Source organism: Dreissena polymorpha, chromosome 7 (assembly GCF_020536995.1).
Source record: "Dreissena polymorpha isolate Duluth1 chromosome 7, UMN_Dpol_1.0, whole genome shotgun sequence".
Taxonomy (NCBI): domain Eukaryota; kingdom Metazoa; phylum Mollusca; class Bivalvia; order Myida; family Dreissenidae; genus Dreissena; species Dreissena polymorpha.
Window position 1 is genome coordinate 63,077,099 of NC_068361.1, and position 72,089 is coordinate 63,149,187.

Consider the following 72,089-nt stretch of genomic DNA (forward strand, 5'->3'; position numbering starts at 1 on the left):
GTGATCATTTTAAACTTGCGATACAAAAAGCTATATCATAATTTTGAAAACTGAGTTGCGTCTTAGATTATACAACAGCAAACAAATTCAGTGCCTTCAGTGCTTTGATTTGTTCTTTTTGTTATACTGCTGTATTGAAAATGAGCATTGTGTTTCTCCCAGATGGTAATGAATTCCCTAGAAGTGGTTGTCACACAATAATCATTATTCATTGTTATCAAAAATCATGATAATGTGACTTGGTCAGTAACATCAGAGTTTGACCCCAAAGAAGTGTTAAGTTTCAGGTTAATGTCAAAGTAAAATAAAGTCAGGTGTAGAGGGTGTCCTTGCAATTGACCCAAGACAAAGTTGAAACACCCATGCCTGAAACAAAGCTCTTCAACATTCATAATTGATGCAAGATAAACAAGGGTTGTTTGTAAAACATGCATGCCCTCCATATGGGCTCTCTGTTGTAGTGACAGCTATTGTGTGAATATGTTTTTTGTCACTGTGACCTTGACCTTTGACCTAGTGACATGAAAATCAATAGGGGTCATCTGCGAGTCATGATCAATCTACCTATCAAGTTTCATGATCCTAGGCATAAGCGTTCTTGAGTTATCATCCGGAAACCATTTTAGTATTTCGGGTCACCGTGACCTTGACCTTTGACCTAGTCACCTGAAAATCAATAGGGGTCATCTGCCAGTCATTATCAATCTACCTATGAAGTTTCATGATCCTAGGCATTAGCGTTCTTGAGCTATCATCCGGAAACCATTTTACCATTTCGGGTCACCGTGATCTTGACCTTTGACCTAGTGACCTGAAAATCAATAGGGGTCATCTGGGAGTCCTGATCAATCTACCTATAAAGTTTCATGATCCTAAGCCTAAGCGTTCTTGAGTTATCATCTGGAAACCATCTGGTGGACGGACATTCGGACCGACATGAGCAAAACAATATACCCCCTCTTCTTCGAAGGGGGGCATAAATACATCATTGATGGTTACTCTCAAACAGACAGACACAAAACTATGAATAGACAGTGAATGGAAATACAACATGAGACAATGCCATAAGCATGAATAATGACAATTATAATTAACCAAGAAATAGGCCAGAGTGAAAAATCTAAGTACAAAATATTAGATAAATGTCAAGGTAAAAATAAAGATGAATACATTGGGTTTAACAAGAAATCAAACCTTCTGAATGCAGGGGTTTTTTTTAGAAAAAGGGGAAGACGCTGGACGCTGGGTGAAAGGGGAAAATATAGTGCGAAAGAGACATATTTGGGAAAAAAATAAAAACTGTTTTAATCAATGGGTTTATCCTCATCTTCTCTGATTTCAGGTTTTTTTCACCACTGTCTGCGCCTCTGGAAAATGGAGGCATTCACAAAGCGAAAAAAACGGCCCCATTCCCAATCAAATCTAGATGACATTTTTCCCAATTAATTTACAATAAAGAAGTTTTCTGTCAAAATCATAAAAAAATGTTTACAAACACTAATGACATTTAGATTGACTTCCCTTAATCCATTACGTTATATTGCATGCACTTAACGACTGAGATTCTTCTACCAAAATTTACAGCGATAAAGTGCTAAATGTTCTGCATGACTTTGCAAAAATTAATAGGAACCGCAAACTACACATTCTAATCCAACTCCATAGATGCTTATTTCTACTTTAACGTGATTTCGCGACCACCGCAAATGAGCTGGTATTGCGATGAATAATTAAGCAATTAAAATTAACAATTTTTGATTTAAAGCTTAAATAAATGCTAAAAAAGATATGTTTTAGTGAAAAATGATACTCTTGGAGGGGAAATTGTATTTTGAGGGGAAAAAATTCTGGTAGGGGAAGACGCCGACTATCAGCGTCACTTTCTTATTAAAAAAACAACCTGGAATGAGTTCAAGTCCCTAAGTTGGTCACTGTCATAGTCAAGATGAGAAATGTGATTTTCATGTTTTGAGAGTGTTCATAGATAACATCTATGTTAGTATTTAAGAATTGTAGGAAGTGTACATGATATTAGATAGAATGCATGAAATTAAGCTAACCCTTTCCAATTCAAAGAAAAGTGCAAATGGCTATGCACAAACAGCATTAAACAAGAACAGCCTGCGAGTAACTCGCAGACTTTTCAGGTTTTTCATGCTGTTTGCTGCTAATCAGTACCTAATGTTTAGAAATGAGGCCTTTAAAACTTGCATCTAGTTAGATAGGTATTTAATACAATATTATTTTCTTAGGGACTACATATGTGTCAAAACATGTATCTATGTGGTATTAAGGTTCATGGGGGGGATAAAATTCATCAAAACTTCGCTTTGGTTTTTCTTCATTCAATGTGGTACAATATGGTCAAACTATATATCATTTTAAAGCTTAAGACGGATAGAATAACATAAACACATTTTTGACATTCAATATTTGTGTGCTTTATTCATATTTTGGTTTAAAACCAATACATTTTTACACTAATTTACAAAATCTCAATCTAAAGTTAGGAAGGATATGCACTACCTTAAGTTGAATAAATACAAAGCTATATACATATACAAGGTCAAGTTAGCAACATTTCACACAAAAATATTGTCATAAAACAACAAATGAGTTTTTATTCAACTGCCTTTTTTGGATAAATTTCCTAAACAAAGTTCTAAAAATAACTAAAACGTAACTACTTTTTAAAAATCCAGGTATGGTGGATAATAAGAGTCACAATTCTATTTCAAAGGCTTAACAATTTTGTTATTTACCTCTCAACCAAATTGCAAATTTTAAACCATCTCAAATTGAAATAGATTGCAGACGATATATAAAATTGTAAAGGAATATAAAGAAATTGGCAAACCAATTGATTTTATATTTCGATTCCTTCTACCCATTTTGAAAGCGTGGCCATTGCTGTGCTCCGTAGAAAAACGTGCAAAACAAATCGGTCGAAACCACGTGCAGTGGTGAGAAAACCGGGTATGTGTATACACATACCTGAGAAAACACATACGTATGTTGACAGTTGGGTGGCAACTAGTAAAACAACTATTAACATTAATCAGCAAGAGATCGCAAAAAATAACAGAAATGACCACGTAGAGATATCATCAATTACCCTATTTAAAATATTTTCCAGCTGAAAATTGTCCCCCACACGTCTTTTTTAGTTTATATGTATTGTTTTTCTGGAGCCGAAGTGCATCTCACAGAATATCCATCCAACTTCCGTTGTTTTCACTTTCGTTATTAAAAACTCCGTTTAAAAGAATTATTTCTAATTTTAGATTGTTAAAGCGATGTATTATTATATATTATCACTAGAATAGTATACCGTGATGAATTGAATGGAGTTACGTATCGATCTTTCTGTCAGTCTGTAAGCGTACTATTTTATGCGCAATAATATAATACATGTGATTCGACAACGATTGTAAACATTGGTGAAATGCTTCTTACATAGTTATTCTTTTGAGTGTTTGTGAGGTCTGATCGTGCAGTTTGCAAACATCAACGGAAAGATTACAATCCAATGCATTTGTCATCGTCAACCGTTTGGAATGTCAATTAGGCGATGAGTGAGTTTTTAGCATGTTTCTTTCTATTTTATTAATTTAAAAATGGCTGCCCCCATGGTGATGAAATGACATGTGTTCGAGTTTTGATATTTCTAGATATGTAAACTTTTTTTACTATTTAAGCGTAACTTGCCCTCGTCAATGTCGATATTAATCACAAGTTATATAATTTTCCGCCGAAATACGTGGAATAAACATGATTCAGATTTTTGAAAAAAATGTATATTTTATTGTTAAAATCGCTTTGTATTTTTATTGATTTTGTGGATGTTATGAAACGTTGATGTACAAAATTGGTAGCAGTTTGAAGGAAAAACATCCTTTAAAGCATATATGTATACATTTTCAATGTGGCACTCTTCCTTTAGTCAAATTTGAGTTCAATGCTAGGGATCCCACATTTTTCAAAATTAAGCCTCTACATAAACCTTAAGGGTTAAACAAGAGATTGGACTCTGCATTAGTTTGAGCCAAAAATAGGTCAGCATCAACAGCAACATGAGGTAAGGTTGATGTGGGTGTGTTGATGGTGTTCAAGGACATCATCATTGCAAGTAAGAAAGATTTGTAGGAAACATTATTTATTTTATATGGAATGTGTCATTTTGTGTTCACCATGTGGAGATGGAAGGATGGGTCAATCAATGTGTACCTCCAACATCATGTCAATGACGGGGCATACACACTATTTTGGGTCTTCTCATAAATATATTAATTTTAGTACTAGACACATTTTGCTGTCACTTATGATTATTATTGTGATCAACGAAAATAACCACTGGTGAGGAGCGTCAAGCAGATCTGGCAAACGGAAGGGCATACTTAAATGTTGACTGTGGAGAATATATAGCTAAGTATTTCAATTATGTACTTCCTAGTTCATGCATACAACTTTTACCAAATTAAATACGATAAAGAGTAAACAATGTTACAGTCATATTAGATAATCGCTAAAAATGGTTCTATGTATTTGTCATTCAGGGTTAATACAAGCCCAGAAAAGCCCAGTAAGGCAACATTAAGGTTATAAAATTATGTACAGCATAACATATTTGTGTATTTTATTACATTATTACCTTAAGGATGTTTCTTATTTGCTGTCAATATTTGTATGACAGAGAAATTTTGCTAAACTGCTCCAAATGTATGTTGTTGTTGTTAAAAACAATACATCAAATAGAAAGGTAAAGAAATAGATTGTGGGTAAATGACATGTATTAACTTACAAAAATAAGGTCTATGCCCTGCAAATGTGTTACCTACCTAAGCACTTCAGCAATAAATCAAAGGGAAAATACAACTCTGCCATTCAAAAAGCTCCAATATCTATAAGAACAGCAAATGAACGCAAAATCAAATTAATACATCAATGTAAAAACTAATGTCTTTGTCAAGGTATGGATGGCAATTATTTAGTTGTATTATGCAGTGGACAAATTGACCTGATTGTTGCATTATGCACCAAGCACATTGACATGGTTGTTGTATTAATTATGCTGTGGACACATTGACATGGTTGATGTATTAATTATGCTGTGGACACATTGACCAGATTTAGTAGTATTATGCAGCAAACACTTTGACCAGATTTTGTTGTTTAATGAAGCGACTACATGTACATTGACCTGATTTAGATGCATTATGCAATTGACACATTTACCTGATTTTGTTGTATAATGCAGCGACTGCATTGACCTAATTTAGTTGTATTATGTAGCAAACAGATTTGTGTCATTTAGTTATTTACGCAGCCAACACATTGAAGTGATTAATTTGTTTTACGCAGCAAACACATTCACCTGTTTTCAATGTATTAACTATTATGAAGTGAACATATTGACCAGATTTAGTTGTATTATGCAGCAAACGTATTAACCTGATTTTCAAAACATCAGTTTAAAAGGGTTAACAGTAAAAGGGTTAACGGTAAATGTTAATTCATTATTTTCCGTAAAGCCTTTGGCTTTACATGTATCAATAGCATGTCTGTCAGACGCTGCGCATACGGCCCGCAATTATAAAGATCTGGAAAATACACCATGCACTACGCTCCGCACAGTACACATCGAAGAACCCGGATAATCATTGTCTTTTCGGCGCTTGAAGCGAGAGCAGGATTTTATCGGTGAGTTTAACATGGCCCGATATTTTTTAAATTATATTGGCTCCACCTAGGACGTAGTCCAGGTATTTGTTGAGTTTATTATTACAAAAGTTTCCGTTTTTACAGTTCTTTGCTGTTATTTATTTGTAAATTGTAATTCTGGTTAAAATTAAAATGAGCCAGTCCGAGAACGAAGTTCTCGAGTACACTGCAAATGTTCTGTTCTCATCTTCGGAAAGCGAAGGTGAGTTTTCGGGGTTCGAGGCAGATAGCGCCGAACCAAAACAGTGCCAACAACGAAAGCTTAAATCGGTTGTTAAGAGAGTACATAAAAGTTCAATACGAACTGACGTAAATAATAATTCTAAAAATGACTCAAAACAGACAAAGGGAAAGCAAAAAGCCACAAAGAAAACAACCCCTAAGTCAACAAGTGTAGGCTTATTTGATTTAGATAATTTGTCTGCCAATGATATTGATGTACTGAGAAAAAAGCTGGGCATTTTTGATATGCCAGTAGAGGAAGTGTATGATGACTTTGAGGGATTTGACCCCCAGAATGCCCCAAATTTGAGAATAGAGGTTAAAAATGAAAATGAATTTACAGATTCAGATGCAAATGATTCTATAGGTGCACGAAAATATGCCCAAGACTCTAGCAATAACATGACATCTGAGTTGAAAAATAGTCTTTTGGACGATTCTGATCAGGTTGAAGATCGATCAGACTGGAAATTGCCCAAGATTAAAACAAAAGTTAAAGGACCAGCTATTACACAATCTTTGGCTGACTTAATTAGTGTGGCTTGTACATCACAGTGTGTAGTGACGTCGGACATTTCCGCCATATTGAAATCCCGTTCTGACTCAATGCAAATACCAGTGTTAGTGAAACTAAGATTTCTACTGCAAAAAAGTGTAATTAAATCATTTAAATTGAATGGACAGCTAGAAAGATGTTTATTTAATCATGTAAGTATTGTTTCGTTATGTATATTGACCGTATCGATTATATATCGATGAACACAAACTGGCTTTTCCGGGTTTTGTTAATTTGTTTGGGCGCGGCCATCTTGAAAGTCATGTGATAGGTGCTATTTTTATATTGCTGTAACGTGGCACCTATTTGACCAATCGTGAAGCTTTTGGGCCGTGTGCAAAGAAGAAAGCGCCCACTTGACTTCTGAATAATCAAAACACGTTTTTTGTACAGAAAAATAGCGCGATTTCAGCCTCCGAAAATTGGTAAATTTTTAAAAGGTCCACAATATGGTTTAAACTTAATACGAAAGCCTGCGAAAGCGGTGGTTGTCTCAACAGTCCCTAAACTACATATAAATGGTTTTAAACAACAGATAGGTCGAGGGGCAAGCCCAGGCAGGCCTTTGAAATGAGGTCCGGTCGAACCGGCAGTCATAGATTGTTTGTCCCGTCATATGTTTTCGCGATGTTGTAAAAGAGGCCAAATCATTCGGCAACTGCAGGCAACTTGTAATATCTAGTGATTGATATAGTTGTGTATGTGTATAATCACAAATCTTCTTTAAACTAAGTCCTGTTACGCCTGTAGATAGATGATTAATGAAGATTATATCCATTTTTGCTGATATCACAAATTGTATTTGTAAATTGCATCGGTCGTTTTTTTTCGTTGCAGATTTGGATTATCAATATCATATCATCCATATGGCATGAATTACAGTCAGAGCAGTCATAGCCTAGAGCTGATTGACACTGAACAGGATATATTTGACAGTCAGCAGGATATATTTGACAGTCAGCAGGATATATTTGACAGTCAGCAGGATATATTTGACAGTCAACAGGATATACCCCAGGCCCAGTCAGTCTCTGTAGAGAATTTCGAGTTGATTTCCAGTGACAGCTCCCCATACAGTACTGTCAGTAGTATACCTACCGACCCGGTAATTTAATATATAGCTATGGATTATTACATAACATTACCAGTTACAAGCATTGATTTTTATGCCCCCGAAGGTGGGCTTTTCTTAATTGCACTGTCTGTCCGTCTGTCTGTCTGTCCGTCTGAAATTCCGTAACAGTTTGCATTTAGGTTTGGAAAAATGTGGCAAAACACTTTGCGTTTAGGTTTAGAAAAATGTGGAAAAAGGGGGCATATGTCATCCTATGGTAAGAATATAAAGAAGTGAAACTCCAGCTGCTGGAGCAGTATTGAAATCTTATTATAAACAATTAGTTGGTCCTTTGTTTATGGCAAGTGACCGATTGCCGAAACAGTATGCATGCAGATGTTGTCTGACAAACCCTTTTAACTTATCTTCCAAGCACTTCTAACCCATCTTACTAATGTATTTATAACAGATTGGCAGTTGTTAAATCAATGTATTTTACATCGTAAAATTGTTAACATACAGCAGTATGGTTGCCGTGGCGCAATGGGTATGGTGTCCGCCTAGCGATCAGGAGGTCATGGGTTCAATCCCCACTGTGGGAGCATTTCTTTAGATCTCCCCCATAGACACCAATTACTGGTTCTAGTACCAGGAAACTGACTCGAGAGCATTTCAAATAACCCGTAGGCTTTCGATGCAATCAAGCTAAAATAAATATGTTTAAACATACATACATCGGTATAACTTCCGAATATTATACATTATGCATTTCAACCTAAGCAGAGCATAAATTTCAACCAATAAAATACATGCATTCATGTAAGATTTGTAAGCATCTTTGCTGTGTTAAAACAGTAAAGATGTTACTTTTCACATAATAAATGTTTTTAATTGTTCATTATATATGATTTCACTTTTTACAGGTCCCTTCTTTCCCAGACTGGTTCAACATTATGTACGATGGGGATGAGGCCATATACACATATCACCATCTAGATGCTGATGTTGACAAGGCTGATATGCAGATCCTCATATAAAATTAAGGTATACCAGATGTACAATTTTGAACAAGCTGACAATGTTTTGAAACCAAGCATTACCAACCCATCAGCCGTGAACTGTGTTATGAAGCTGACCTGGTGTCAATTTTTTGTTGGTAAAAATACATTTCTGTGTATTTTTTTTCCTGAAATTCATCCAAGATTGTGGTAAAACCTTGTTGGAATTATTCCACTGAAACAAATTGAGGTCTTAAAAACAAACTTTTAACAGAAGACTGAGATTATCTAGAGTATGTACATGAGTTGGCAGAAATTGGCAGAAAATTTTGAATTTGTCAGATTTTTAAAATCGATTTTCTCCATTACTAATAAAGATATATTGATAAAATAAGCACCAAATTGCTGCATTTTTCAATAGCTTTAGTTTGATATATGACACCCTATACTCCTGTAAATTTTTTTAAAATGTCCGACGTCACTACAGTGTGACATTGAATCTGTTTCAGAGAAGTATCATGTTCCTGAAAATTGTGAGAAATTAAATCCTCCCACTGTTAACAATGAGATATGGAAAATTTTAGACAAAAGAACACGTACTTATGATCGTCTTTTCCAAGACATACAATCACTACTTTCATCAGGCATTGTCCCAATTCTGAAATTGGTCCAAGTGCTTAAGCAGTCATTGATGACCAATGAAGAGGCTAAAGAGTTAATCTCTGACTCTCTGACATTATTGGGTCAAGCCCAGTTCAATTTGAGTGTCCGTAGGCGATATCTTCTTAAACCTAATCTAGACCAGAAATACAAAAATTTGTGTAGCATAAACATGCCTGTGACAACCCAACTGTTTGGGGATGACATTGCCAAGGAAGTGAAGAATTGCGAGACCAGTCTTAATCTTGGAAAGATGAGACCGCAGCAAAGTTTTCAGCCCAATTTCTTTCCAAGGGGAGGATTCCGTGGAAGGTTTCCACGTAATTTCAATAGAGGTCGTGGCAATGTAAGATACATGCCATATGGACAGGCACCTGCCTTCAATCCTCGAGGATTTAGAGGACCCATGAGAGGAGGACCTAGAGGCGGTAGAGGTTTTAAACCCTCAGCAACTGTATCAGCCCCAAACGAGGGCAATTAGGAGCGGTAGGAAGACTCAAACACTGTTATAAGTCCTGGGAATTTTTTACCAGTGATCAATGGATTTTGAATAATATAAAAGGCTATGTCCTGGAATTTGAGTCAAAACCTTTTCAAACAGTTATTCCAAATGAAATCTCTTTTAATGAATCAGAAATTCAGATTATTGATCAAGAGGTGGATGATTTATTGAAAAAAAGGAGCTATTGTCGGTTCTGAGTGGGAGCCAGACCAGTTTATTTCAAATATATTTGTGGTAAAAAAACCTAATGGAAAATTTAGACCAATTATAAACCTCAAAAAATTAAATAATTTTGTTCATTATGAACATTTTAAACAAGAGCATTTTAAGATAGTGCTTGAATTAATTCAAGAAAATGATTTCTTTTGTTCTGTGGATTTACAAGATGCTTATTTTTCGGTTCCTATTCATCCAGATTATCAAAAATATTTGAAATTTACATGGAAAGGAGTTCTATATGCATTTGTTTGCCTGCCGTTTGGGTATAGTGCAGCACCCAGAGTATTTACAAAGTTGTTAAAACCAGTTTATGCATGGTTTAGGTCCCAAAGTATTAGATGTGCTTACTATATTGATGATTCTATTAATATGAGTTTAGACAGAGATATATGTTTACAGAATGCTTAAACAATTTGTTCCACATTACAGTCTCTTGGTTATGTGGTAAATTCCACTAAGTCAGTTCTAGTGCCAACACAAAGGATTGTGTTCTTTGGTTTTATAATAGATTCCGTTCAGTTTATGATATTCCTTACAGAGGAGAAAATAGAGAAAATTATTCTTAAAGCTCGAAGACTTTTGTCTAGTAGAAGAGTAATAGTTAGAGACCTGGCATCGTTTATAGGTCTTTTAGTTAATGCTTTTTATGCAGTTCTAGAGGCTCCTTTGCATTATAGACAACTTGAACGTTTAAAATTAGAAGGACTTGGAAATAATTACAGTTTTGATAATGAAATAATGTTAAATGGGAGAGTTATTCAAGAATTGCATTGGTGGATTGAGAATGTTAATTGTAAAAATGGTAAAAGGATTAGACCTAAGAAAGTCAGTTTCATTTGTCAAACTGATGCATCTTTATTAGGTTGGAGTTGTGTTGACAACGAATCTGGTAGATTTGTTAATGCTGAATGGACGAAAAAAGATTCCGAATATCATATTAATTTTTTGGAGCTTAAAGCGATTTTTCTTGGGTTACAGTCATTATATGATAAAACCAATGATTGTCATATACAAGTTTTTTCTGATAATGTATCTGCAGTGACCTATGTTAATGATATGGGAGGAATGACTTCTCAAACAATGGATGGTTTAGCAGCAGAAATTTGGCAGTGGTGTTTAAAAAATAATAACTATCTTTCAGCTGCCTATTTGAAAGGATCAGAGAATAATGTGGCTGATTTTTATTCTCGATATTTTAATAAATCATCAGAATGGATGTTGAAACAAGAGATTTTTGAAAGAATTTGTTCAGAGTATTTTATACCTGATATTGATCCCTTTGCATCAAGCCTTAATTGTAAATGTAATAAGTTTGTTTCTTGGGTTCCTGAACCTCAAGCTTATTTCAATGATGCTTTTTCATTTTTATGGTCAGATTTTGAACCATATTTGTTTCCGCCATTTGCCTTAATTGGTAAGGTACTGAACAAACTAGTACAAAATAATGTTAAACGAGCTATATTGATTATTCCATTATGGAGATCTCAATTTTGGTTCCCAAATGTTATTGATTTATTGATATCAATTCCTGTTAGATTACCTCGTCACAAGGATTTGTTGACCGACCCAGAGGATGGAACATCACATCCACTATCCAAAAGTATGGACTTGGTCGCAGTGCAGCTATCAGCCGACATTTGCTTGTGCAAGGAGTTCCTTCAGGAGCAGTCTCAGTTATCCTTAACTCATGGAAATCAGGAACAGAAAAACAGTATAGTTTGTCATGGCGTAAGTGGTGTATTTGGAATCAAGAACGAGGTAAAAATCCCATTAAAACTTCTGAGACGCAGGTAATAGCTTATTTATTTTACCTGTTGAAAAACAATAAGTCTTATTCAGTGCTGAACACGCATAAAGCAATGCTTTTGCAGACTTTAAATATTTTAGGCAATAAATGGTGTGAATCTCCAACATTAATTACCGTATTTCCTCGATTATAAGACGGGTTTTTTTCCCGATTTTTTAAGGCCTAAAGTGGGGGGGTCGTCTTATAAGCGCAGTCTACGAAAAAAAAAAAAGTTTCTTTACCAATTTTTGTGAAGTGATAACCGTATTTCTGATGAAGAAAAGAAACTACTTTCGTTTAGATACGTGATTTGCCGCTTACATCCTTATGTTATGATATATTATAAATGATATGTCTGTTTGGAATACTCGCGAGTTTAAAATCGAATAAAAATTAAACATAAAAATTTATTAAAGCAAATGTGTACAAATACTGTTGTTATTATTCTATTATTTTCTATTTGCAGCAAAATATTTACCGCGGATCGTTGCTACTGTGGCGGTGAAGAATCAGCGTTAGATCGCTTATGTCATTTTGAATAAATCGGTTGGAAACAATTAACGTTTCTTAAATTTATATAAATATATCGGCTATCTATTTCATTATAATAAATAATGTTTTGCATATTTTGTTCTATTTTCAGGGAATGCAGGGTAAATGTACGTCATGCTTTATTATCTGTATCTTTATTTTTCTAAATAAAACACCTATTTGTTTCCAATTAAACTGCTATTGTTGTGCAAACACTATTGTCATAGATGACAGTTTGTTTATTGCCGACTGACTATCAACATGTGCAACCGTTATCTAGCCGTTAATTGGCAGTTTTATTGATACAATTCGAGATAGTATTGACCCCTAACAGACCCCCTGCAGATAGCTTGGTGCTACAAACAGCTAGCAACTAATTGTCAGACAATACTCTTGTTTATTAAGCCGTTAATTGGGTGTTTAATGGACACAGATGGCATTATACCTCCAACACTAATCAAGTTTAAATGACATACCTGGTATTTGATTGGCCAATCTGATGCATACATTAATATATTAATATACATAATCATACACTCTGTATTGAAAATAGGATGACGTGAATCAGGGAACGAATCCGATAACGAGCTTACTTGGTGTATTGTACTTACTTACAAAATGGCCGACCAACAAATTTTGACTATTGAAATTTTACCGATTTTCGTCTTTAAAAAATTGCCCCGTCTTATAAGCGAGTCTACGCAAAATACAGCCAATCTGGACCTAAAGTTGGGGTCTCGTCTTATAGTCAATCCGTCTTATAATCGAGGAAATACGGTAGTAGGTTTATGAGAGGTGTAGCTATTATGAAACCTGTGGTTCCAAGGTACAAATTTACATGGGACGTGTCTTGTGTTTTGCAACTATTAAAGTCGCTTATGCCTTTGAAACAGTTATCTTTGAAAACATTAACGCTATGGTTAGTTGGTTTGGTGGCTTTGGCTGCTGCCCCTCGTGCACAAACTATTGTGTCCTTGAATATTGATTGTGTTAAAATTGATTATACTACTTGTGAAGCGGTGTTTTATTTCAAAAATTTGTTGAAAACTACGCCAGTGGGTAAAAAACAAAGTTTTTATTTAAAATTGCAGCACTTTCAGGAAGAAAGTTTATGTGTGTTTCATACCTTAATTCATTATATGAAAAGAACTAAGCATCTTAGACTTTCATCTCAGTTGTTTGTGTCTTATGTTTCTTATCAAGAAGTGTCTACAAGTACTATTGCACGATGGTTGAAGGATGTTTTAGTTATGTCAGGTATTGATGTGGCTATTTTTAAGCCACATTCATTCAGATCAGCAGCAGTTTCTGCTGCAGTTAAAGGAAATTGTTCGATTAATAATATCCTTAAAACGGCAGGGTGGAATACTGATTCCAATTTCTACAAGTTTTATTATAGGGACATTGTTGAAAGGTCTGATGTACCATTTGTTCAGGCAGTTTTTTCGCAGGTTTAATTGTATCATTAAACTTAGTGTTTTTAAATATGTTATATGTTAAAATATACATGTATACATATACAAAGTGAAGGTTTATTTAACCGTATTGTTTTCATTTGTTGACGTTTCAGGTATTTGTATGAACAGTCACAAATGTTTTTCTATTACCTTTGTATTCTGTCATATATGGTTGGGGTATGGAATGCCTATTATCATATTGTATACCTATTGTGTATTATTTTGTTAACATGTTGAAATAATACAATCTAGACGGGAAAGGAATTTAAAAATTGGTTTTATATCCGTGTCCTGCTAGATTTGTTGTCAGTCTTTAAAGATGCTATTGATACATGTAAAGCCAAAGGCTTTACGGAAAATAATGTCCCCTTATCCAAGCGTTTGTGACGGATGAGGGTCATTATTAGAAGTAAAGCCGGAGGCTGAGCATGTATCAACCCACCCCTGTTGTTGTATAAGGGTCATACGGAAGTGTTATTCTTCTTTTTCACCCACCCAGGTTGACATTTACTGACAACAAATAACTTTTAAACAATGATTATCCGGGTTCTTCGATGTGTACTGTGCGGAGCGTAGTACATGGTGTATTTTCCGGATCTTTATAATTGCGGGCCGTATGCGCAGCGTCTGACAGACATTCTATTGATACATGCTCAGCCTCCGGCTTTACTTCTAATAATGACCCTCATCCGTCACAAACGCTTGGATGAGGGGACATTATCTACAAGGCTGTCCAGTTAGCGCAGTGGTTTGTACAAGCAATTCTCACTTCTGCAACCAGTGTTCAACCCCCTTCCCAGGGCATGTGAGTTTGGTAAGTGTTCATAACAGACACTGGTGGGTTTCCTCAGGGCGCCCCGGTTTCCCCCCACAACATAAGACCACACCAAAATTATATAACTTACGGTATAAACTAAATAGCTGGAAACTGCAGCTTTCAATCAAAATTTGTTTCAACTTTTAATGACTGGTTTAAACATTTACCGTTACATTCGTACATTAAATACGTGTATGTTATCATTTTTATACTCACAAGTCCTAATACAACACAATAGACATTGAGCAAACACATTTCCTCGATTAGATATAAATTATCCGAGTAGATTAAATTCATACATGCCATAATTTTTCAGACCAATTCCGGGACATTGAGTTAAATTGTCCGTGATTTTTGCCGATTTTCCGGGACATGTATTAAATGAAGCGATATTTATAGACATATGCATTTTTGGTACGTTTTTTTTGTTTCGCATCGTTAATTGCAAAAGTTCGAAAGCCTATCCGAAATACACTTGATCTATTAACGTCAACATAAACTTTACTACATCCGTTACTAGATACAAGCCACGTGTTTTCAGTGTAAGCGTTCTAAACATAGATGGTGACGCACTGCGTTATTGTTATTAAGACCGGTGTGTAACGCGTAGTTGTTGATACGCCTTTATTCACGTTGGGATAAGTGGACGAATCTGCTGGGCGTTTTGACATGGCGAACGCAATTCAAATTCACTTATTATGTTTAAAGTTATGTTTACTGGTGGTTTAGAACAAGACAATAATAAACCTAGTGAAGATGTCGTTTTTATATGCTTACTTTTTTAGTCAACTTCTTTGTCGTTTCTTTTAAACGTGCGAACATAAACTGCTTTTAATTTTTTACTCAGCAATGTTGGACTTCAGATGTGTAAACAACTATCCTTAGCCCTTACGTAGCGGGAAATAATGACGTAGTAGATTAAAGTCATTTAACAACCACATTAAACAATGCAGCCTTTTCCGTTTGACCGCGAACGTGAGACAATCAATATGATAACAGGACCTATGTTAATTGATCGATTTTGACACGTAGCGTAGTCTGCCTATTCGGGTAGGCATTGTCATGGAGACGCCGCAGATATACACAGATTCTAGGTGCAGTTAAGCCTAAGATAAGTTACATGTATATATGGATTTTGTAAATTCGGGGACATTTGACAGATTTGCGGGACAGCGGGACAAGTTCTTCATTTCCGGGACTGTCCCGGACAATCCGGGACGTATGGCATGTATGTTAAATTGCTTAGTCATGACCTTCAACATTGCAAATGGCGGACGTATTGTAACATTCAACCCGCGTTCAATTCAAAGCTGGCGATATAAATTACAAGTAATGGTGATTCAATAATGAAGAAAGCATTAACTCACCGTGTTTAACAAACGTTTGATTAGGTTTGTTAAACCAGATAACAACAAGGAAAATTTGGATCATTAAAGTTAAACAGGTAAGGCAACTGAAGTGTACATATTTCGGACATGGATAGTATTCGGATAAACAGTAATAGATATACTAGATGCCCCATGCATTAAGATTGTGTTTTGTTACAAAAGCTGTCATAGGGATGATGATAATATAATGACAATAAATATGCGATGAAAAGGTGCTACTGGTAAATATTTTAAATTACTTAAATGTTTTAAATATTGTAAAACGTTTTGCATCTGTTTCGTCCACTCATTCCTCTCAGTACACTGCAACAATAATAAGCACTTAGTGTTCAGATAAGGCTATGCAGCCTGGGGGTGTCCGGACTCTCATCAGCCCAGAAAGACGCCATTCTTGATATATTTAAAGCAGAAAAAACATAGAACTCTGTGTTCCGAAAGCATGTTGTTGTTTGTGCAAGACTGTGAATGATAGTAAATGTTGCTTTCCTATGTCATTTAAAGATGACAAAAGTTAAACAAAGTCATACAAAATACCATTCTTCAATTGGTACAATTCACAACTTGATTTTTCCCAATTGGAAGATTTTGCTTCTCGTTTTTTTCCCAATTTGGTGATTTCACGACGTGAAAATTTCCCAATGGCATGGGTACCTGACCCATTCCTGATTGGGTGAAAAAAATCACTGGTTTAACAATGCATGATCATCAGCATGGTTTTTAGTATTTAAGATTGCTGCCAATCCCTCTTAGAGTTATATTTACGTCTACCTTTAATCTCTTTTAACATCGTGCACATCCGTGCACATCTGGGTGTTACATTTTACTACTAAGGTATCACTGTTAACACATAGGCTTTTTATATTTAAATGAAGTGCATGACCACAAAAGCCAATAAGATTCATACAAATATTATTTAACACAAATAATGCTACATTTATGAATACAAACAGTCAATATGTTAGAGTCGGATGGTATAGCAAGACGGTATACAAAAATAGCATACCGTAATTACTCTATGTTTTCGGACACTTAAAAATTTTTTTTTTTTTTTCGTGTCCGAAAACATAGGTACAAAAAATATTCACAAAATGCAGGTGTCCAAAAACTTAGAGTCGAAAATTGAAGTGTCCGAAAATAGCGTCAATTGTATCAACGACTACTGGTAATAGCATGCGCTTGTAAAATACCATGCCGTACAGTATAAATTACAGTTATATATATTTGCACTGCATTTTAAATTATTGTAAATGCTTAATTTATTTGACAGAAAGTTACTACAAGGTTGTACTTTGACCAACGAGTTCAAAGATGAGAATGCGACGTACTGATACTCGCTAGTATGAACCTGTAATTAACGCAAAAAAAGCAAACTACGAATTCTTTGTTTGTTCATTTCAGATAGTTGTATTCTAACACCTTCCATTGTTCGTAAAACTTGCAATAGGGTGCATCACACTTTGAAGCGCTTAGTATTTGTCACAGCTATATTACTTAGAAGGGGTAAGACCATTGCGGTAGATAATTGAACTGTTAATTGGTACTGCCCCTGGTGTCATAACGTTTATGCTATCGGGCGAAACCATTGTTTAATACCGGTTTACCAGGTTATTTACCCAATAACGCAATGTAATGGCCCGTTGCTCTCAGGCATGCACCTTCCATGTTTTATGTTGTTAATCTGGTTGTAAAACCCCGTGATCGAAGTGTCATTAGATATCGAAAACAGGACCGAAATTTGGTAAAATTGCGCTGTAAAATATTCTGTCCGAAAACTTAGAGACATAAATAATGGACAAAAAATCGTGTGTCAGAAAATTAAGTCATGAAAAATAATTATTTTTGCTAAAAAAGGGGGTGTCCGAAAACTTTGAGTGTCCAAAAACATAGAGTAATTACGGTACTATTCTGCAACAGAAATTGCTCGTTAGAAAATTAGAAAACAATTACAAAGTATTTTACTCAAGTTAAAATACTTCTTCAAAATGTAACTCAAGCAAAAGAAAGATGGAGCAAACATACATTTCTCTCCTGCCAGTTTATTATACCCAACTTATAACAGGTTGAAACAAAGTAAGCATACTAGTATTATGCATGAGGAATTTTAGTTACTATGTTACTATGTTTGATACCAGACAGAGCAGTCTTCGAATTAGCCTATAAGCCCGAAGCCCGAGTCGATTTTTTGGCCGGTCGGTCGATCATAAATGCATATAAAATAGCCCGACCGGTCGATTAAATTTTTGAGCGTAAAATTGTAAACATAGTGAAATAATTACATGAACACCGGTCAGTCACTTCGGGTTAAAGGCGTATCGGTCAATGGAAGTAGTCGGTACAAATCGTTAGCCAATAAACACGTCCGTGTTCCACTCTTACGGGACTCCGGAGATGGACGTAGTGTTACGATTGGTCCGTTTGTTCAAAGCGGACATCGACGTATGATGACTCATTTAAAAAAAATCCTTGCGTTAAAATCGCGCTCAAGATGGCGTTCAGCCAACTTCGATACCAGAGCGGGGCGTTACCAGGTAAAAAACGTAAGCAGCCGACCGACCCTGTATCTTCTAAAAGAGCTTACGAAGTCAAGAGAGTTCGAACATTTCAACAATCATGGCAATCAGGTAGAGAATGGCTGCAATACGATCCTGAAACGCAATTGATGCGGTGTCAATTATGCATCGAATTCTATGGACCCAGTAGCAATGACAATATATTTATAAAAGGCTCGTCGTATCTCCGCATTGATGGCATACAGCTACACGAAAATTCTCCGAATCATTTTAAAGCAGTTCAAGCCAAACAGGCAAAATCAACACCCAAGTCGTCTAGCACTGCAGCCAAAGCATTGAATAACTCATGTATACATTCATTAATTAATTGAATGATTAATGATAGGCAACCACAATTTTTGACAATAAAATAACGCATTGTTTGGGAAAATGACTTTTTATTTAGACAGACATCATTCTACTAAAAACAATCTAGCAAACATAACATTGTATGTGACATTGTGTGTCTTTCCAGGTGCCAGAGAACTCAGAATATGAAGATGATGATGATGATGATGACGATGAAGATATGGAGATGTCGGCGGAGCATGCCTTTTCTGTTGTTTTGAAAAATGAATAATAAATGTTGTAAATGGGACAGGCATATGTTTTTACTCATTAGAAGAAGTTATTTCTGATTAGAAATGAATATTTTTGTTGTTCCTAGCGAAACATTTATGTTTACCTTTTCGGGCTATTGAAAATGTCTTCGGGCTATTAAAAATTCTATCTAATTAGCCCGAAGGGCTATTGGTCTAAAAAAGTTAGCGTGAAGACTGAGACAGAGGGTATATTACATATTCTAGTCTGATTGGGATATAGATTAATCCAACCTCATGGCATATGATACATTCAAGTTGTTCAGGGATTGGTTATATTATTTTACCATTGAAATGGTAGTAAGATATATTTGCAATGCCAGTCCAAGGGAGACCACTCAAAATTAAAAATTGTACCAAACTTTTACCATTGGAAATGGAAGTGAGATATACAAGTAATGCCAGTCCAAGGGAGATCACTCACAATAAAAAAATACCAAACTTCTCTGTTTGTCCAGGAAATATAAATGAATTCATTCCATGAAATTTCAGAAGTTCTTAATTTATTTCTTTATAAAACTGAAATACATACTGCTTATACTTTGAGACATGAACTTAAGTCATAAACATGATGTAATGTTCGAGGTAAATTTATGAAATTTATGAAAAACTCATTCAAAATAATTTGACCGAGTTAATACTGGTGATAAATAACAGACTTGATAATGATTTGATAATTGCTTAGAACAACTTGCTATTATCTGCAATTAATAAATAATTGTCTTAAACTTCAATGTTCAACACAAATTTTCAACACACAGTATAAAATATGGATTTCTTCTCAATTGGGTAAGGACTGCAAAGACATGTCCAAATTTTCCTGTGGTTTAAAGCCAAAACTGGTACTTGAAATGACAGGAAAAACACATTCGGCAGCAGACAATGACTGATCACAAAATCCCGTACCTTATAACTTAAACCACAGTTCATAATCTGTGATTGGGCTGCATGCCACTGAGGCTGTGGCTGTTATTGATATCAAGTTTATCTTACCTGCAAGACTTGGCTTGTAATTATTGACTTGACAACTATCCCAGCCACAGTCACTTCCACCTCAACAAGTTGGAGGTCAGTACAGGTCCAGTGGCTGACTTAAGTTCAATTCCTGCTGCTCACTTGACAACTATTCCAACTTAAGTCACTTCCACCAAGACATGATGGAGGTCCGTACATATCTAGTGTCTTGATTAAGTTCTGGTACCACTACTCACTAGACTACTATTTCAAGCAGTCAATGTCACCTAGACACTTTGGATCATGTCAGTACATTGCCAGTGTCTGATTTGAGTTCCATTATGCTGTTCAATTGGCAACTATAAAAACTACTGTACAGTCACTTCCATATAGACAGAAAAGGAGGTTAGCAGTATACTAGTACATGTCCAGTATCCAGCTAGAGTTCCATTTATTCTCAACACTCACAGAATATGTTTCACTGGCTGACCAATCTGCCTTCGGTACATCAACTGTGAATATACAAAAACAAAAATCAATGAGATAATTAATCTGATTTTTGTAAGTAAAATTATTTGTAAAGAAATCCATTTTGTTCTCTATGTACATGTACTAAGTAGACCACCTGTTAGGGCAAAAAGTGCACCTAAAAGATAAGCAGGTTTTTGCAAAAATTCATACATGTATTTACATCAGGGCTTAACACTAAGGCACATCCGAACAACATTCACTGCCTGTATTTAGGTCCGGACTAGCCAATGAACATGCCCGACCGGTCGTGTGTATAATGGGAGGGATTTTGTGTTACAAATCAATAAACTGCATTTAAAATAAGCTTTTCAAAGATGCAACAATCTTAATACAGTATGATTAGATGACAATTAAATCCCAGAGTGAAGTCAGAGATAACAACAAACGGATCTTATCTCAAAATAGATTTGGAAACCCCTGATTGCAATCAAAAAGAGGCTGATAATTCAGAAAATCCCCGGCAGTTTTCCTGGTAAAACACGTCCGTACCTATTTTTAAACGGAATTCCGGTAGATACGGTTTTTAATTGGTTTCCTCGTAGTGACTTGTTTTCTCGATAAAAATACACTATAATCTAAAAGCCGGGATCTAAAAGTTACTATAAAATTATTAGTTATTTATCAATTTTAAATAATTGTAATTTGTTTGATCGATTAGAAGTGTTTTGAAAATCTTTTTTACCAAATTCAATTAGCAAAACTAATATTAATGGTCGATTCCGGCTTTTAGTAGAGAGTAACCCTGTACAACTGTTACGACTACCGTAACACGTTATTTTGTGAAACCTAAGATTCACTTACCATTTGTTGTCAGACGGTAACCGCGGCAATCTATGTAAAAAAAGGTTTGGCTTTACGGGTGGGGATGGGGGTTCCTCAGATAAGAAAAGAAAAGGGAAGGAGGAAAGTAAGAGAAAGTATGAGGAAAAAAAAGGAAATTTCTCCCGAAATGGCGTGAAGATTACAAATAGATGTCTTAAGTAAATGAATATTGAATTCATTAGCATTAGTAACGCAAGCTAATAAGAATTATTGAATCATAATTGCGCATCTCTAGGCATAAGAAAATACAAGTTGAATGATAAATATAGAGGTTTTGCTATACGTAGGACAGGGCACATGAAAGATTGGTCAGGGCTAGAAGGTTCTGCATTTGCAAGCCCGAATGGGCTAGTTGAAAATAAAGTAAGTGTTAAGCCCAGTACATTGAATTTATATTCTTTATTAAATACCAAACACTACTTTGAAATCATGACTCATAGAATAAAACAAGAGCTGTCAGAGGACAGCGCGCTCGACTATTCGAGTGCTTGACAGTATAACGTAAGCCATCATGGGGAAAGTGTTCATATTCAATAATTTATAAGACAATCTTTCAAAGACAAAAAAAGGAAAAAAAAATAATTGTGTTTTTTTTTGGGGGGGGAGTAGGGGGGGGGGGGAGAGGGGGGTATAATGTGGGGTGGAGTCATTTATTTGATGATGTTTCAAAAATAAAAAAGGAAAAATAAAAAATTGGGGGGGGTAGGGGGGGTGAGAGGGGGTAAAATGTGGAGTGTGGTCATTTATTAGATGATCCATTAAAAATAAAAAAGGAAAAAAAATTGGGGGGGGGGCGTGGGAGGTGGGGGGGCAGGAAATCTTGGGTGGGGCGTGGGGTATTGTTTGGGTGGAATCCATTGTGGTATTCAGGTAAGTCTTGTTTTGTCAAAGTATTAATAAAATCTGATCATAAATAAAGAAGTTATGGCAATTTAAGCAAACTGTTCAATTATCTAAGTAAAAAAGGGGCCATAATTCTGTCAAAATGCTTGATATAGTTGTCTGCTCTTGTTTATAGATTGGGGTAATGTTAGTAAAGAAGTATGCAAATATAAAAGCAATATGTCAAAAGACATAGAAAACATTTGGGGTAGTACGCAAACTTTAACATAGATTTATCAATAATATGCATATTCTAAGTATAAAAGGGGCAATAATTCTGTCAGAATACTTGAAACAGTGGTCTGCTTTTGTTTATTGGTTGGGGTCATGTTGGTAAACGAGTACGCAAAATATAAAAGCAATACAGTCAATCTTGTGGATGCGACCACTTGTATTAAGCGACCTTTGTCTTATGCGACCATTTTGAAATCCCACGGAGCTTTTTCACTATATAATGATATTGTATTAAGCGACTTTTATCTTACGCGACCAGCGACCGCTGATTTTTGTGTATTTTGATGTCCGAATCTTGAATTAAGCGACCACTAGGAGATAAAAGTGGTTAATCCATTGATCTTTCAGGGACAAATCCGTGTTAATTGTTTATCTAAGCCGATAAGATGTAATGTTACACCTCTGCTTTGTTTTCACACCAACCATTATGATTATGCTTTGTCTCGTTGACCGGTTCTGACCAGTATTGTTGTAGACTGCGTATCAATTTTTTGAGTTGAATAATAGAGGAACATATACGCACAGTCTACAGCTTAAACAGTTTACTATGTGGAACGTTAAGAGACAACGCCGATTTTTCTCGAGTATAGATAACAGGTGCAGAAACCATGCACTGTTCGCGACAAACATTTCCTGAGAAGTGCGGAAAATAAACAATTAATCGGCAACATCTGTCGAAATCCGTACATTACCAATTTGTAATTATGCTAATTAGTAGATATTTGTTAGCCAATCACATTGTTATTTACTTAATAAATCAGGTCTGTTTGTTTGTTTTCAATTGTCGTGTTTTAATTTTTCAGCTCATAATCGAGTCAGATTTCCTTAAGTGTACATGCAGAAATTAAAATGTCAAAACGAAAAGTGTTAACGTTGAACGAGAAAATTCGGGTTTTGGAATTGTCAAAGAGTAAAATTGCACGTAAAAACGCAGATGAGTTTAGAGTCGGTAATACTCAAATTTAGAACATTCTTAAGTGTAAAGCCGAGGTGCTTGAAGACGTTGAAAATTATGTGTCAGGTGAAAAAAAAACGCGAAAAATATTTTGTTGTCTATGTTGTTTTTGCAAATAAATATATACACACAATTCATTTATAATAAATGATAATTTTAAATAAGTGAAAAAATAGAACACATTATACGTAAAATATTGTTTATGTATTGTGTTATATTCATTTTATTATAAAAGTTAAAATCATTGTTGACAAAAGAGATTATCCTTCATATAGATTAAAATTGAGTTTAAGCATTCTTCCAGAATGGCCTTTTTTATTTAAAGACCATTTTATTTAGAGACCACTTTTGATTACTCCCTTGAGTGGTCTCTTAATACAATATTGACTGTATGTCAAAGGACATAGGAAACATTTGGGGCAGTACTCAAACTTTAACATAGATTTATCAATAATATGCATATTCTAAGTATAAAAGGGGCAATAATTCTGTCAAAATGCTTTATACAGTGGTCTGCTCTTGTTTATAGAATAGGTATGTTGGTAAACAAGTATGCAAAATATGAAAGCAATATGTCAAAAGATATAGGAAATATTTGGGGTAGTACGCAAACTTTAACATAGATTTATCAATAATATCTAAGTATAAAAGGGAAAAGGGGCCATAATTATGACAAAATGCTTGATAGAGTTGTCTGCTCTTGTTTATAGGTTGGGTTCATGTTGGTAAACAAGTATGCAAAATATGAAAGCAATATGCAAAGCTCCAGATAAGGGCCGTACAGCCGTACATACGGCTTTTTCATGAAGATTTACGCATTTATTTTTATAAACGGGACGTACAATTACGACTTGAATATCCCTTTTACGCATTTACGAAAAAAAACTGGCCGTACCGATACGTCCACGTCAGCGCGGCGTGATTTGTTGGTCTCTAACCTAACGGCGCCTTTTCATTTATTTAAATTACCGAAAAGTTGTAGACTGGGTTCGGTATTATTGTCTATTCTGTCGCGTGATATCTGGTTTCTTGTAAACCGGTCAAAAAAATATGTCTGCGCGCAAGGAGGGCCGGCTAAAACGAAAGTGATTAATAAAACACACTTTGTTGTCCTACAATGGCTACATATGGTCGTCTTACTATCCTGACATTCAATCTGTAAACCCAGGAAAAAGACATTCTCGCCCCGATATTAAACAATTTGATTGCATTGGTGGCTAAATTTGACAGTTAACTGCTAAAGCAATTATTCTTTTGAGATGAGAAAGTGACATTTGTGTTCATTAACTATGCTTACTAGCTGGCTTGTGTTTTCTTTTCAAGAAAAATAATTTAAACGAAGAACTAGTATTTAGTCATGAGTTTTAATGTGTAGTTGTCTTTGCATCATAATTTTGAATGGAAAACCTAATAAAGTAACTGTGTAAGAAGCTAAGTATATTTATTATAATTGCTGCAAATGTTTCTGTAAAGGCAGTTATACACCCTTCAATATTCAAGAACACGGGTAGTACAGTACTACCTGTATTTTTGGATATGGTAGTACAAGTACTAATTGATTTTCAGCGTTACTCCTTGTCTTTCTGTCAGTGGCAGTACCGTTACTAATTTCACAAATCATTATCTGGAGCTCTGATTTGTCAAGGGACAATGACAATAACTGGGGTAGAACGCAAACTTTAACATTTGCACAATCACGGAAACGCCAACCGAAACGCCAACGGCAACGGCAACACCGATGCCGGGGTGAGTAGGATAGCTCCACTATATATATTTCATATATAATAGTCGAGCTAAAAATGTTCCAAATCTTATTATGTTGAGTGTTGTTTTTTCAAATGTTTGTATAGCTCGATTAAATAAGATTTGAACAAGAGATGTGTTTGTCAGAAACACAATGCCCCCTAATGCGCCGCTTTTTTTTACCTTTGACCTTGAAGGATGACCTTGACCTTTCACCACTCAAAATGTGCAGCTCAATGAGATACACATGCATGCCAAATATGAAGTTTCTATGTTGAATATTTAAAAAGTAATTGCAAAACTTTAATGAAAGGTTAAAGTTTTTTGTTGTTATTGTTTTTTACCTTTGACCTTGAAGGATGACCTTGACCTTTCACCACTCAAAATGTGCAGCTCAATGAGATACACATGCATGCCAAATATCAAGTTGCTATGTTCAATATTTCAAAAGTTATTCCAAAACTTTAATGTAAGGTTTTGATGACAGAATGACGGAATGACAGAATGACAGACAGACAGGCCAAAAACAATATACCCCCGATCTATCGATACGGGGGCATAAAAATTGGTTACCAATTGTTGAAGACATTACTAGATTTTCTAATTTTTGACCACAATTGTCTTTAATTCTGACATAGCCTTTATAATGACAAGATGAACATTCTGACCAAGTTTCAAAAAGATTTAAAATTTAACCATGATTAATAAAACAGTACATTTGGATTTTATTTTGTATATAAATGATTATTTTGTTTTATTTAATGTTTTCTGGTGGTTTATAGAGAAATATCAGTGAATTAAAACTGATAATTTCACTGTTTCAAACAGTGAATATTATCAGTGAAAATTATCGATAATTTTCACTGTTTACTGTGAAATGACGTCATTTTGTAAAATTGGGTTTTAAATTATGCATATTCTCTTATACATGTTATTGATCTAATATGTTATTATTATAGGTTGTTCCCTTAACATTCTTGCAAAAATGTTTGTATTAAGATCAGGGCTCGACACTTACGGTGGTCCGTTGACCCGGGGTCAGTAAAAAATAGGGAAGACCAGTGAAGCTAGAAATTTAATTGATCCGTGGGACCAGTTAAACATCCTGGCCAGCTTATTGTGAAATACTGGTGGAAAACCGTTTTCATCAATAAAACAATTTTATATGTTCATAATAAACCGATAATTTCATCATTATTTTATGGGCCGACTCGAGACCGTGATAAAAATAGCAACATATTGGAAATTCTCGATTTTCTACATGCCCGAATTACAAAAACCTGTTGTCGGATCAAAAAAACTATTTGCGTTACACAAATGTCTCCGGACTTTGCCCTGATCGATACACAAATTAACATAAAATTCGAAGCATTCGGATCAAGAAATGAAAAAAATGGTATTTATTATTTTGAAAAAGCAGCAATAATCAGCATTTTATCGATCTTAGTACCATCAGAATATACTTTGTTTACCGTGCCAATTTACACTGAAGGGCGCCGAATAATGTTTTGATATTGCCGGAGAGTAAACGTGAGTACTTTCAAGATTATAAGTTTTCGAGATGTAATAATACAGAGATTTGATTCTGTTGCAAACTAAAGATGGACTTACTGGTAGTTGATTAAAGGTTAAGGTACAAAAATTGTTTTCTGGTTGAATGAAATAGTGTTTAGCCTATGTGCTAGAGTTATGTTATTGTACCATGTGTACAATTAATATTAAATTAATACAGTATAGTTTTCTTTTTATAAATGCACAATATATAGTGGATAGTACGGAAAGTAAGTTGAAATTAAGTTAAAATTACAGAAATTGACGGACCACTTGAAATCTTGGAGGACCAGTAATTTCTGAAAGCTGGTGGTCCTTTGGGTCAGTAGGTAAAAAAAGTGTCAAGCCCTGAAGATATATACAATAAATAAAAGTTTAAGAAAAAGATTCTCTTTTCTTTATGTTATTATCCACCGCCATAGGTGGACGGATACAGTTTTAGCATTATCCCTCCGGAACACTTTTGTGTCAAGAGCAATATCTCAGAATTGCTTGAACCAATTTCATGGAAACTTGATATAAGTGTATATATCATAATAGAATGATATGTGTAAAATGCTGTTGCAATCCATTTGCAAATAACAGAGTAATGGCCCTTTTTACTTGATTATAAGCACACTTTTGTGTCTGGAGCAAAATCTTGGAACTGCTTGTGCAGATTTCATTGAAACTTGGAATGAGTGTATATATTGATAAGAGGATAGTGAAGGTAAAATTGAAACTCAAACAACTGATCAATAATGGAGTTATTGCCACTTTTTACTTGAAAATACCTGTTTGTATTTTTACTGCTTTAAAGATTTCATTAAACCTTTATTTAAGTGTATCAATGAATGACTCTAAAGCAGTAGTTGTTTACAGAATTTGGCGTTGTAATCATTTGGCGTGTGCTATCAATGTAACAAATGTGCTTGTTAATTTATATTTTTATCCAAGAATAACAACAACATTCATAGCAAAATGCACACAAATTATACTACTCTATATTCATGAAACAAAAATATGATTGATAAAAATTAGATTCAAAGTTGACTTTTTCAACAACTTGCATTCTTTTTATTTTAATGTTCAAATTATTCGAATATTGTGACCGTTGTTTCAAATTTACATGGAAATCTAAGTATTTTATTGAAGAATGCTAAAACATCTAAATACTCATTAAATCCTTTTGTTTTACACAATAATCCTAATCTTTTTTAATTGATTGGTTAGTTGTTAGTTTGGATTCAAAGGTGTTCTTCATTTTTACAAAGGTGCAGATTAAATCGATTTAGATATTAACGATCCGTGTCAAGTAATGTGTTAATAAATATTTAACAAAGGTGAAGATTAGGTAAATTACGATATTAACGACCCGTGTCACATAGGTGTTAATAAGTATTTTAGGTGTTGATTAATTGATTAAATCATGGACTCAATTTTCAGACGAACCATAATTTGAGGCATATATATCAACAACAACAACAACAACATTTATTAACTAATACACAAGTGTTACGACATGGATGATTTGCAATTTGGTAATATTTATAAAAGTCATGCAATGGAGGAAGTTAAAAAATATTTTGCTATTCATACCGTAAGATTTTTTCTTTTTACATCGATAATGATAGTTGTTAATAAATATATATTTTGAAAGATAAATGATTTCTATATATTTCTAAGATAATATAATCTTTGTATATTGGATATATTAATAAGAACAATATAGCCACTTTTCCTGTTGGTTCGGCCTCGTAAGCATTCGAAATTGCGCATGCTCAACTTAAATATTTATTCAAATTGAAGATGATGAGATCTTGAACTAAAAACATCCGTAGAACGCAAATAAACCAAAAATTTTGAACTCAAACTTGTTAAACATCGATATACTTACATGTACATGTTGACAGTCGGAAGTCTGTATCTGCTGAACGTTTTCCTATTGGTTCGTGAATTTTATTGGTCGAGCGCACGCGCTCAAATGTGAGGCTCAAGAAGGGGGCACTGGGTTGTAAATCATTCACTGATGTTCAATTCTCAATTATGTAATGTAATTATTTTCTCAATAAATAAATAAACAGTGAAAACAATTGTAACTAAGCAGCAAAAACAGCAAATATGCACAAACTGTGAGTAATTTATGAAATTGAACAAATGGAGATTTGATTCGTTGGTACAAAAGTCTGCAGTAAGAAAACAACTGAACAACGATAAACAACATCGACAATTTAACTGCAATGAGGGCACAGAAAACTGTCGCCTCGTCTGAGAACAGACTTGGCATGACAGAAACCCAAGTGAACCCAATGTCCACACTCGTCGCACTGTCCCCAGTTGACTATCTTTAGGTGTGGTCGCTTGTCAACATTGATGGGCGTGAATCTCTCGCAAACGCAGCAAACTTCTGTGTCGTCAATATCTGACTCGCTTTCAGAATTGTCGGTTCGGTTGATGATTAAACCGCGTGTAGATTGTTTGGGGCTTGTTTGTGGCAGGTTTGTCCTGGATGATGATGGTGCCTTGGTTTTCTTTTGTGCATCGTATATTTCGAGCGCCTCAATGTATGCATCACTGGTGAGTAGTTTCCCGCCAGGCTTCGGTTTTGGTGTTGTGGAATTTTGCTTCCCGCATTTGCATTTGCAAGGGGCTGTTGTGCTGGTAGATTCGGATTTCGCCCGAAGATACTCATCCACCGCCTCTTTGCCAGCGCGTATCGACTGCATCTTGAGCATTGGTGTCTCATCTCGGAACGATTCACAAGGCAAGAGCTTTTCCATCGGAACAGCATTTTTGTTCAGGGGATGCAAGCCGGTTTTCCTAAAAGCGGAAACTATGTTCCAGGGACAGAGGGCCTTCAAGTACGCCTTACATGCAATGCCTGCTATTTCGTATTTCGTGACGATCTTGCCTTGATTCGCCTTCATGTACGAAGCACATTCGCTATAATAGAAGCGCTTGAACGGCCCAAACACTCCGACATCAAGGGGTTGCAGGACATGCGATGTGTGCGCTGGCAAACAAAACAGGTGGATGTGTCGATCTCTGGCCCATTTCACCATCTCTTGGGAAGTGTGTGTGCTGTGCCCGTCAAGTAATAGAAGTACTGGTTGGCTGCCGTCTCCTCTATTGACGTACTTCAAAAAGTGGTTTTCGAGGTAGTCCTTGAAGGTTGCAGTGGTCGACCAACCAGTTTCCGACATGGTCACAACAGCACCGGGTGTAAGTTCTTTCGACAAGTTGTCGTTGGACCTTTTTCCTGCATTAATTATTTATGTAAATAACTACAGCGTTTAAATATTAAAAGATAGTACATTAATGTTGTGTTTCAAATTCTTTTGCAATTAATTAAATAACATCAATGTATTGATTTACGCGACTGACTTTTACTTTAAATGCATGTTTTAGCTTTATAAATACTGTACTACATAATTATGAATGTAACTCATTTGCTTAGCATATATGGATTAAAAATTAGTTTGCTTAGATTTTAATAAACCTTTAAACACAAAATATGGCGGCAGATGGTGTCCTGATGCGCTTGCGCACGCGATCAATGTTGTTGTTGCCGATCGTGGCGACGTGACCGCCTGCGCTTTCTCTTTGATTGGAGCGATAATATTTGGTGGTCGATGTTCAGGAGAGATGCCCGTTTCGTCCAGATTGTATATGCAATCAGGTCTCTCCTGTAGCCCGTACTCCGCGATAGCCACTTCGAGGTTATCAAAATATTTGGCAACAATTTCTGGAGTTGAGTGTTTGGCTCTGTTTGAATCCAACGCTGAAGGTTTCAGTGTGGATATTCTGCTCTCCCATCTTTTTAAAAAGCCATATAACCAACAGTTACTGAGTGGCTTGTCAGTAGCGCGTTTTCCAAGGTGGTGCGCCAACTCGCCTGCCATCTGTTGCATTGCTGTATTACTGAAGCCGTACCCCAGTCTGGCAGAGTCTTCTGTGTGTTCCACCAACCTCAGTTCCTCGTCTTCAGTGAAAATCGTTTCAGTCGTGAAGTTATTTGGATCCACACGACCACTGATCCGATCACGCAATGTCTGGTATGGAATGTTGTATTGAAGAGCAACACGACGGATGGATATTTTTTCAACTTTACTTCTTCAACTGCTTTAAGCAGTATGTCAGGGGTATAGTTTTTATATTTTCCATGATATTTTTGAGGAACTGCCTACAACGTTAAAAAAACACGCGACGTTAATTGGATATTAATCAGTTTTCGTTCAACTTTCCATATCCCCCGTTACGGGCCTCTACTTTACAAAAACGTCGACTTAAGTCGATATTGTTTTAGTCACGTTACCTTGACATTGTAAACAAAAGTCTGGGGCAGATGTAAAACCTAAATAAGCGTAGTATTTAAGGTATACTGTTATTTTACTCAGTTATTTCAGTGCAAATTGCAATTATATGAATGTGTATACAGTAAGAAAAAGCAAAATATTACCTTTTTTGTCCTCATTTTTCACTTTTACCGAGAGTGCAAAATCTTCCGGTTATACTAGTATCGAATTCGGACACGTGCGACGCACGGATGTTTTTATTATTGCGTCACAAAAAAATTCACGAACTAATAGGAATTCACGAACCAATAGGAAAGAAGGATATATATATATATACTTAGGTAATTACTTTAATAAGTCATATCGTACCCTGGTAAAAAAAACAACATAAAGTTATGTTAGTCTATGCCAAAATATAACTTTAATTGGTCAACTCGTACCTGCAATAAACATAAAAAACATCTAATGCATGCAAACACACATCGCAATTTGTTTCCATAAAAAACAAATATTGAAAAGGTACGAGTTGACCAATCTGAAAAATGACTAAAGTAGTTTACCAAATCGGGTACGAGTTGACTAGGGTACGAGTTGACTGGAAACCGAAGGCGTCAGTCGATTGCACGCGTATTTGTGTACCGCAGAAACCTACTATTAGTTGTATTAGTTGTAGAAGTAAGAGAAAGTTACCTTTTCATCTGGAAACTATTCATTTCATTATTACATTGGTAGACGATTTCCCGCAGAAAGTTATAAATTAATCTCCTTTTGAAGAACGTTGCTTACATCTTCAACAATTAATAAGATTCAAGTCGAGACGGCAAATTGAGTCGGTCTCAACTGAAATGAGATTTAAAGGGATCTTTTCACAGATTTTGGCATGTATGGAAGTTCATCATTAAATGCTTTATATTGATCAATTTAAACATTGGATCTAAAAAGATGCAATAAAAAACAAGAATAAGATTAAAGAAAAAAAAGTAACCCTCAACAGGGCTCGAACCACTGACACCAGGAGTAAAAGTCTAAGGCTTAGTCCACTCGGCCATCCGTGCTCATAAAATGAATGATGTATTTTAAACTTCATATAGCAATCCTCGTAGTGTCACACAATATAACGACAACAACAGAACTATCCAAATTAGTAAATCGTTTCGCGTTACCTCGCTTTATTATTTTCAGGTGTGTAAATCGTCAAAAGATGCAAATATTGTATGTTTAGAGCATGTTAAATGTTCAGTATTACCGTTTCCTCACAAATATCAAAACTAAAACGAACATGTGCGTATCTGAAACCATTTTTTGTAATTTGCAAAATTACCAAAACGTGAAAAGGCCCCCTTAATATTATAATACATGTATAGGTATGTTTACTTAAATGGTGACTGAAAAAATTGCGAACCGTCTGTTCTTTTTTCTGGGTAGGTTTTATTATGCCACATTTGTCGTGTATTTACATCGTCGATACTCACGTTCGGTGATACCTGCTATTCATCTTGAAATCGGTGTATGTTGAATTTTGCCTCGCTCTGGAAAAACTGGTATTGATTCAAGTGCGTAAAGCGACGTCCCAGATTAGCCTGTGCAGTCGGTCTGTGATTAGCCTGTGCGGGATTATCTAGAACGAAACTTTACGCACATGCATTAAGCCCCGTTTACCCACAGCGCGGCGCAATTGTAATGGCCGTTTTCAAAAAAGTTTGGGACGTGCGGAATACGCAACATACCGATTTAATGCAACGGCATGATGAGGTAAGTCTACAAAGGATATATGCTACAAGCACACAACTATACCAAATCCAGATTTATTTTCCGATTTCCTATGCGGTTTGTTGACATTTTGCTCGGTTAACATTTTCTTTTTCAAAGTTTATGTTTAGTGTGTTTACGAGCTGATGCTTTATGTAATCGGATTCTTAGTACACACAAAAATAAAACATACAAAACTGGGACAACTGGACACAATGCACGTGCTTCCAGTATCGTCCTGGGTTAGTACGAGCAGGCTTCCGTTTAATGGAATTTTTCGTTCAAATAAAGTCTCTTTTGAGCAAAAATCCAATAAAGGTGGAAAATCAGAACGAGGCTCATATATACCCTAATTGACTCTGTCTGATTAAATACATAACGGCTAATATGAGGTGCAATTTAATATTTAGCCCACAACAATACGTCACGTATGATGAATACTTTCCTCAAAATAACGTACACGTGAGATATTGTTTTAATACGTATTGAATTCCTGAAATAACATCATCATTTAGGTTGATTTGAAATGATTAAATCTTTTCAAAAAATGTAACGTGCGTGTTTTTTGTAAATGTAATTTAAATGAGTTGTGAGAATAATAATAATTATAATTTTACATTGCCTAATATTACATTGTTATAATTTGAATTTATTTGTTTATTATCCAAAAATATATAAAAAATTTGCTATGAAATGCGAGAATACAAGTTAATATATAGCCACGAATTGCTAGAATACAGGTTACATTATTTGAATGAAGGATTATCGTATTGATGTTTACTGTTATTAAACGTGTCTACTACCAAAACTTAATATTATAATCATTTTTATATGCTAAAATTTTAACAATCATATTGGGAATATTTAAAAATGCATTAATCAGGAATCAAACTTTTTCTGGGGAGGTAAATCAAGCGTACTGGGCGATTCAGAGCTCTGTCCGTCACTACAAATAGTTCACATTCTACACGCTGTCATTTAAACACCGAGGGGTCACTTGTTCGCTCCCCACAGTGGGAACGTTCTGTCTTCATCTCCCCAAAAGACACCAAGTACTGATGAAACCAGGAAACGGACTCGAGAGCGTTACGATAAGTCTGGGGCTGTTCACGCAATCGAGCTACAATAAATATGTTTGAACTAAACGCTGTCAGCAATGTAGATTGTATTGCTAGCCAAATTATTAATGAAAATGTTTACAAATGCTTCATATATTTTTTATTTTGATTGACTTATTATCCATATACGAAGCGATGTCCAGATTGAAATCTATTTTTATGAATATATATCAAAAAAATTATACCAAATTTATATATCGCCCTTTTCACACTCGAGATGTGCGTTCAAAGGCGCTTTACAGTTCTTCCCGGATCACTGGGTCATACGTCGTCCGTTAATATATGACTTTCATTTATTTCTAAAAATCAATGTTTTTGGTTTTTGGCTTGTAAAATGCGGTTCCGTGGCCTAGGTTATGCCAACATCCAACCAGGCGCTCATACTTAAGAAAGGCGTACTGACGGAGGATGAAGTGCGACCGACGTCGTCGGGACATCGGTCGGGATCTCAGTGCTCTGTGCCGACAGTTGTGAGGTAATATTGAAAGTGCATCTGATGATGATGGAGATAGTAGCGATATCATTATCATCATCATCATCATCATCATCGAAATACTACTTCTTCTACTACTACTTCTACTACTACTACTACTACTACTACTACTACTACTACAACTACTACTACTAAAACAACTATTACTACCACTACCACTGATACTGCTGATTATTGTACCACAACCACCAACAGCAATAACCATCACCACCACCACTACTTCTACTACTACTACTACTACTACTACTACTACTACTACTACTACCACCACTACTACTACTACTACTACTACTACTACTACTACTACTACTAACCGTACAAAGAAGTGTGCCCGACTCATTTGAGAATGACTTCATTTTGACGCTATGAAGTTATTATTTCAACGAAATTCTTAAGCTAACTTTTGTTCAAATGTCAACAAAATGACAAATATGCATAACATAAAAAAGCTATTATGTTGACATCTACTGAAAGCAAATGTAATATTTGAATTATTTTTATATACACATGAAATAGAAAAATACGTCCATTACGGGCGGAAAGGGGGGGAGCAAGACTATGACGAGCCTCATAATGGGAAAGCTGATCCTTATGTTTATACATAAGAACCTTTCCGCTTATTGGATTTTTCGTTGAGAGGAAATCTTTTTCGGACGAAAATTAAATTTATGCGGAGAGCGTCGTCCCTATTAGCTTGTGCGGACTACACAGGCTACTCTGAAATGACATTTTACGCACATGCATGTATCCCAGAACGAGGCCTAAACAATAACTTAATAATGCACAATTTCTATTCTCGAAGTGACGTGCGCTGGGCGGGACTGGTTCCTGAACGGAAGTTAATAAAGTCGACAGCCGGCCCACTTCCGGTCGATGTCGGCCCTACACCGCCGGGCTAGACAGAACGTCCATCTCTGCAAAGGTAAATGGTCGGTAATGGAATAGAGCCCGTCTTATAGAACTTCATACGATACATAGGTATGGTCGGTAATTGAATAGAGTCCGTCTTATAGAACTTCATACGATATATATGTATGGTCGGTAATTGAATAGAGCCCGTCTTATAGAACTTCATACAATATATATGTATGGTCGGTAATTGAATAGAACCCGTCTAATAGAACTTCATACGCTATATATGTATGGTCGTTAATTGAATAGAGCCCGTCTTATAGAACTTCATACGATATATATGTATGGTCGGTAATTGAATAGAGCCCGTCTTATAGAACATATTACGATATATATGTATGGTCGGTAATTGAATAGAGCCCGTCTTATAGAACTTCATACGATATATATGTATGGTCGGTAATTGAATAGAGCCCGTCTTAAAGAGCATCATACGATATATATGTATGGTCGGTAATTGAATAGAGCCCGCCGTATAGAGCATCATACGATGCATATGTATGGTCGGTAATTGAATAGAGCACGTCTTATAGAACTTCATACGATATATATGTATGGTCGGTAATTGAATAGAGCCCGTCTTATAGAACTTCATACGATATATATGTATGGTCGGTAATTGAATAGAGCCCGTCTTATAGAACTTCATACGATATATATGTATGGTCGGTAATTGAATAGAGCCCGTCTTATAGAACTTCATACGATACATATGTATGGTCGGTAATTGAATAGAGCCCGTCTTATAGAACTTCATACGGTATATATGTATGGTCGGTAATTGAATAGAGCCCATCTTATAGAACTTCATACGGTATATATGTATGGTCGGTAATTGAATAGAGCCCGTCTTATAGAACTTCATACGATATACATGTATGGTCGGTAATTGAATAGAGTCCGTCTTATAAAACTTCATACGGTATATATGTATGGTCGGTAATTGAATAGAGCCCGTCTTATAGAACTTCATACGATATATATGTATGGTCGGTAATTGAATAGAGCCCGTCTTATAGAACTTCATACGATATATATGTATGGTCGGTAATTGAATAGAGTCCGTCTTATAGAACTTCATACGGTATATATTTTAGCAGCGCTCTGGGAAAACCGGCCTTAATGCATGCATAAAGTGTCGTCCCCTATTAGCATGTGGAATTCCATAGATGCTCGCTAAGTCTTTTATTTCCTTCAAACAAATCATGCCATGCAATCAGAAAGTGTCATCCAAGATAAGCCTGTGCGTACTGTACAGGCTAATCTGGGACAACAATTTTAGTTTACGCAGAAACATTAAGCCCAGTTTTTTCCGTTCGGGTTTCATATTTAGTTACGGTGCGATTTTGGACGGAGTACAATAACAAGGTCTCGACCTCTCTAATAACTTGCTTTCAATAATTCGTTTCGATTCCTGACAATAATTTACTTTTTACTTTTTTAAGGATATTATTTTGTATTAATGTGAAATAACAGTGAGCATAAATTCAAGCCTTTACTGTAATTTTCCGGTACAAAATTTGATAAGAAATTACCAAGGCAACTTTTGAAACCTTAGGAAATTTCTTATTTTTAATAATTAATATGCGCTCAATCATTTTGCTCGTTCGTTTAGATGGTACACATTTTACAAGTCTGCTATGACGAATCTATGGATTACACAAAGCTATTGAATTAAAACACTGAATTTACTCGTATGCCAGCTTCTCCGTTCCCCTTAAGACATCGATGCATGCCTTGTAATTTAAGACAGACTCGACTTTTTCTGTTCAGACATGTTACTGGTTTCGAGCATCAAATATTTCACATTGTCCTTCTAATAAAAACAACAGCATGCGATGACGTCATTTTGGTCCAGTATTATTTTCTTACTCTTATTTGTTTTCGTTTCAACAAGTACAACACGTACGGATGTAGTCAACATTATTGAGATTCAATATAGGTAATTGACTGCAAATAATATATATAAACACGCTTAAAATTATTAAATTAACGACAAGCTCGAAGCAGTTTTCGATCAGCAAAAAGGATATAACTGATGCGATTACTTTAATATGTCAGTATGGAGGATTTGTCTCAATTGATTGAGCAAACTATGCAAACACTAAACTGAATTACGAATAAAGGTATTATAATTTTCAGCGCAAAAATGTAATTAATGGCGACAATAGTGACATGTTTATTATAACAAATTTCACATTGCTACAAAAATATTTTCCTATAGAAGTGCAACAAAAAGTTTTTCGCAATCACTCCTCAGACATTTTCTTCTTTATCACGATTTTCTTAATTAATCAAAAAACTTTGTTTTTGTGAAATATCCGCTCCGACCATGTGCAGTTAGCTGACTTATCATATTTCAGCAGCCAGTCAGTCCTTTCCAATAACAGAAGTTACTCGCTCTTGGTTTCCGGCCCAGTACCCTCTTGCTGGACCCGGACTGCGCGTATGATGCCACCTGCCACCGCGCCTGTAGTACGCACGCACCGCGATCCCGGAAGGAGAGCCCACAGAAACCGGACGCACCTAGCGGGATCGCGGCACGGGGCGCTGTTGATCCTCAGATGTAAGTATCACGTGTCATAAGTAAATGATTGATGTTCGCTATAAATCTTTCACACGGTATTCTTTTGGGTGTTTGTTTATCGTTTGTTCGCTCTCAGGTGCCAGCCTGTATGTTTAGATTACTTATCTATCCATCGGGCGCTATATTGGAAATAGCACTGCACAAAAACAATCTTCCCTTTTTCCCATCCCCGATGAAATTTTACAATGCTCGTTCTGGGAATTCTAGGCTTAATGCATTCGCCTTAAGTGTCATTCCAGATTTACCTGTACAGTTCGCACAGGCTAAGCAGGGAAACCGCTTTCCGCCTTACCTGGATTTTCGTTAAGATGACGCTTCCTATTACACAAATTTCCATTGAAGCGGATTGGATTTGCTAAACACAAAAAACAAAAACAACCGAAAAATTCTAAACCGTTATACAGGCCAATTAACATATATTCTATAAAATTTATATTTAATGAAATTTTTGAAAATAAAATTAACAATTTTATGTATACTCGTCAAACAAAATAGATGCAATGCTTTAATTAAATCAGTTCAAATGAATAGCAAATGTATCAGATAGTAATTACCTTAAAAAAGCATTATTATATGAAAAATGGCGACCCCTGTCAACGATGGCGCCTTGTTTTTTCAATAATAATTAATGATAAACTCATGTTAAAAGTCGTTTTTTGAACACTCTGTTTTATCTGCATCGATTTTGTACTCAAAACACGAGTTTCACATGCATGATAATGTTTCGAAAGCTGAGCGCACGAGCTAATTGTGACATTTTGTTTTGTAACTTTACCTATTAAAGGAAATGCATAAGATTATTTTTCACTTACAACGCAAGTATTTGAAATTAACGCAGTGTTTTTGTCACGCGTTTCCATGTAATATGTTTGCCTCATTTTGATAAATGTCCGCCCCTTCAAATTGTATGATCGTTTTCTTCTTCAATAATTTAGCTACGTAACTATGTTTTTCATACCGTTTTCTACCGTTTAGGCCGGTCCAGCCCTCTTAGTTTCAGTGACGCGGCAACGCCGGACGATCTAGCTTGCCCGGCCGCCAATGTCATGCGCAGTGACAACATCGACAGGATCGCCCCGAGTCTGCACATGCGCAGTGGCATACCACCCAGTCGTCCGAACGCCGCAGTTTTCAGTTTCCTGAACAACAAAAACTTGGCCCACTCGAAGTTAAAAAAGGGTTAAGACTCCACTTACTCGACCACATCTTTTTAACATTATAGGAGGTTTTGGGGATTCCGATAATGACGTCACGTTTGCACATGCTCAAATTTTGGCCGTCAAAACTGCGGCCATTCTGCTATTGTTTGCATGTGATGAACCGCATCGTGATAAGGTTACAATCATATTCGCGACCCTTTTGAAGAACAAAAAATACTCAGAACTTGAAATTCTTTCAAATTAAAGTGAATCCATTGAACGAACACAAATAAGGACGAAAACAAACAACAAATTGATTGAATTTATGTAATCAACATATAGGAGGTTTTGGGGATTCCGATAATGACGTCACGTTTGCGCATGCTCAAATTTTGGCCGTCAAAACTGCGGCCTTTCTGCTATTGTTTGAATTGATGAAGCGCATCGTGATAAGGTTACAAACATATTCGCGACCCTTTTGAAGAACAAAAAATACTCAGAAATTGAAATTCTTTCAGATTAAAATGAATCCAATGAACGAACACAAATAAGGACGAAAACAAACAACAAATTGATTGATTTTATGTAATCAACATATAGAAACTGATTTGAACCTATTTGTCTGTAAAACCTTACCTTGTTACAGATTAACTAAATCCTCTTGATAAATGTTAATGTTTTTAATTTAATTGTTCACACCAATTTTGACACTCTTTGTTTCAGCATTTTAACCCAGTGTTTAATTGCACCTTTCTTTATCACAGACCAATTATCTCGATATGATCGGATACTGTCCAGACTATTACTTAGAAAACAGTGTGTCATAAACCCAGGGACCTATACTTGTATGACTCTGTATCGGGTCTCTGCATAAACCACATGTGTCTGGTCATTAAACACAATTTATGATACCTCCATGTCATCTCTCGACATATTAAGTCAAAAACTTAACAGTTGCTTTGCTATTTGAACATATTTAAAAATAGACATTTGTCCGAAATTGATTAACAGCTAGGAACTATTAAGTATATATATATATAAGCCAGTTTAAACATAATAATAAAGTGTTTAATAACTATACATTTAAAATATTGTACACATTAACTGCTACACAATTAACGTATTTAACGGATACCTGCAAATGTAAATTCTACTATAATGTGTTAAGATCGTGCGTTACTGCAGTGTTCGAAACATCATCATGAAAACAAGCAATCGCGTTTGGTCATTATAGGGATATAAAATACTTGCGTTAAATAAATTAAATGCGTAGATTAATGGTATCATAAAATGCTAGATTTGTATTGCTCATTATCACTACAGACGAGTTTTCAATATACGTGTACATGTAAAGACAGTTCAATTTGCAAAATATGCAGGTGTTTTTTCAATTTGAATGCTTAAATTTATTAATATTTTCATTCAATGTTCACGAAACGAAAATTCATTCAATGTAAAAGAAAATTAAAACTACATTTCAAGATTGAAATGTAGTGAGCTATTTTAGGGCTCTGTTTTATAACTGATTCAATGCACCCCTTACACTAATTTTCAATCCCGGATGAAAAATAACACTATCGCATCCACACCACTTATAATAATATTCAAATCATTATATGTTTTTTTATTTTTGAAATATCATTAATTAAATTCTTATTTTAAAAAAGAATACGGGTATTTATAGTTTTGTTTTGTGAAATTGTAAGTATTAAGTCTTCCGACGACCTTTACTCTGATACAATGTAATTGGCCGCGATCAAGAAGTTGACGGCCAATCTATTTTTAGTAACGGAAAACCCCTCTTGTGACGTCACACAAAAACCTCCTATAGAACCTGTTTTGAAACTATTTGTCTGTAAAAACTTGCCTTGTTACAGATTAACTAAATCCTCTTGATAAATGTAAATGCTTTTATTTAATTGTTCACACCAGTTTTGACACTCTTTCATTCAGCATTTTTAACCCAGTGTTTAATTGCCCCTTTGTTTATCACAAACTGATTATCTCGATATGATCGGATACTGTCCAGACAATAACTATGAAAACAGTGTGTAATAAACCCAGGGACCTATACTTGTATGACTCTGTATGGGGTCTCTGCATAAACCACATGTGTCTGGTCATTAAACACAATTTATGATACCTTCATGTCATCTCTTGGCATATTAAGTCAAAAACCTAACAGTTGCTTTAAAAAAATATTTGAAAATAGAAATTTGTCCGAAATGGATTAACTGCTAGGAACTATTAAGTATATATATTAGCCAGTTTAAACATAACAATAAAGTGTTTAATAACTATACATGTAAAATATTTTACAAATTTACTGCTACACAATTAACGTATTTAACGGGTACCTGCTTATGTAAACTCTGCTATAATGTGTTAAGATCGTGCGTTACTGCAGTGTTCGAAACATCATCATGAAAACAAGCAATCGCGTTTGGTCATTATACGGATATAAAATACTTGCGTAAAATAAATTAAATGTGTAGATTTATGGTATCATAAAATGCTAGATTTGTATCGCTCATTATCACTAGAGAAGAGTTTTCAATATACATGTACATGCAAAGACAATGTAAACGAAACGAAAATTCATTCAATGTAAAAGAAAATTAATCAAAGCGCTGAAGGCACTGAAGATGTTCGCTATTGCATAATTTAACACGCAATTCATTTTTGAAAATCAATCGCAAGTTTGAAATGAACACACGCCATTCAACTTTATAAAGTGTGTGTCATAGCGCACGGGTCGAGTTTTGTGTGCACTTTTTATCATCCTTATTATTTCATAGAAATAACTTAGACAAAATAAAAACAACATGCTTTTTGGAAGTTCTGAAAGCATAGAAAGTATGATGAAAATGGTAATGATAACTTAATATAAAGAAAATTTGCAGTCACCATCATATTAAAGGAATACTTTTTTCTAATATCAAATGACTATCACACCAAGAATATAAATTCATAATGAAAGTTCCGTGTACAAAACTTTTGATTTTTGACACCATATACAAATTCAAAATATACAACAATCTTCGTATCTTGTATATGGAGGAATAAAAGTATATAAACATTGCTGTTTATGCTTTACTTATTACCCGAGCAGTTCACACGGTGTCAACAACGCTAACATAAACATAGGTATAGAGCACTAATGCGCTTTTAGGCGTAGCTGTTTCAGTTTTCATCTTAGTGACTTTTACATAACGCCAACTGTGAACAGACACGCATGAATATTTTCGAATATTTAATAAGCTGATTCGAGATACAACTTCTGAATTTTTGCTACATCACTGCGTATGTGCTCAATTCAAAGGATGTAGCACTGTTCAGTGTAAGGAATTCCGGACTACTCTCTGTATGCTCAAACGACACAAATTGTGGCCCTGTTACAATTACGCGTTACAATCCATCTCGCAGAATTTCACTTTTGCCTCCAAGATGAGAAAACAATCATTAGCGAAATAGTATAGTGTCACGATAAGAGAAAATCGTTTAATTATCATACCACAATGTTTGCCGTACTTGGTCAGCACGTCTGGAAATCATTCCTTAATGTGTGGATAGGCTGCCATTATTAATAAGTTTGCTATTTTCAATTCAATTTTGTATCAAAAAGCATTGTTCTTAAATGTGGCATTTTCAATTCGCAATGAGATTTGTAATGACCCTCGTCATGCGAAAATGGGTCTTATTCCATATGCGTCCATCATATAAATAGCCCACTCAGCTATCCCTCCTTCTGGTAAGGAGAAACATATTGAGTGATTTTAAAGCGAACAGCATCCCCTATGGCCTGACTGCGCAAAAGCACATGTTGGGTTTAACAAACGCTTGCCGAAACGCATAAGACCCATTTTCGCATGACGGCGCTATTGACGTGTCATTTAAATGTGTCGAAAGAAAACTACGTTTAAATAAAATATAAACATACGATATATTTCGATAGTGAAGAAAGATACTCATAACAAGGCATATGAGGACACATATGAAGTGCTCTCCCGTAGTATATTTTTTATTTACTCACACTAATGTGTGGTTTGACAATGCTAACACACATTTCATGCGGTGAATATGCAGCTTACAAGTGAAAAACACAACACAATAGTTTAACTTTTGTTTAATTGTATTTAATTATTTAGAAAAGTAAATTGCTAACTTTATTTCAAAGTCAGCGTATACGCCGACTACATTTTTAAAAGACATTTATTGCTATAAATATATTTAATATAATATATTAAGTTGTTTTCGGTTTTAGCGATTAAAAAGCATTTTCGAGGTTGCCTATAGTATGCCTGTAGTAATTGATGAACTCATATCCAACTGTTTATGTATTGAAAACTGTGAATATAAACAAGCTTAACCTTCTACTAACCTTCTACTATTGCATTCGTATTATTATTATAAATTGTTTGTTATATTCGGGTTTAGCAATTATGAAACTTTTTTTTTGTCTATCGTATCGCTGAAGTTATATTTGAACTTATGTTCAACGTTTTATAAATTGAGAATATAAATAAGCGTCAACTTTTTCCCGAATCTCTCAATTTACGACCTGTACTACGTCATTGAGTTGTATGCGAGAGCGTAACCTATTGCGTTGTTATAACCCGTAAACTTTCCTTTGTTTATCGACAGGCGCATCTATTAATAGCCTCATACCATGAATGCCAAAACAACCGGGAAAAAGAACCACGTGACCAAATAGGACGCAAAACGCAAATACCATGCGACTACGACTTTTATTATGTAAGAACGCTCCGCAAATCCTTTGAAGTCGGAGCCTTGTGATTGCTATTACGTAAATAATTGACCTCTAACTGAAGTAAGCAAAGGAAACGCAGCACCTAATTGACCCATTCCTTCTATGTGCGAAGGCAGATTGAATTTTACTAATGTATGGTTTGCCTATTATAACACACATTATAATGCGGTAAATATGCGACTAACAAGTAAAAAACACTATAATTTAACTTTTGTTTTGAATTAAGTTATTCAGAAAACAAAATTCCAAACCTCAATTCAAAACAGCAAGACTACATTTTTTAGAGAATATTATTGTTATATTTAAATGTTTTTTAACAGTTTCAGCGATAATGAAACATTTTTGTATGTTGTCTATCGTATCCCTGTAATAATTGTTGAACTCGTGGTCAACGTATTATTAATTGAGACCTGTGAATATTAACAAGCGTAACCTTGTACTACTGCGTTATTCTCACACGGACTCCCCTTTGTTTATCGCAAGCCTCAGATTTATGAATGAGCTGAGCGAAAATACTACGTCAAGCACACGCAGCAGAAAGTGAACTATTTTAATCATTCATAAACAATCGCCTCCGCGACACGTACAATACGATCATTGTTTATTGATTCTTTTCTATAAAACACCGTTCGAAAATATTGAATGTAACACGATATTAATATAATGTTTCCATTTGTGAATACACATAATTGGAGAACTCAAACCTCTTGCATAAATTATACAACTCTTTCTTGCGCGGATACGCAAGCTGGTATTGGGTTAATCATACCCAGGCCGTATCGACCTGAATTTCACACTAAGCACTTTAGACGGGCGCTAAAGCGCCCATCTAAAAACTACATTTCAAGATTGAAATGTATTGAGCTATTTAAGGGCTTTGCTTTATAACTGATTCAATACACCCCTTACACTAAATTTCAATCTCTGATGTAAAATAACACTATCGCATCCACACCACTTATAATAATATTCAAATTATTGTATGTTTTAAAATTTTTGAAATATCATTTATTAAAGTCTTACTTAAAAAAGAATACGAGTATTTATAGTTTTGTTTTGTGAAATTGTAAGTATTAAGTCTTCCGACGACCTTTACTCTGATACAATGTAATTGGCCGCGATCGAGAAGTTGGCGACCAATCTATTTTTAGTAACGGAAAACCCCTCTTGTGACGTCACACAAAAACCTCCTATATGTCCAGTTTTTGATAATGTTCTCAAACAACGAAACTTATTTAGTCCTGTAATGTTGGTGAATTTTTTTTAAGTTGTATCTACCAGCTACTGATGATACTTTAGGTGATGGTCGATTGGTCAATTTAGACTGCACCCGAGTATTATGCCCGCCGTAAATCCGATGTCGTAAAACGCGCTACGGAATACTAAACAAAATTATCTTTGAAGTAAAACTCAACATGCCTTTAAGGCAGGAGTATCGATACTTTAGTGGCTATTTTTCAGAATATTGACATAAATATGAACATTATTAATATTAAAAATATAGCCGACCACGATCAATTTAGCGTTTGAATTCCCGTATCCGGGGTACATTTAAGTATACTAATGCGTACCCGGGGTACAGTTAAGTAGTACCCGAGTCGCAAAGACGCACCTTGATTAAATTATATCCTTCATAACGAGTAAATAATAATTGTATAATTATAAACTACATTTGTACTAGCCACGGATCGTATATTGACAGGAGTTGAATCGAGTATTTGACCCTTAATGTAGTAAATTAAATTGTATGCAAAAACTAACCATCCGACTTTATTGGTTTAAACGTTTTCTCGTTGTTTATTAATTCCTCTTTTCCTAATTTCCGTTGTTATTAATGGATTTATAGCGCGTTAAACACAATACATAAACATTTTATGTTTTACCCCCGCGCGTTTAACCGTGTCGTAACTTAGTCACTTGACTGGTAGCTATCGATTAGCGCACATCGAAGCGCCGATGTTATACATTTGGATGTACCCATATATCATAAGAGAGCCTACGTTTCGTAGCTTTCAGATACATAAATATATATATAAAGTTTTTTTCTGATTTGGGCAGCGAGTTATAACTTTAACTTTTGCAAATAGCATACCGTTTTAGAATCTAGATTTACGGTTTACATGTTAGTACTTTTTACCGATTTGTAGCGTTTATAATTGGAGTTCGGTTTTTAAAACTACATCTTGATTAGAAGAAAAGAATTCTGTATTCGATAGAAAAAAAGGGTTTAAAAATGAAAGTAAATAAGGAATGAAGGCGTACGAAAGTAGCGCGCGATCCTAACGCTCCGAACGTTTGGAGTTTTATAATCTAGGTTTACATGTTCTTACTTTATACCGATTTGTAGCGTTTATATGTGGAGTTCAGTTTAAAAAATTTCATCTTGCGTAAGAGAATATAATTTTTTTTACGATAGAAATAACTGCAATAACCACTGTTGCTGCTGCTAGTATTACTTCTAATAATAATAATGAGGAAAATTAAATAAAGAATGCTTCTACTACAACACCCAGTATATCCAATAATACTACTATTACTGCGTCTACCGCTATTGCTGCTGTTGCTGCTATGACTACTACCCCTACTACAACCACTACTTATTAAATTAAATCACGAACAGGTGCAGTAACAAATACAGACTCAACGTTCCGGTGCGAAGTATCCAGTTCGATCCCCTCGATATCCGGTCATCGCGTCCAGGTGTCGAATCCCGCTGGGTCGTCAAATTTCGTACTACAGCGGATGTGTCAAAAGCTATACAGTCGGGACTTCTGGTAGACACGGACCGGCTGGTGTTTTACCAGCACGACGACGTCACTAGACGCGAAACCGAGGCCTATAGAAACTACATAGAGGTTGTTAACGCCGTTTTAGCGGCGTCTGCTGATAACGCAGTGTGCGGGAAACTTAAACGCGCAGTTTCCAGCGGTCGATGTCTGTCAAGACGTTTAAGATATTATGAAGATAACTAAATGGAAGTGACTTTTTGAAACTATGTGACTATGTCGTTATGTTAATTAAGGTTGTTTGGGATATGTACACTAGCATGTGCCAACGGTGACTCGATTAGTACACATGCAAGTGGAATACTTACATAAACGCCATTAAAATTCAGACATCCACATTCATTTATGATAAAAATACGCTTCCTTTTTGTTGTCGAAGTTTTTGTTTGTTTTGAATACTTACGAATAGAATACATGTATTGATAATACTAACTTTTAACATTTTGAATCATTTCAAACTTCAAACACAAAGTTAGATCATGTATACATTAAACATATTTAGAACAAATATTTATCAGCTTTGTTGTCAAGCCCTCCCCGTCAAAGTATCACTAAACAATACTAGTCCACATAAATGGTTATGTACTTTATTGAGTGCATCATCAATATTAGATTAGGAAATACATTATTACCAACATCGACATGTTAAATTATTTACATACAACAATTTGTATAGAAATGGTGGACAAAAACAACAGCATAAGTGTAGTGAGCTTTGTCTTAATTTGAAAACGACAATAAAAGTACGCACGATTATAGACAAACTTAAGCTCAGTAGGCCAGAAAATATAAACACGTAAAAATAAATGCAACAGATGCCCGTTACAGTTTATACACTATTTTAACTTTTAATATAAAAATCCTTTTTTCACAGTTATATAACAGATATTTACACAATTCAGACATAGGCATAAAAAATCATGCATGAATTTAGAAAGACCCTGATCAATATGAAGTACACAAACGATTGAAAAGTGCCTAAGTGTACTTTCCATAGATATTATTAATGTATTGATTTGCTTATTCAAAATGCTTATTTGGAGTCGACAAACATATTTAAACATTATATTTCAAAATGCATTTGATACTGTTTTACGAATATATCTTATATTTGTGTTTGGTAACATTTTTTGTTTAGCTAAACATAGAAATTAACGCATAATGAGTGTTGGTCTCTATGTATCAATTTGATCAACATGTCACACAATTTACAAACATCAAGCTATTTTCAGCTATTTTCAGCTATTCTACAACGTAACAAACATGTTTCATGCATTCAAAAAATGTTAAATATAAACAACTTCAAGTTTAAGGAAATCTGGTCTTAAAACATTTGCTGAACTTTAACAGTGGGAGATTTACAGAAAATGGCTCCATTGAAGGCACTGCACTGACATCAATTGTGGGAATGTTAACGTAAAAGGTAAAAAACACATTGTTACAAAACTAATAAAATGTCAAACTTTATTATCAGCTATACATCAATAGGTTCACGTTTAATATAAGAACAAACATAAGTGTTTATTTCACATACACTTTCAAAGCAGACATCTTTGCTTTTTTTTGTTTAAGCAAATAATATTGCTCTCTACTTTACCAATAGAGACAATCGCATTTTTTGACAATTGTTAGCATATGACAACACTCTTCCTTAATATGTAAATGACTGATTTCAAATAAAAATGTACTAAATTTTCTTTAGATAATGTAAAACAAAATTAAACTTATTTTAAGTAGCTGTTCTTAATATAAAGCAGTTAATATAACAAGGGGTTTATATTTCATTGAGTACAGTTTTCTCTTCAGAATCTGTTACTGTACATTATTTTAACAGTTTAATACAAATATGTGGATTCACACAATCAATATTTTTATGACTATGGTTTGCACAAATTAATGTAAACAGTGAGTTTATCTTATAAAAATTGCCACACAAAAAAAATAATGTACATTTAAAATACTATTGTTTCACAGTTGCTCTGTGTATAAATATCAAAATATACCTCTACAATGTATGCAGTGATCAAGAGATATTGATTAAGATACTCAGTGATTAAAGAGGATACATTCTGGTCGTCTTCATATGCATATACAAATATAAAGCATTATAAACTATTATATCCGAAAATAAATTTAAACACTTATGAGCATCTTAGTCTTTGATCTAACAACACAAATTAACATTTATAACTTTTCCCATTTTTCATAAAACTCTAAAAAAAATAATTTTTTAATTTTTAGTTTTCCTTTAAGTTTTCCCCCAAATCCAAGAGCCATTTCGAATATTTAACAAACAATATGCATTGAAATCAACAAAGTACTGGTAGTAAATACAGAATCGATACTTTTAGGTAGATTACATATTATTGCATATAATTTATTTAGATTCCCATGAATGCTATTAAACAAGATTCTTGTTCGAATACCGACCGGAATTAGCAGATTTACTAGTATTGTTTTTAGAAAGATTGATAAACAGAAAAAGCTGAAGCGTAAAACTTCTAAAACTTTCTTAACACTACTTTTATATAGCTTATCTATAATACGGGTAAAAAAACAGAAAACTGAAACATGTATTATAACATGAAAATACTCTAATATTTTTTTCATGTTGTCCAAGTTACCAGCCTCATTTAAACAGCTTTGTCACACTTTGAAAGTCTTTGATAAAAGTGTATTTCCCATTAATTTACCATTATCAGGATCAAAATATGTAGTGATATGATAATATAGACAAAGACATTGCATATGCATGCTTTTAAAATACTTGACATGCTATATTTAACAAAATATTTCAACATAAATACTGACAGCATAAACATTCCCATAAAACATAAACTATTGTTTTTGAATGAATATAACTTGGTTGGTCACATATAACGTAAAACGTAAGCTATTGTGTTTTTTAATACAACTTGGCTGGCAACATACAACATGTGGCTGTTGACATGACTTTGTGGCTTTCCACTTGAATTGTTGTGATGTGTCATTCTGCCATTTCGATCTGAACAAGGTCATTCATTTTCACCCTTCATAACATTCAAAGATTCAGAGTAAGTGTTGAACAAACCAGGAGGTATGTGAAGACTAGCACATTTAAAACAGTATGTAACTCTGAGCTTCTTAGGTATCACTGGGGTCAATATGTTAACAATAGCTGCAACAGGCTGTGTTTCTGATTGGATGGTTTGATTTCCTCCAATTGCATCTGAAAAAAGAAAGACTTGTTACTGTAGATGTCAGTTTTTTTTTATACCGATGACAAATCAAGAACAAGCACAGCACTTGGTGTTTCCGAATGTAACAACTAATCTGATTTGAATCCATTGAGGCAATGATGGTCCTGAGACTATTTATAAAATAATGATAGATAATAAATAGTTTAACTGGTTTGCCATCATGCATTAACATTTTGCTTTTGTCTCAAAATTCCGCTTATTTAAAAGACAAAGAACCACAATATAACTAGTAGGCAAGTTCACAGAATGGCAAATATCTTTGGTATAATCACACTAGAAGCAATACTTTTTGAGTTTAGACTTTACATACAAATCCAACAGCTGGATGTACGTATGGATGGACAAATGTACATCTATATGCACTCACACATCTCTGAACTTGGGAGCATGCAAAAAACATCCACTCGACAAGAACACCCACCTGAAATTCGTTCTGCAAGATTTGTACAGACTAAGGGTCCTGTACCATGGATATACCAGAATCTTGAGATGATGACTGCTGCTGGTTCATGTGCTGTTATGATGTTCTTAGATTGAGGGGTTCCGCACCATTGGCATGTCAGAAACTCGAATGATGACTGTTGCTGGTTCAAATGCTTCAAAAACAAACCAACGCTTTGCTATCCTGGTTTCTGCAATTAAGTTGGTCATGTGTTAATTAAGACAACAATTGTTATGACTTTACTAGCATTTCATAAAAATTGTCAAGTATCAAAATGCGGGTTCAACCCTGGCAACACACTTAATACCCTCTGAAAAAGCCATTAACTTAAAAAAAAAATAGAGCTTTGTCATAAACACCCCCGTATGAAGAGCTGATGATAAGAATTTGAAATGCTGAATGTGTAAAACGCAACCGTGACCCTGCGACCTAGTTTTTGGCAAGGCATGGCCCATGTTTGAACATTGCCTAGAGATCATCTAGATTAAACTTCTGACCAAGTTTGTTGAAGAGCGGATGATAAGTACTTTAAATAGAGAGCAGACACCAAACTGAATGTGTAGTTTTTGGCCCGGCATGGCCCATGTTCAACAATGGCCTACAGATCATCTATAAAAAAAAACTTCTGATTAAGTTTGGTGAAGAGCGGATGTTAAGTACTTGAAATTGAGAGCGGGCACCAACTGATTATGTAAAACGCACTAAGTGACCCTGTGACCTTGTTTTTGGTCCGGCATGGCCCATGTTCAAGTGTTTCCTATAGATCATCTAGATAAAACATCTGACCAAGTTTGGTGAAGATTGGATGAAAAGTACTTTAATAAGAGAGCAGACAACATGCTGAGTGTTTAAAACACACTAAGTGATACCATGCCCTAGGTTTTGATTCTGCATGACCCATATTCAAACTTGACCAAGACACCATCTAGATACAACTTCTGACAAAGTTTGGTGAAGATTGGATGAAAACAACCTGAATTCGAGAGCAAACACTTAATACGGATCGACTGTCAGACCAACCGACAGACAAGTTCACTCCTGTATACCCCCTAAACTAAAACATCACTGACCCCTCTTCATAAATCAATGTTATTTTAAGAACCACACTTACAGTTGATATGGAACATGATTTTGTAAAGAGTGAAAGAGTCAGATATGTCGGTACCTGCTGATAAATTGTTTGCTGTTGTTGTTGTTGTGGTTTTGAGTTTTAATATAACTCTATATGTTGAATTTAAAATGCAAATTTGAGGGTTTAACTTGAAACTTGTGCACTTTCTTCAAATTTCTTTATAAGATAAAGTAGTTTGTGGCTGAACCCTTAAACTTAGATTACATGTAGATAAACTGGTAAATTAATTGAAGAGCAGAAACCCCAGTTTGTATTGGGTTTTACCTATTGGGTATTTGTGAAAGATTTATGCCACAATGGCCCCTTTTGCAATGGCAAGGTGACTTACCTATTGAGATGCAGATTTTGATAATGTGAACATCGCTCACTGGGCTTGAACTTGTGAGTATAAGACCTCTGTGAACAGATAGAAAGACCTTAGGGCATCCCAGGAATGTGTTCCTGTAAACCAAATAATTCAATGCATTCTGAAATGGCATCAGTTATATAAGCAGTCAATCAATGTTGTTTGATTAAAAAAATATTTAAGAAATAAATTATGTTTGAAGGATCTTGATACAAATGGGATATAAACTAAACCCTTGATACAAACATAGCCTTCTTTATATTGTACACTTGATACAAACATTTTGTGTCCCTCTGGAACCAATATTTATTAAGTTACGTGCAACACTAAAAGGTGGGACGGACATGAGGAAGGGTTAAAAGAAGGGCGGGGAGAATTACAGACAAGGACACACATGTACGCCCCCCCCCCCCACTGAGCCCTTTCAAGGCAATACAAATGGTGGTTATTATAAATATTTAACACTTACATAAATGATTTGTTTAAGTTAGCAGCAAACTGTTCAAAATTGAAATTTGGAGTGAAACACTGTACATTATAAATGGTTAATTACATGACCAACCTACCTTATTGACGAGGTAATCTTGGCTCCTGACCAAGAAAGTATGGAGCCCCAGGTTCAGAGTGGCTCCACCCTGCAGGTAGGACTAGTTGAGCATTTGCCCCAAGGTCCTGGGCCAGGAAGTGTCACTGGGCGTCTGGGCCCAGCTGACCGGACATCCAGTTGTTCAGCTAGGTACTGATCTATGATTGCATGGTTTCCTGTAGAAACAGGCTCTTAAAACAAAATCCAAGAATTTAAATAAATATTGAAAATAAATGAAGAAAATAATTTTAAAATGAGCTGAATGCTTTAACATAATTATTTTACTAAAATTAAATATAGTTTGACGATTCTATTAAAGCAGATTTTTATGAAAGGATAAACTTTTGGTTCAGGGGCTAAATTTCGGTCGAAAATATACAAAACTTAATGCCCTGACCTTCTATGATTAAAATTGATATCAGATCAAGTGCTATTGGCATTTTATTTACTAAGTGTGATCAATTTAAAAGCACATGATTCCCATTTGATGCTAGGAACTTTTCAGTCACATAAAATACTGATGTTAAGTGTAGTATATGAGCCTCATTCTGGGAAAATAGGGCTTAATGTATGTGTAGTCTGCACAGGCTAATCTGGGATGACACTTTAATAGGACTTAATGTATGTGCAGTCTGCACAGGCTAATCTGGGATGACACTTTAATAGGACTTAATGTATGTGCAGTCTGCACAGGCTAATCTGGGATGACACTTAAATAGGACTTTATGTATGTGCAGTCTGCACAGGCTAATCTGGGATGACAATTTAATAGGACTTAATGTAGGTGCAGTCTGCACAGGCTCATCTGGGATGACAATTTAAGCACATACATGAAGCCCCATATCCCAGAACAACGCTAAGATACTACTTATTGTTCTTGTTGCTGCTGCTGCGACTGGGCCAAAGACAGAGATGGAGTGAGTCCCGCCGCCGAAGTCCCCACTTCAAACCCATGAATTGCCGACAACAACTGTTGTTGAAAGGTTTCAATCGCATACTGCTCTCCAGGCCTAAGGTTCACATAATTCGAGAACAACATTTCGAGGTCAGTCACATTAACGGACGTGTCATGCAACGCCTGCTCTACCTGTTGGATCAGATCGTTTCAGTTCGAGTGACTTGTCCGGCCTAATTTGTCGACGCCCATCATCCAATTGTTGCTAAGCGACATCGACGCTGAGACGGAAGTCGAACTCACAAAGGCTCTGCTGTTTTAAGTGTTGATGTAGCCAACATGGGAGGAGATATTGATAGGAGGCTTGGTAGTATTACGCAAGACGTCTTTGTGCTGAATTTCTTAAGCGAGTTGTAGTACTTGTGCAAGAAGGGGGTTGTCATCGACTTTCACTTCAATGACGTTTGTCATGTTTGCTAGTAAAGTTCACTGAAAAGGAAATGGAAAGTAAACTAAAACCGGATTGTTTAGTGACACATGAATAAGCCTTGCAACACCTTACCTTACAGACTTGTTTTTTAAATGCCAAACATTGTGCCTATAATTGATATTTAGAATATTGCAATTAATTTTTCACTAATTAGAACTCAGAATAACGTAGTATCAATGTTTTACATGCACCAACTTGAAATTGGAATTTTTGTGTTTGTAGCAAGGTGTAATATTTATTTTTTTTGTAAATCAAAAACAGGCATTACTTGAGCAATTTAGAATGTGAGACTGTACACCTTTAATTGTGTGACTATAGAACTTTCAATGTGAGACTTCATAATTTTAAATGTGATACTCAGCAACTTAAAATGTGAGACAACACAACTTTAAATGTTACAATCTACATATTTAAATGTGAGTCTGCACACCTCTAAATGTGACAGTTTATGACTTATAACTGAGAGTTAACAACTTTAAATGTGAGACAATATAACTGTATGGCATTTAATAAGAAACAATAGATGTGAGTTCAAAATAGTTATTAAACTTAGTGAAATAAGCAAACTAGAGCTTTGTCACAGACGTTACGAATACCCCCACATGCCGCATTGACACATAATATTTTGCATGTCATCTTCACAAAAACAGCGGACACCATGCTCAATTTTTAAAACGCACTAAGTGACCCCTTGACCTAGTTTTTGACCAAGAAAGGCACATGTTCTAACTTGGCCTTAAGATCATCTCCATAAAACTTCTGACCAAGTTTGGTGAATATCGAATGTAAACTACTTGCATTGGAGAGCGGACACCATGCTGAATGTTAAAAAATGCACAAAGTGACCCGGTGACCTAGTCTTAGGCCCGGAATGGCCCATGTTCTAACTTGGCCTAGAGATCATTAAGATAAAACTTGTGACCAAGTTTGGTGAGGATTGAATGAAAACTACTTTAATTAGAGAGCGGACAACATGTTGAGGTTTAAAACTCACTTAGATACCCCGTGACATAGTTTTTGACCCGGCATGACCCATGTTCGAACTTGGCCTTCAGATCATTTAGATAAAACTTCTAACCAAGTTTGGTGAAGATTGGATGAAAACTACTTGAATTATAGAGCAGAAAACATTGTGATGTTCAAAACGCAGTAACTGACCCACTGACCATGTTTTTGACCTGGCATGACCCATATTCAAACTTGACCTAGACATTATCAAGATACAACTTCTGACCAATTTTGGTGAAGATTGGGTAAAAACTATTTGAATTAGAGGGCGGACAACATGGTGAGGTTTAAAACACACTAAGTGACCCCGTGACCTAGTTTTTGACCGGGCATGGCCCATGTTCGAACTTGACCTACACATCATCTAGTTACAACTTCTGACCAAGTGTGGTGAAGATCTGATTTAAACTACTTGAAATAGAGAGCGGACACCATGTTCAATGTGTGAAACGTATAAAGTGACCCTGTGACCTAGCTTTTAATCTGGTATGGCCCATGTTCGAACTTGGCCTTCAGATCATTTAGATAAAACTTCTGACCAAGTTTGGTGAAGATCGGATGAAAACTACTTGAATAAGAGAGAGGACGCCATGCTGAATGTTAAAAAACGCACTAAGTGACCCCGTAACCTAGTTTTTGACCCGGCAAGGCCCATGTTTGAATTTGCCTTAAGATCATCTAGATACAACTTCTGACCAAGTTTGGTGAAGATCGGATGAAAACTACTTGAATAAGAGGACATCATGCTGAATGTTTAAAACGCACTTAGTGACACCGTGACCTAGTTTTTGACCCGGCAAGGCCCATGTTCGAACTTGGCCTAGGCATCATGTAGATGCAAGTTCTGACCAAGTTTGGTGAAGATCGGATTAAAACTACTTGAATTAGAGAGCGGACACTTAATACGGACCGACAGACAGACTGACAGACAAGTTCACTTCTATAAACCCCCTAAACTTCGTTTGTGGGGGTATAATTAAGCCAGTTATTCTGATAAAAAACTTTAACATGTGCTATAACTAGGGGCTAGCTCTGTGCAGAGTTTATTTTAACCATTTTTGGATTGGGACAATTCGTAAAAAATCATAGTGTTTTGAATTAAATTGGGAAAATGGTTGTAGTTTTTGCTAAACATAATTTAAACGAGTGGACTCTCCCATCCTTCTACATTGGATCAATGTATTTCCAAAATTAGGGATGTCTAGTATATTTATTTCTATATTTAGAATAGTTCTTACAGAAATTCCTTAAAGCAAACAGCGCAGACCCAAATGAGACACCACATCATGCGGTGTCTCATCTGGGTCTACGCTGTTTGCCAAGGCCTTTTTTCTAGACCCTAGGCATAAATGGGTTAAAAAGAAAATAAATCCAAAAGCAGAATGTGAAAAAGTATGGTTGCTGGAAATACATGGATTTTTAAAATAACCGTTAATTATAAAATTTGTAGTCACACATTTCAATGAGGTAATTGTTTAGAGATTGCATGTTAAAAAGTCATAAAACTACATACCTCACACGTAAATGAGTTTTTTCATCATTTTGTGAATGGGGCCTGACTGAGGAACAATCATGTCATTTTGACTAAAACTGGAAAATGTTCATGTCAGTAATTCAAAACTAAACAAAGGCTGTTTGTAAAACATGCATGCCCCATATATGGGCTGTCAGATGTAGTGGCAGCCATTGTGTGAATATGTTTTTTGTCATTGTGACCTTGACCTTTGACTTAGTGACCCAGACCTGTTTACCCTATCGATTGCTTCTCAGTAGTATGGAGGGCATCTTTCAGTAGTTTTGGGCTGTTGTCAGTAGTTTTAACCTTTTCAATCATTTTGAGCATTAAAACACCATGACTGGGTCACATATCAGTTTAACGGTACATAAAGCATTAGATTAATATACTTGCTAATAATTAAATCTGTTAAGTGATTTTATTTCCTTTTATTTGTTACAGCCTTTGCCATTTGGTTTGGGAAAAATGGCGCGATAAACCATGAAATTGGAAAAAAATAGCGCGATAAACCATGAAATTGGGAAACATTAAACATTATAAATATGATTATAAGTAACATAATTAAAATTGTTTTTAAGTGCATGTTTGACAGCATTTTTATATTATAAAGTGCTGCTTTAATGTCTTCTTACAATGAAGACAATATTTTATTAATATCCATCACCATCAAATAATTATATAAAACAGAGAAACAACTTCTTTGTTTAAAAAAAAATCTATTCACTCAACGTTTCAGTCAATTTAGACCTTCATCAGGAGTAAACATTTTGTTATTAAATAAAGGAAATGACGTCACAATCACATGACGTCAATTGCAACAACGTCAAAGTGTTACATACTATTTGGCGTTTAAATTAACATATAACCCAAATAATATACAACATCAATATAAAAAGCATACAGTTCATATATGTATATGTTATCTAATTAACTAGATTATTAAAGTAGGATCAGTTATGATACAAAATTACTGGAAAAATGCAGTTTGAATGGGAAAATGTTAAATGAACCAGTAAAAACTACCTTAAAACTAGAAAATTAGAAGAGAACTTTAGAATTCATACCTAGGGGAGCTATAGTACCTAGGTAATGCATCCAAGAACATTCTTTTAATAGGTGTTTAATATCCATCCACATGCATATTAAACTTACAATAATCTATAGATTCTTAAATACACCATTTGATCATAAGCTCTTTAAGAGTAGCTATTAATTTAATTCAGTATTTTTTTAAATTAAATATCATAAGGGGAACCTTTAGTGTTCTTGTTGTGTTAATAATGTATTAAATGGAGTTAAAATAATATATTTTATTTGTTTACCCTTCAATATCTTGCACTTGACAACCTCAGTTCAATGCTATAATTTCATTAAACTGTACAGCGTAACAAACATAATAAAGCAGAATATGCATATGAATCTGAGTATACACAGATCCACTAACATATAAATCAAATCATGTTTGTCTCTTTTATTTTGCGAACGATACTCATTATAATAAATGCTTTAACTTTGTGAAAAGACTGAACTACAATTTTCCAACACTTGTTTTCGTGACGCACATTCACGGTGCATATTTCTGATAAATATGTTATTTTTATTTTTATCTCAAACGTAGTATTTTGCGTGAATTGACACACACATTACATTATTCCCTAACGACCATATGATATCCGTTGTTAATTTGAATGGTATTTATTATTTTAGCCGTTAATCGCAATTTCTCTTCTGCTTGCTTCGACGTGTGATAAAACAGGTGTGCTCAATCCCGATACATCGACTATTTACGGTATTCTCCGCAAAAGAGAGAGATGTGTATATTGGATAGCAACGTAAAATCGTATATATTCGGCTAAATTTGCGAACCAATACACAAGTCCGTTGTTGTTCGTTGACGACTCGACAAGCTCGATCAGCACTTGTTCCCCCGGCGGCTTTAATTTTAACGTTTCTTACTACGCAAGCGCCAAAATGATTATGATTGATAAATAACCCGCAAAGACCGAAAATAAGCGAAAGAACGATTAAAAACTGAAATTTGACCATTTTGATCGATGGATCCGTAGTTTTTCAGTACAAATCCGTAGTTCGTAGTTTAGCAAAATAATCTGTAGTAACTACGGCGAATCCGTATAAGTAAACATGTCTGGTGACCTGAAAATCAATAGGGGTCATCTGCGAGTCATGATCAATGTACCTATGAAGTTTCATGATCCTAGGCCTAATTATTCTTGAGTTATCATCCAAAAACCATTGTACTATTTCGAGTCACTGTGACCTTGACCTTTGACCTAGTGACCTGAAAATCAATAGGGGTCATCTGCCAGTCTTTATCAATGTACCTATGAAGTTTCATGATCCTAGGCGTAAGCATTATTGAGTTATCATCCTGAAACCATTTTAATGTTTAGAATCACTGTGACCTTGACCTTTGACCTAGTGACCTGAAAATCAATAGGGCTTATCTGCCAGTCATGATCAATGTTCCTATGAAGTTTCATGATCCTAGGCGTAAGCATTCTTGAGTAATCATCCGGAAACCATTTTACTGTTTTGAGTCAATGTGACCTTGACCTTTGACCTAGTGACCTGAAAATAAATAGGGGTCATCTGCCAGTCATGATCAATGTACCTATAAAGTTTCATGATCCTAGATGGAGGCTTTCTTGAGTAATCCTCCGGAAACCGTTTTACTTTTACGAGTCACTGTGACTTTGACCTTTTGACCTGAAAATTGATAGGGGTCATTTACCAGTCATGATCAATGTACCTTTGAAGTTTCATTATCCTATGCGTAAGCATTCTTGAGTTATCATCTGGAAACCATTTTACTATTTCGAGTCACCGTGACCTTCACCTTTGACCTAGTGACCTCAAAATCAATAGGGGTCATCTGCGAGTCATGATCAATCTACCCATGAAGTTTCATGATCCTAGGCGTATGCGCTCTTGAGTTATCATCCTGAAACCATTTTACTATTTCGAGTCACTGTGACCTTGACTTTGACCTAGTGACCTCAAAATCAATAGGGGTCATCTGCAGGTCATGATCAATCTACCCATGAAGTTTCATGATCCTAGGCGTATGTGTTCTTGAGTTATCATTCAAAAACCATTTTACTATTTCGGGTCACCGTGACCTTGACCTTTGACCTAGTGACCACAAAATCAATAGGGGTCATCTGCGAGTCATGATCAATGTACCTATGAAGTTTCATGATCCTAGGCCCAAGCGTTCTTGAGTTATCGTCTGACAACCACCTGGTGGACGGACCGACAGACAGACCGACAGACCGACGGACCGACATGAGCAAAGCATAAAAATTGAGAATAAGTGCTATCAAGATAAATTGCACTAAGGTTCATCTTATAGAGCTGCATAAGGAAACAAACTCAATTTGTAACCTATTAAAACATTGTTTCGGGTCAAACCTTGAATTGAGAACTTAAGCCAGTAATTATGGAAAAATTAAACTGTTTAAGATCAGGTATGGGACTCAATTTTGGCCCTAATTTCGACAAATGAATAACACTGTATGATCTCACCTGAAGCTCAAGAAGCTGAGTTGATATGCTGGCCTAGCTGATATTGCCAAAGGCTGAATTTGAGTTCTGATTAACTCAATGTTGCAACCTATCAAAACATTCTTTTTCTTCCGGGAAACCATGAATTGAGAACTTTAGCCAGTAATCATGGATTTAGACTTTATGAGATAAGAATGGGGCTGAATTTCGGCCCCAATTTCAACAAAATAATTAACACTGTAAGGTCTCACCTGAAGTTCAAGAAGCTGAGATGACATGCTGGCCTTGCTGATATTGCTAAGAGACGAGTTTGAGTTTTGCTTTCTTCAGGTTGAAAGTCGAAGGGCGTATTGGACCACTCAACAAAACTGCTGTTATTTTTCAAAGCCTTCTCTTGCATCAATTCAATGCGAGGCCTTTTGGGCTTGGAGTGCTATGTGCTCATAACAAAACCAGACGTGTTCACTTTAAGAACCTTGTTCACAATAGTGGGCCTAATTTGCGGCTGTGGCACACCCCATGGATGTATGGATCTCTTAGTGTTTACAACAAAGTCTTTACTGCCTTTTTGTGTCAGCATGGATGTATTGTGCTCTGGGTGTTTACAACCAAGTCTTTACTGCCTTTCTGTGTCAGCATGGATGTATTGTGCTCTGGGTGTTTACAACCAAGTTATTACCGCCTTTCTGTGTCAGCATGGATGTATTGTGCTCTGGGTGTTTACAACCAAGTCATTACTGCCTTTCTGTGTCAGCATGCATGTAGGGCACTCAGGGTGTTCACAACCAAGTCATACAAGGATGTATTGTGCTCTGTGTTCACAACCAAGTCATTACTGCCTATCTGTGTCAGCATGGATGTATTGTGCTCTGTGTTTACAACCAAGTCATTACTGCCTTTCTGTGTCAGCATGGATGTATTGTGCTCTGGGTGTTTACATCCAAGTCTTTACTGCCTTTCTGTGTCAGCATGGATGTATTGTGCTCTGGGTGTTTACATCTAAGTCTTTACTGCCTTTCTGTGTCAGCATGGATGTATTGTGCTCTGTGTTTACAGCCAAGTCATAACTGCCTTTCTGTGTCAGCATGGATGTATTGTGCTCTGGGTGTTTACATCCAAGTCTTTACTGCCTTTCTGTGTCAGCATGGATGTATCGTGCTCTGAGTTCACAGCAAGGTCATTACTGCCTTTCTGTGTCAACAAGGATGTATTGTGCTCTGTGTTCACAACCAAGTCATAACTGCCTTTCTGTGTCAGCATGGATGTATTGTGCTCTGTGTTTACAGCCAAGTCATTACTGCCTTTCTGTGTCAGCATGGATGTATTGTGCTCTGTGTTTACAGCCAAGTCATAACTGCCTTTCTGTGTCAGCATGGATGTATTGTGCTCTGTGTTTACAGCCAAGTCATTACTGCCTTTCTGTGTCAGCATGGATGTATTAAGCTCTGTGTTCACAGCCAAGTCATTACTGCCTTTCTGTGTCAGCATGGGTGTAATGTGTTCTGTGTTCACAGACAAGTCATTACTGCCTTTCTGTGTCAGCATGGGTGTATTGTGCTCTGTGTTTACAGCCAAGTCATTACTGCCGTTCTGTGTCAGCATGGATATATCTTGCTCCTGGTGTTCACAACCAAGTCATTACTGCCTTTCTGTGTCAGCATGGATGTATTGTGTTTTGGGTGTTCACAGCATAGGCATTATTGCCTTTCTGTGTCAGCATGGATATATCTTGCTCTGTGTGTTCACAGCATAGTCATTACTGCCTTTCTGTGTCAGCATGGATATATCGTGCTCTGGGTGTTCACAGCATAGTCATGACTGCCTTTCTGTTTCAGCATGGATGTATTGTGTTCTGTGTTCACAGCCAAGTCATTACTGCCTTTCTGTGTCAGCATGGATGTATTGTGCTCTGGGTGTTCCCAACCAAGCCATTACTGCCTTTCTGTGTCAGCATGGATGTATTGTGCTCTGGGTTTTTCACAGCATAGTCATTACTGCCTTTCTGTGTCAGCATGGATATATCTTGCTCTGGGTGTTCACAACCAAGTCATTACTTATTTTCTGTGTCAGCATGGATGTATTGTGCTCTGGGTGTTCACAACCAAGTCATTACTTCCTTTCTGTGTCAGCATGGATGTATTGTGCTCTGGGTGTTCACAACTAAGTTATTACCACCTTTCTGTGTCAGAATGGATGTATCGCGCTCTGGGTGTTCACAACCAAGTCATTTTTGCCTTTTTTTGTCAGTAACATTGCTAAAAGTCTGTTCTTTTATGATATTTTGGCCGCTGAGAGGACAATCTGGGGCAGTCCCTAACCCTTCTGTTGTCCAAACTATCAACAGCAGATGTATACCACTAGGAAAGCTTACGCTTTTAGTGTTCCTTGATTCTCTTCTGTTTAATTTCTGTTTGTCCCATAAAGATTGGAACAAGTGATTGAACTTTTTATTCTTCATGATATTTGTTGTGATGTCCAACAGCAACAACTGACTGTTAGCGTTACCATAACTACTGCTATAAATTTTCATGTCTGTAACACTCGTCCCTTTCAGGCCCACGCGGAACTCTAGCTTAACAAAACTACCCAGGCTTTTGTTTGGAAAACGTAAAGTGGGCATTGCGTTTTGTCAGAACAGAATCATGCTCAGAATTTCCTGCAGAACAGAGTTGTTCAACGATGCTGACTTTTTGAGGCAGGAGGTCAAGGGGGAGGAATTAGAAGTCAATGGAGGGGGAGGGTCATTCTGGACTTGGGCTTCTGCAGGCGGGACTGGTGCGGTTGCTGGGCCAACTCGTTATCAATGCTGGTGCTCTGCTGAAAACAACAACAACACAGTGGGTGATAGGAACTTGTAACAAAGTATATTACAAGCTATAACAAACTATGCCTCTTGACTGGCTGTGAAGGTTTTCAAAAACATGAATTTCTATTCTGGCATTTTATTGGTTCCTTGTCCTTAATAGCATAAACATAAATACAATTAAGTCATTTTGTATTAAAACAAGAAAAGTGTTGGCTAATGCTATACTTATCTGTAAATTTATATCTATAATCTTTACTCCATTTCTAGAAATGTATTTTCATAAGCCAATATGCGGATCACTAATGTTAGACAGTGTCGTCTCAGATTAGCATGTGAAATTCACATAAGCTAATAAGGGAAGGTACTTTCTGACTAGTCTGGATTTTCATCAAGAGGATTATTTGTTCAACAAAAAATACCTTTAAGAGGAAAGTGTTGTCCATTATTAGCCTGTGCAAACTGCATAGGCTTATCTGTGACAACAATTTAAGCACATGCATAAGGCCCCATTTTTCCGGATATCAAGTATGATGAGTTAAGGGTCAGGGGAGTGGATGGGTCGTCCTGGACTGGGGCTCCTGCAGGCCTGACTGGTGCTGTTGCTAGGCCAACTCGATATCAATGGTGGTGCTGTCCTGAAAACAACAGCACAGTGGGTGATGTGAACTTGTAAAAAATGTTTATATTACAATCTATACGAAACTATGCCTCTTGATTGGTTGTGAAGGTGTTTAATAGGCAACATTTCCTTCTAATGAATTTCTAATCTGGCATTTCATTGGTTTATTGTCCTCAATAGCACGAAAATTAATATAATCAAACCATTTCGTATTAAAACATTGTTGGCTAATAAAACACTGTATACCAACCTGTATATTCATAATGATGTAATTTCATTAGCCAATATGCGGCTCCTAAATATTACAAATAGTTGTCACAGATTAACATGTGATGTCCACACAAGCTACCGGTAATCAGAATGGACACTTTTTGACTAGACTGGATTTTCATAAAGAGGATATTTCTTTTCAACAAAAATACTTCACATATGAAATTGTTGTCCCAAATATGCATGTGGGGATTGCACAAGCTAATCTAGGACAACGACAACAATTTAAGCACATGCATTATGCCCCATTTTCAAGAAGTTTTTTTCCTGTATAAAAACAAAAAATAATAGAAAATCATCTTCTTAACATTGTTTCTAAATTGTACTCATTATATGTATCACTTTACTTTTCCATATATTTTACTGCTCATATACATTGGATTTTAATTATGTTATAGGCCACTTGCCCTTAAAGACTACACGCTGACAACACTAGTTTGCCCGTTCTTTGGTGACGCCTAAACATCTACATTTTAGCAGTAACCAATACCAAGAAATTATTTTATTCCAAGTAAATTGCTTTTATAAACTTTGTTTGATATGTTGAGGGAAAACACAAGTTTCTGTAAGCATATTACCCAATTGCCCACAAACACAAATCTGATCACAGGACGTGTTTTGTGTCATGTTTTGTATCATCCTTTGACCCATTCATTTTGTGAAAGAAAAATGATTCTCGAATTTAAATTATAGTGAAGAAATTAGTAGCAAACTTCTTAAACTTGCGAAAATTCTAGTCACAAACTTCTTTAAATTGTGACCCAAAAAACTCTCAAATTTGAAAAAAAACCTGTGATTCCATAAAAAGGAAAAATAGCCCAGAAACATGCCCCTTCCAGAAAACTTACAACTTTAAAAAAGGCACTGACTGATGCCATACTATAATCATTAATAACAATTATTTCATGACCATTCAATTAACAAGTTATGTGGCTGACCATATCGCAAAGCAAAAAATATGTTGTTTTTTTAATTGTTAGAAGAAACTACATCTTCTAATCTGTATAAAAATACTATAAACTAAAAAGGTATCATTGCTTTCTAGTCAAACAAAAAGTTGTAACCATTGTAACGTAAACTATCATCCAATTCTGCAAGTCATAATATGTCGCATGATGTTATAGATTGTCTAAGTGTTGTAATTTTCAGTGAAATATGATACAAAATGTAGATGCACAATTCATATGAGAATGAAAATACCTGAAAGTTTGAATGCTGAACGTTAAATTTGTAAGTGAACACCCACAGGCCACAGACATTTACAAAGACCGACAGACATCCATCCAAGGTGATTCCTATATACCCTATATACCCCAATCATCACGGGGGTATAATGAATAAATATCTTCAGGGCATACAGAGTTTTTTTTACCTTATATAACAGACGCCGAACATCAGCGTCTTCCCCCACCAAACTAGGCTGGTTTTTTCCCCTTTCAGGACCAAAAATTCCCCCCCCTCCAAATTTTTTTAATAGAAAGATGTGTCTCATGATTATATTATCTCAATTCTATTTTAATTTAATCTTGCCAAACGTAATAAATTATGAAAAAAACAATGAATATAGTTCAAACATGTACACATGTATTGTAATAATGAGAAAGTAAACAAATCCCCCAAAAAGGGAAATGCCGCGAAAATTCCCACGCGCACATATTTTCCCCAAAGTGGAAAATCCCGCGTAGAATTTCCCCTACATAAGGGCTAAAGGCCCCTTCCCCCACAACCCAAAAAAAAACCCTGGCATATTCTTACTCCAGCGCGTATTTGTATACTTAAAACATGGACAGGTGGTTAATTTTAATTTATAGATATCCTTATTTAAAAATAAATGCAGATAATTATTTCATAGAATGTTGACTGCATTTCAATAATTGTTTAATTTAAAATAACCAGCATTTTCTTTAATTTATGCAAGGGGAATTTTGTAAATATACATGTGGAAAACAAAACAAAAACCTTTTGGTTTAGAGGCTTAATTTTTGCACAAAAATGTATGAAAATATGCCCTGACCCTTTATGATTAAAACTGATGTCAAATCAACTCTTATATGTATTTATTTAGTCAGTTTGACCAATTTAAAAACACAAAATTTCTGATCAGTAATAGGAACTTTTCTACAGAAAGGTCAGAAAAAAGCTGATGTTACGTGAACTAAATGTGCAACTCTAAACTCTTTAAAAACTGGGCTAAATGCATAAGCGTAAAAAGTTGTTCCAGATTTGCCTGTACAGTCTGCACAAAATTATCAGCCACGACACTTTAAGCTTTTATGGAATTCTTTGTTTTAAGGTTTATTCGGAAAGTGTGGTCACAAATTAGCTTGGGCAGACTTTACACACTTTTCTGGGACAACACTTTAGGCACATGCATTAAGCCCTGTTTTCCCAGAGTGCAGCTGAAATACTTCCTGTTTTTGTTGCTGCTGCGACAGGGCCAGAGATTGTGTGAGTCTTGACGCCAAAGTCACCACCCAGAACTGGGAATGTAGGACTATACTGCTCCTCAGGCGCCAGGTTCACATTATTAGAGAGCAACATATGGAGGTCAGTCACGTTAACAGACGAGTCACTCAGCGTCTGCTCTATCTGTGGAACTGATTGTTTCATCTTTAGTGACTCGTCATGATGAAAGTTTTACTCACCAAGGCTCAGCTGTTGGAAGTGTTGATTTAGCGCCTTGTGAGAAGATGTTAAAAGGTGGCGTGCTGAATTTCCTGAGCGAGTTGTAGTATAAGTGGATTGGGATTGCCTAAACATTCATGATGTTTGTCTTGTTTGCTTTTAATGTTTTCTGCAAAGGAAATGGAAAGTAAACTAAAAATAGTGTCTTTAGTGACAAATGAATATGCCTTGACAATGTATGTTGAAACACCTTACTAAACACACCTGCTTTTTAATGCAACACATTGAGTCTATATTTTATATTTAGGATTGCATAATGATTTATATTTCGCCAGTTAGCACTCACAATAGCATTGTAATATTGAATAACGCGCAGCAACATGTTAAATCAAAATATTGGGGTTTTAAACAGCGAGGAAAACATGGTAAAGTACATTATGTAGCAAGTTGCCATATTTATCTCTACATTAAAAAAACAGGAATAACTTCAGCACTTTTAGACGTGACACTATACCACTTTAAATATGACGCAATACAACATTTTGCTAACGAATACTTAAAAATTTAGAATCAGTGCTATAAATATAAATGTTCAACTTATAGAGCTGAATAAGGAAATGAACTCAATGTCACAACCCATTCAAAACAGTATTTGTTTTGGCAATCATTTAATTGGGAATTAAGCCAGTAATTATAAAAAGATATGGAATAGACTTTTTGAGATTTGATTCCTCAATTTATTTGACCAAATAAATAACACTGTAAGGTCTCACCTGAAGCTCAAAATGCAGAGATGACATTCTAGCCTCGCTGATATTGCTAAGGGCCCAGTTTGAGTTCTACCTAACATCAGGTTGAGAGCCAAAGGGCATACTGGACCACAAAACAAAACTGCTGTCATTTTTCAACGCCTTCTCAAGCGCCGACTCAATGCCAGGCTGTTAAGGATTGGAGTGGGAAGTTACAAACCCTGATGGGTTCACCTTTAGCATCTTGTTTCAGCTGTTGGTCGAACTTCCCGCCTGAGGCATGGCCATGGATGCTCTGAGTGTTCACAACAAAGTAGGTGCTGCCTTTCTAAGTTAGCAACTGCGTCAAAAGTGCGTTTCTTTGGACAGTTTGGACACCTGTGAGGACAAACCGGGACTGTCCGTAAAGTTACGACTGTCCAGGAGTATGCCAGTGGTAAGCATACGCTTCCGACAAAAACTCTACAAATATTCCTTGATTTTCTCTTGTTACTTTCCGTTGTATTGTTTGTCCCAAAAAGAATGGAACGAGTTATCCAACTTTGCATTTATCGTGATATTAGTTGTGAAGTCCAACATTGAGAACTGACTGTACATGTTGCCATAACTGCTGCAATAAGTCCTTGTGTCTGTAACGGTTGTCCCATCTCTGGCACTCGGGTCTAACAAACCAAACAGACTCAAGTGCGGATCACTCGACACGAAAATTGTGGTTGATGAGAACCATGTGTGAAAACTCTTTGTGCTCAAAATTTTTTATAGGAGGAATTTGTTCAACGATGCTGACCCTTTGAAGCTGGAAGTCAAATGGGAGAAGCTAGGGGTCAGGGGAGGGGTCGTGCTTGACTTGAGGCTTGTGCGGGCCCGACTGGTGCTGTTGCCGTATCAACTCAATATCAAAACCGGGGCTCTCCTGAAAACATGGCAAATATGAACTAATAAAAAAGGTTTATATTACAATCTATAACAAACTATGTCTCTTTATAAGAGTTGAAGTTTTTCAAAGGCAAAACTTCATTCTCATGAATTTTGAACTTGGCATTTCTCTGGTTCCTTATTCAAAATAACATGACAATTGATTCAATCAAACCATATCGTACTCAAACATCATTTAAAGTGTTTGTCAATACTTTATTAATCTGTCAATTCATAATTAATATTTTTAACTTTAATGCAATCCCCAGACATGGAAAGGCCGCGTTCCCCCCCACATCACTGGACTGTAAATGGCCAGCCTTTCACCAGACAGTTGTCTTCTTTGCTGAGCGAGTAGCTGTAACGTTGAGCGAACCAATATGGAATATGCATACTGCACAGGCTAATCTGGGACAACACTTTACACACATGCATTAAGTCCTGTTTTCCCATGCAACCTTACATTGTTGCCATTGCATGCATGAAAACTAACTCTAAAGCTTTTATTACACTGTGCTGGGAATGAGGCCGGGGTCCTTCTTATTGAGAACAAATGTATTCCAATGTAATCATATTTATAAGCTTTATTAAATATCTCACAACTTTATAAAACCTCAAGGCCTTATGAGGATGACAGAAATTCTCGGGGTGTTGTGTAACTGAGGTTCCTGTTTGATAAGTTGGAAAGCATCGAGCTGAAGAAGAGTTTGAGTTATTGATCCTTAAGTAAAACAAGTCCTGCTGTAAACATGATATACACACTAAAAGACGCCATTTTATGTTTTGTTAAATCATATCATTCTTGTCAATTTCATCTTTAACATTCTTTGTACACAGGTTACACTGTAAACCATTATTATTTGAGGGACATTATTTTTGTTGATTTTAAGGGTTCACTGATCCACAAATTTATCACACACAGAAAAGTAACTGACACAAATGCATCATTTATGTTTCTGCACTGAGAAATCCACAAAGTTAACTTATATGTCCGTAAAAGTCTTTTTGACCACGAAATTTTGGATGAATATATTATATGAGTTTACACTATACAAACAAGTAAAGAGGATATTTTATCTTAAGTTAATTCATACTTTTCTTTCCCACCTCATCTTTTTTGCAGTCTGAATACATAGGGAATACATAAGCAGGTCTTTTTCTGGCGTATTTATGGGTATCTGAAACGGACCCATAGGCAAAGCGTTTTTCTTTCTTTAACAAGGGCTGTTTGTAAAACATGCATGCCCCAAATATGGGCTGTCAGTTGTAGTGGCAGCCATGGTGTTGATACGTTTTTTGTCACTGTGACCTTGACCTTTGACCTAGTGACCTGAAAATCAATAGGGATCATCTGTCAGTCATGATCAAGGTATCTATGAAGTTTGATGATCCTAGGCCTAGGAGTATTCTTGAGACATCATTCGGAAACAATTTTACTGTGTTGAGTCACCGTGACCTTGACCTTTGACCTAGTGACCTGAAAATCAGAAGGGGTCATCTGCGAGTCATGATCAATGTACCTATGAAGTTTCATGATCCTAGGAGTAAGCAGTCTTGAGTTATCATCCGGAAACCATTTTACTTTGTCCAAGTCACCGTGACCTTGACCTTTAACCTAGTGACCTGAAAGTCAATAGATGTCATCTGTGAGTCATGATCAATGTACCTATGAAGTTTCATGATCCTAGGCATAAGCGTTCTTGAGTTATCATCCGGAAACCATTTTACTGTTTCGGGTCACCGTGACCTTGACCTTTGACCTTGTGACCTAAAAATAAGTAGGGGTCATCTGCAAGTCACCATCTATGTACCTATGAAGTTTCCTGATCCTATGCGTAAGTGATCTTGAGTTATCATCCAGAAACCATTTTACTGTTTAGGGTCACTGTGACCTTGACCTTTGATCTAGTGACCTGAAAATCAATAGGGGTCATCTGAGAGTCATGAACAATGTACCTATACAGTTTCATGATCCTAGGTCTTAGCGTTCTTGAGTAATCATCTGGAAACCATTTTACTATTTCGGGTCACTGTGACCTTGACCTTTGACCTAGTGACCTCAAAATCAATAGGGGTCATCTGCGAGTCATGATCAATGAACCTATGAAGTTTCATGATCCTTGGCTTAAGCGTTCTTGAGTTATCATCCGGAAACCATTTTTCTATTTCGGGTCACCGTGACCTTAACCTTTGACCTAGTGACCTCAAAATCATTAGGGGTCATCTGCGAGTCATGATCAATGTACCTACGAAGTCTCATGATCCTAACCTAAGCATTCTTGAGTTATCATCCGGAAACCATCTGGTGGACAGACCAGACATACAGACATACGGACGGACGGACCGACATGAGCAAAACAATATACCCCCTCTTCTTAGAAGGGGGGCATAAAAAGAGAATTGGGCATTCGATCTCCAAGTGTGGATTAAAAGCGTTCATTGGTGACACCACATGTCTGCACATGTGTAGATACAGTTATTAAGACAAGGGCTGTTTGTAAAACATGCATGATCCCCATATGGGCTGTCAGTTGTAGTGGCAGCCATTGTGTGAATATGTTTTTTGTCACTGTGACCTTGACCGTTGACCTAGTGACCTGAAAATCTGTAGTGGTCATCTGCCAGTCATGAGCAATATACCTCTAAAGCAGGGTTCAACATTAACTTTTTTTACAGCCAGACCATTGGACCAGCTCCTCTTAAAATGTACTAGCCCGAATCTGATGTCTACTAGACCATAAATGACATAGCAAATACCGGTAAACAGAATTGTGTCGTGTAACTGTTTAATCAGGTTTTATCAGAAAATAATTAGTGAACACAAGAAAGTTATTTTGATGCACAAAGTAAAAAATTAAATAAAACAAGGGCTGTTTGTAAAACATGCATGCCCCCCATATGGGCTCTAAGTTGTAGTGACAGCCATTTTGTAAAAATGTTTTTTTTCACTGTGTCCTTGACCTTTGACCTAGTGACCTGAAAATCTATAGGGGTCATCTGCGAGTCATGATCAATGTACCTATGAAGTTTCATGATCCTAGCCATAAGCTTTCCTGAGTTATCATCAGGAAACCATTTTACTATTTCCGGTCACTGTGACCTTGACCTTTGACCTAGTGACCTGAAAATCAATAGGGGTCATCTGCCAGTCATGATCAATGTACCTATCAAGTTTCATGATCCTAGGCATAAGCGTTCTTGAGTTATCATCCGGAAACCATTTTACTATTTCGGGTCACCGTGACCTTGACCTTTGACCTAGTGACCTGAAAATCAATAGGGGGCATCTGCTAGTCATGATCAATCTACCTATGAAGTTTCATGATCCTAGGCATAAGGGTTCTTGAATTATCATCCGGAAACCATTTTACCATTTCGGGTCACCGTGACCTTGACCTTTGACCTAGTGACCTGAAAATTAATAGGGGTCATCTGCTAGTCATGATCAATCTACCTATGAAGTTTCATGATCCTAGGCATAAGCGTTCTTGAATTATTATCTGGAAACCATTTTACTATTTCGGGTCACAGTGACCTTGACCTTTGACCTAGTGACCTCAAAATCAATAGGGGTCATCTATGAGTCATGATCAATGTACCTATGATGTTTCATGATCCTAGGCCTAAGCGTTCTTGAGTTATCGTCTGACAACCACCTGGTGGACGGACCGACCGACCGACCGACATGAGCAAAGCAATATACCCCCTCTTCTTTGAAGGGGGGCATAACTATTTAACAACATAAATTGTTTGTTGTAATTTCACTGTTTATCACCAGTTAAACAAATGATGTCCGTACAGCAGGTGACATTTATTTAACGTTATCAAATTCTGGCCTCCTTGACCGCTGTGCTCCATGCTACCACAGCTCCAAGGCCCTTTTCCATCATAATCTGTGTCAGTTTTACTGTAGGATTCTTCTTTATTAACTTATTTGTCAGACGAAAATCCAATCTTGAACAAAGCCATTCTTTAAAAACATTTTCTCGTTTGCTACGCCAAAATGTTTACATTGACGATACCGATTTTCGATAGAAGTCGTAAAAACATGATGTAAAGTTCTACGACACTGCAGAAAATCATTAACTCTTTCAATGCTGGAACCGAATTTTGAAGATCTTTGCAAACAGTTTGGATCCAGATGAGACGCCACAAAACGTGGCGTCTCATCTGGATCCAAACTGTTTGCTATTCTGATAGTATTCTTTGAAAAAAATTGAAGAAAATGCTAATTTTAGAAATTCAGCACACAACATTTTAGCAGACTACATATTTCCCAGCATGCAAAAGGTTAATATTCATGACAACTTTACCAATGGAAACAAGCTATTTCTGTGGGAAGCTCTCCTTCGCGTCTAAAAATAGC

General features: G+C 35.8%; 1 protein-coding gene and 2 long non-coding RNA genes across 8 annotated transcripts in view; 1 reads left to right on the forward strand and 2 right to left on the reverse strand.

Annotated features, from left to right (window-relative positions):
- Nucleotides 1-18,055: 18,055 nt before the first annotated feature.
- On the forward strand, nt 18,056-19,058 carry LOC127837347 (uncharacterized). The gene is made up of 2 exons (XR_008029245.1): nt 18,056-18,532; nt 18,936-19,058. It is a non-coding gene; the product is annotated as an uncharacterized LOC127837347 (long non-coding RNA).
- A 9,883-nt stretch (nt 19,059-28,941) lies between these two features.
- LOC127839771 (uncharacterized) lies at nt 28,942-30,621 on the reverse strand. Its single transcript, XM_052368157.1, has 2 exons — nt 30,210-30,621; nt 28,942-29,969 (listed from the first exon to the last, which is right to left on the reverse strand). Exons 1-2 carry the CDS (start codon nt 30,619-30,621, stop codon nt 28,942-28,944), a joined length of 1,440 nt encoding a protein of 479 aa, XP_052224117.1.
- A 16,510-nt stretch (nt 30,622-47,131) lies between these two features.
- The window catches only part of LOC127837345 (uncharacterized), a 27,077-nt gene continuing 2,119 nt past the window's right edge, over nt 47,132-72,089 (reverse strand). Inside the window, exons 3-11 of one of the 6 annotated variants that reach the window (XR_008029238.1) lie at nt 66,833-67,721; nt 66,080-66,228; nt 62,965-63,180; nt 59,991-62,553; nt 53,174-53,689; nt 52,286-52,496; nt 51,702-51,814; nt 50,221-50,431; nt 47,132-49,768 (exon numbers count right to left, since the gene is read on the reverse strand). This is a non-coding gene — a long non-coding RNA (uncharacterized LOC127837345). Of the gene's footprint in view, nt 49,769-50,220; nt 50,432-51,701; nt 51,815-52,285; nt 52,497-53,173; nt 53,690-59,990; nt 62,557-62,964; nt 63,181-66,079; nt 66,229-66,832; nt 67,722-72,089 lie in introns of all 6 variants that reach the window. The other 5 variants (XR_008029240.1, XR_008029239.1, XR_008029241.1 and 2 more) reach the window with 5 other exon arrangements.

What these genes read in the sequence shown, in the direction of transcription:
- LOC127839771 (XM_052368157.1), bottom strand. Translation starts at nt 30,621, where the DNA reads ATGCAACAGATGGCAGGCGAGTTGGCGCACCACCTTGGAAAACGCGCT. An exon ending in GCCATATTTTGTGTTTAAAG is followed by an intron (nt 29,970 to 30,209) that starts GTTTATTAAAAT and finishes TAATTAATGCAG; the next exon opens with GAAAAAGGTCCAACGACAAC.